Below are 69503 nucleotides of genomic sequence, written 5' to 3' on the forward strand. Positions count from 1 at the left end.
GCACTGAATTAGTGAGAAAGTTATCTTTAGTAGCAACTTAGATATCTGAGAAACTACATTTCGTTTTACCTCACAGATTGAGCTGAGAAGCCTAATGACGCACGCAGAAGACACGATGGAATATTGGCATCCAAAAATACTATATAGAGCTGAAGAGCAGGCAAAAATTAGCAATTTCTGCTCAGTATTGTGAAAACAGGTGGCATCTCACTTTTTCCAAATCATGTTAATGTTGTTAGCATCAAAATAACAAAAAAGCGTAAATTTTCATATCGTTTATGACAAAGTAGCAATACAACTTAAGCAATTAAAACAACTAAAAAACGAACTTTAAAATATTAGAAAGACTGAAAAACAAACAATTGGAATTCGAATAGCTTTAAATTGGTTTTAATTAAAACTAAAAAAAACCGGCGGGTAATCTAGTCGTTCTTCGGGTAATCTTCATGAGAATAACTAAAATTGAAAACGCAAAAACCACCTTTTCAACATTCAACGTTGATGATAATCTGGGAAGCCATCAAAAGAGACTAAAATGGAAAACACTACTCACCACACAGGCACACAGTTGTCATGTACACAACACAAGCGAATTTGAGCAACAATAGAACTTGTTACTTTTTATATAACAGTAGTGATGAAGCCTGATATTAAAAAGTGGACACCTACAAAATCAGTAGTCAAACTATAAAGAATCCAATAAAGCGAACAGAAACTTGCGAGAATCAAATTTCTCTCTCATCCCAGAAATAAGCGTTCGCGCCCTGAAGCATAAGGTTTTTTTGTAACCTGTGCTGCCTCAGAGTGTTAACTTGTTCTGTTAGGCGATGTGCTTCTTCAAAATTGACTTCCAATTGATCTCACAATCGTCCAAAATTAGGATAAAACACGATGGAATATTGGCAACCAAATATACTGTATAGAACTGAAGAGCAGGCAAAAATTAGCAATTTCTGCTCAATATTTTGAAAACAGGTGGCATCTCAGTTTTCCAAGACATGTTTATGTTGTTAGCAATAAAAAAAACAAAATAAAAAAATAAAGCGTAAAATTTCAAATAGCTTATGACAAAGTTGCAATACAAATTAAGCGATTTAAATAAATAAGAGCTCAGATTTTTTCTCTACGTCTTCAGATATGTGTTTCTATGAAACAGCACTGAATTAGTGAGAAAGTTATCTTTAGTAGCAACTTAGATATCTGAGAAACTACATTTCGTTTTACCTCACAGATTGAGCTGAGAAGCCTAATGACGCACGCAGAAGACACGATGGAATATTGGCATCCAAAAATACTATATAGAGCTGAAGAGCAGGCAAAAATTAGCAATTTCTGCTCAGTATTGTGAAAACAGGTGGCATCTCACTTTTTCCAAATCATGTTAATGTTGTTAGCATCAAAATAACAAAAAAGCGTAAATTTTCATATCGTTTATGACAAAGTAGCAATACAACTTAAGCAATTAAAACAACTAAAAAACGAACTTTAAAATATTAGAAAGACTGAAAAACAAACAATTGGAATTCGAATAGCTTTAAATTGGTTTTAATTAAAACTAAAAAAACCGGCGGGTAATCTAGTCGTTCTTCGGGTAATCTTCATGAGAATAAATAAAATTGAAAACGCAAAAACCACCTTTTCAACATTCAACGTTGATGATAATCTGGGAAGCCATCAAAAGAGACTAAAATGGAAAACACTACTCACCACACAGGCACACAGTTGTCATGTACACAACACAAGCGAATTTGAGCAACAATAGAACTTGTTACTTTTTATATAACAGTAGTGATGAAGCCTGATATTAAAAAGTGGACACCTACAAAATCAGTAGTCAAACTATAAAGAATCCAATAAAGCGAACAGAAACTTGCGAGAATCAAATTTCTCTCTCATCCCAGAAATAAGCGTTCGCGCCCTGAAGCATAAGGTTTTTTTGTAACCTGTGCTGCCTCAGAGTGTTAACTTGTTCTGTTAGGCGATGTGCTTCTTCAAAATTGACTTCCAATTGATCTCACAATCGTCCAAAATTAGGATAAAACACGATGGAATATTGGCAACCAAATATACTGTATAGAACTGAAGAGCAGGCAAAAATTAGCAATTTCTGCTCAATATTTTGAAAACAGGTGGCATCTCAGTTTTCCAAGACATGTTTATGTTGTTAGCAATAAAAAAAAACAAAATAAAAAAATAAAGCGTAAAATTTCAAATAGCTTATGACAAAGTTGCAATACAAATTAAGCGATTTAAACAAATAAGAGCTCAGATTGCTTCTCTACATCTTCAGAGATGCGTTTCTATGAAACAACTTTGAATTAGTGAAAAAGTTACCTTTAGTAGCAATTTAGATATCTGAGAAATTAATTATCGTATTGTCACACAGATTGAGCTGAGAAGCCTAATGATGCCTACAAAACACATGATGGAATATTGGCAACCAAATATACTATATAGAACTGAAAAGCAGGCAAAAATTAGCAATTTCTGCTCAATATTTTGAAAACAGGTGGCATCTCACTTTTTCCAAAACATGTTAATATTGTTAGCATTAAAAAAACAAAAAAAACTAAAGCGTAAAGTTTCATATAGTTTATGACAAAGTAGCAATACAAATTCAGCGATTTAAATAAATAAGAGCTCAGATTTTTTCTCTACATCTTCAGAGATGCGTTTCTATGAAACAACACTGAATTAGTGAGAAAGTTATCTTTAGTAACAACTTAGATATCTGAGAAATTAAATATCGTGTTATCACACAGATTGAGCTGAGAAGCCCAATGACGCACGCAGAACACACGATGGAATATTGGCAACCAAAAATACTATATAGAGCTGAAGAGCATGCAAAAATTAGCAATTTCTGCTCAATATTTTGAAAACAGGTGGCGTCTCACTTTTTCCAAAACATGGTAATATTGTTAGCATTAAAAAAACAAAAAAAACTAAAGCGTAAAGTTTCATATAGTTTATGACAAAGTAGCAATACAAAATCAGCGATTTAAATAAATAAGAGCTCAGATTTTTTCTCTACATCTTCAGAGATGTGTTTCTTTGAAACAACACTGAATTAATGAAAGTTATCTTTAGTAGCAACTTAGATATCTGAGAAATTAAATATCGTGTTATCACACAGATTGAGCTGAGAAGCCCAATGACGCACGCAGAACACACGATGGAATATTGGCAACCAAAAAAACTATATAGAGCTGAAGAGCATGCAAAAATTAGCAATTTCTGCTCAATATTTTGAAAACAGGTGGCGTCTCACTTTTTCCAAAACATGTTAATATTGTTAGCATTAAAAAAACAAAAAAACTAAAGCGTAAAGTTTCATATAGTTTATGACAAAGTAGCAATACAAATTCAGCGATTTAAATAAATAAGAGCTCAGATTTTTTCTCTACATCTTCAGAGATGTGTTTCTATGAAACAACACTGAATTAGTGAAAGTTATCTTTAGTAGCAACTTAGATATCTGAGAAATTAAATATCGTGTTATCACACAGATTGAGCTGAGAAGCCCAATGACGCACGCAGAACACACGATGGAATATTGGCAACCAAAAATACTGTATAGAGCTGAAGAGCATGAAAAAATTAGCAATTTCTGCTCAATATTTTGAAAACAGGTGGCGTCTCACTTTTTCCAAAACATGTTAATATTGTTAGCATTAAAAAAAACAAAAAAAACTAAAACGTAAAGTTTCATATAGTTTATGACAAAGTAGCAATACAAATTCAGCGATTTAAATAAATAAGAGCTCAGATTTTTTCTCTACATCTTCAGATATGTGTTACTATGAAACAGCACTGAATTAGTGAGAAAGTTATTTTTAGTAGCAACTTAGATATCTGAGAAATTAAATATCGTGTTATCACACAGATTGAGCTGAGAAGCCTAATGACGCACGCAGAACAAACGATGGAATATTGGCAGCCAAAAATTCTATATAGAGCTGAAGAGCAGGCAAAAATCAGCAATTTCTGCTCAAATTTTGAAAACAGGTGGCATCTCACTTTTTCCAAAACATGTTAATATTGTTAGCATTAAAGAAAAAAAATAATGCGTAAAACTTCATATACTTTATGACAAAGTAGCAACACAAATTAAGCGATTTAAATAAATAAGAGCTCAGATTTTTTCTCTACGTCTTCAGATATGTGTTTCTATGAAACAGCACTGAATTAGTGAGAAAGTTATCTTTAGTAGCAACTTAGATATCTGAGAAACTACATTTCGTTTTACCTCACAGATTGAGCTGAGAAGCCTAATGACGCACGCAGAAGACACGATGGAATATTGGCATCCAAAAATACTATATAGAGCTGAAGAGCAGGCAAAAATTAGCAATTTCTGCTCAGTATTGTGAAAACAGGTGGCATCTCACTTTTTCCAAATCATGTTAATGTTGTTAGCATCAAAATAACAAAAAAGCGTAAATTTTCATATCGTTTATGACAAAGTAGCAATACAACTTAAGCAATTAAAACAACTAAAAAACGAACTTTAAAATATTAGAAAGACTGAAAAACAAACAATTGGAATTCGAATAGCTTTAAATTGGTTTTAATTAAAACTAAAAAAACCGGCGGGTAATCTAGTCGTTCTTCGGGTAATCTTCATGAGAATAAATAAAATTGAAAACGCAAAAACCACCTTTTCAACATTCAACGTTGATGATAATCTGGGAAGCCATCAAAAGAGACTAAAATGGAAAACACTACTCACCACACAGGCACACAGTTGTCATGTACACAACACAAGCGAATTTGAGCAACAATAGAACTTGTTACTTTTTATATAACAGTAGTGATGAAGCCTGATATTAAAAAGTGGACACCTACAAAATCAGTAGTCAAACTATAAAGAATCCAATAAAGCCAACAGAAACTTGCGAGAATCAAATTTCTCTCTCATCCCAGAAATAAGCGTTCGCGCCCTGAAGCATAAGGTTTTTTTGTAACCTGTGCTGCCTCAGAGTGTTAACTTGTTCTGTTAGGCGATGTGCTTCTTCAAAATTGACTTCCAATTGATCTCACAATCGTCCAAAATTAGGATAAAATCTTCAAAAAAAATTACAAAAAAGCAATCTAAATGTGAATTTGGAAATCAATCGGAGCTGGCTGAGTACTTAGAGTTGCTCGTAAAAACTCACATTTGTTGTTGTTTTAATGGATTAGAAGAATTCTCAAATATGAGAAAAATTGAATTATTGGCACGAATGTTGACAAACGTTTAAAAAATATCTGAAAAATCTCATCTGATTTCTTTTTTATTGTAGTCTAAAACGTAAAAATGCACAATGAGTCATTTTTGATTAGTGCTCAGTCAGATGTGCATGCGAGTAAAGTGTATGCTCTAACTAAGACTTACAACCTCTCTTAAATTTTCAGGTTCGATATGAGACATCTTTATATTGTTTTTGATTTTTCCAAAGGTTTATCTAACAAGTAACCATTATTTTACAGATCTCATTATTCACAAAAATATCTAAATGTCCATAAAAATATCCAAGAACTGGCGGATAATCTGTGTTTGCATTTTTTGTGTTTTTGTACTATATGGAGACATTGAGAAAACGATTATATAACTTTTTTCGTAAATTACCCTCGAAATAACCGCTATTTGTCCTAAGTGAATGAATTTTGACCACAATTGTAGCTAAAATTGACCACTAAATGGGCAAAATGTCTGAAACTGTGGGTAGTAAATGGTGAAATTTTTCTCCAAAAAAGCCAAATTGATAAAGAAATTCTCTTTGTAGTCATATTTTAGTCGCAAAGAGCTCCAACTTGTTACTACATGTGCTAGACTGGGATACCCTAAAAAGGCAAAAAAAGTCTGAACAAAAAAGTGGGGCTAGCATAAATTTCTCTCATTTCTTACAACAGCTAAAAATTAAAAAAAGAATGAAGTATGAATGAAGTATGCCACCACCTGTGAGGTATGAAGGAAGTATATATTTGATGAATGAAGTATACCACTGCCCAAAAAGGCAGGAACAGTGCAAAAAGACGAATTAGGAACAATCAGTCTGACGTCGCATCTGGCCAAAACCCTCCTGAAAATTGTAAGCCAGCACATGAAATCGAAGATCATGCAAGAAAATAATATCTGTCAATACGGATTCAGCGCAGATTGCGGAACAAGGAATGCAGTTTTCATTCTCAAAGTCCTCAGTCAGCGATCAATACAAACGCAAACAGACATCTACTTGTGTTTTGTTGACTACACCAAAGCATTTGATAGAGTGGTGCACAACGAACTCATGCACTTCTTAGATGATTTTGAACTGGACGACAAAGATTTGAGACTGATACAGAACTTTATTATCAACTGGAGGCAGGTATCAGGATCAATGACACTGTAAGCAAAATGGTGCCGATCAAAAGAGGTGTGCGACAAGGTTGCGTATTATCGCCAGATTTATATTCCTTGTTCAGTGAAATCTTCATGAGGACCATTAAAAATCTTCCAGGAATTGGTGTTGGAGATGTCAATGTCAACAACTTGAGATACGCAGATGGCACAGTCTTAATTGCCAAAAACCAAGAGGACTTACAAGCCTTGGTAACACAACGCGACTGTGTGAGCAAGAAATTTGGCATGCAAATCAACATCAAAAAGACAGAAGTCATGGTTGTATCAAAGAAGGCAGAAGCCCCAGTTTGCAAGATTCTGGTGGACGGGAGTACATTGAACCAGGTAGAAAATTTTAAATACTTGGGCTGTACGATCTCGGGGGCATGCAAAAATGAATACAGAATCAAGATCAGGAGCACCCAGGCAAAAGCTGCTTTCAACCAGCTGAGGAGTGTGCTGTGCAACAAAAAATTGTCCTTCCAATGCAGATACCGGGTTTTGAAATGTTATGTGCATCCAATGTACACATATTGCAGCGAGACATAGACAATATCAAAAGTGATACAAGACAAAATCTGTGCTTTCGAAAAGTGGTGTTTGTGACGAATGCAAAGGATATCTTGGACAGCCAAAAAGAGCAATGCAGAAGTTGTGAGAATCACCAGCAAACAAAAAAGCTTGCTCAAAGAAATCAAACGACGACAATTGCGCCCTCTTCCTACAGAGGACCCTCTTCCTACAGGAGTTCCCTGGAAGACCGAATGACATAATACATGCTGCCAGATATCGAGAAAAAAGGAAACTCTTCACAAATGAGGCAATCAACATCTGTCAACAGATATGATAACAGAAGAAGAAGAAGATAAAAGATAACAGCTATAAAAGTACATTTTTAAAGTTTAACCAAATTTGTACTTCCGCTGAAAACCGGGTACTTCCGCTATAGAGGAGAGGTTGTTGGTTGGGTCATTAGAATTTATCAGAAATATGTGTCTGCCATTTGAATTTAATTTTTGATTGTCTAAAATACACTTGCACTCAATTTTAAAAATTCGTTGATAGCCATAGACTGAGTAATCAAGACAGTTTTCTGCCCTTTATATAACATTCTGCTACAAAAAGCCGCGCTACCGCACAATTCAATTTCCGAGGGCTATAAAACTCCAAAAATACTGCTTCACACGAAGGATTTTTATCTGAGGAATTTGTCGTAATTCATTACTTAGAGACCGATGAAGCTCTTCAAGAACTCTCAGCAACTTAATCCTTTCGCAAAGTAACCCACCCCTCACACGGTTTTGTGAGTGAATAATTTTTGCACTCCCAATCACACGTGCCACAGTATAGTGCCACATAACAGATCCTGAAAATTGTTGAAAAAGAAAACAACAGAATCAACATAAATGCTGCAAACTTTGTTTGAGAGCATTTGATAGTAATGAGACCTATTGACATTTTTCTGTGAAATGGAACGCAGTAACCCTCTAGAATTCTTTGAACCAAACTTTGTTTTTATCTTACTTTATTGAAGTGAGGGAATATATTGCACTTTGATCTTTTTAATTGTTTCAATTTTTTCCATAATGGGGGAAAGCATATATGCAAAGCCAATTTATTTACTTCAGTTAAACTCTCAATTTGCGTTTAGGCATCGTAGAGAAAGAAAAGAAACATAAGCAGCCGATAGATGCTAGTATGGTTTTTTGCGGAAAAAAAACAAATTTTGATTATGGTCGGACAAAGTGAGATGTTTAAAAAATTGAAAGCAAAAGAAGGAATCACATTTTTTTGGAACAATTTTAAAAGATACATTATATTACAAAGTTTTCCCTATAGAAACAAGTATTTTCGTTCTCAAATGACAAAAAATATTAAAAAAAAACAAAAACAGGTTGCTTTAACTTTCTTAGATTTTTTTCTATTCTTTCTAGAATGTTCTAACTCAATAACATATTTTACGTCTTTTTCTTCTCTATAGATCTCTAAGTTTTCTTAATTTGGACTAACAGAAAAACTTTATAAAACGTGAGTATCAAAGTTGCGAAGACCATAAAAATTTAAACAAAAGTACAAAAGTAACGACTTTTCACGTCTTGGCGTTTTTTCAATGTCAAATTGAATTTATAAAACTATAGAGTACGCTGTTGTTCTTTCTGTTTTTTTTCTTCACTGGGTATAAAATTTCACAGAAAATGAACACAATTGAAAAAAATGTACACGAGAAAACCACAGGAAATGTTTTAAGAGAAAATGGAAGAATGAAATAGAATGAAATTTTTTACATTCAATTTTGATGGTTTCCTCTTTAATAAAAACTATTTGGCGTGCAAAATACGGCCTCTATGTGATTAGCTGTTGTGTTTAAAAGCAAACTAATAAGAGTATCGTATAAATGTTTGAATATGGGAAAGAAGAATGACCGAGCATAACTGAACTTGTTTAAGAGTTTCTTTAAGAATTAAATAAAACTTACCAAATATGGCGTATTTGAGACTGGCACAAAATACATGAAAACTTCAAATTTCTAAAACTGTGTCTTTTCTGTATTTTGTTCATTGTTCTTGATGCTTTAGATGACAAATTTAATATCACCGTTGGCCTTCAATTGACCAGCATTTTCAAGCAACAGAAAATGTTATAAAACGTGAATAGTATTCAGTATATGTTTCACAAGCAAAAATGAAAAACTCAAATGACAAATGATTTTGAAATAGAATGAAATCGGAAGTTTTTACATCTTCCGCGTAATTTTGCGTTGTTCTTTCTGAAATTTACCAACTGTTTATAAATGGAACTACAGCATGAGTTAAAAGAATTTGTGTATTCCAGGTAGATGGAAGATTCGGTATATGACTATGAATAGCTGAATTGATCACATACGAAAAACTTCTAACAAGAGGAAAAGAAGAGAACATTTAAGAAACAGTTCTATCTCTGTCTTTATTTCCAATATTTGACTTAAAAATGTTTAGGGAAACAAATAGCAGAATCCATCTTCGTGGGATATGTTATATGCAGGAAAAGTCATACAAAATTAAGATTGTCATAAAAAATGACACATGATAACAAATTAATTTCAAGCAAAGTTTGACTATTTGTTTTTATTGTGGTGCTTCTTTTCTTATGAAAAAAACAAATTCTATTTTGATTAAACTTGATTGGGATTGGGATTTCATCAGTTAATTTCAACATTCTCAGATTCTTGATTTTATTGTAATATAATTGACAGTCCTTGCGGTTTGACATCATTTTAAGTTATATAAAAAAAGAGGATGTAATTGTTTTCAACTATTATAGTGCAGAAAGTTGTAGTAAGTTCTTCTCGGGAAAAAATTGCTTGAGCTTTGCAAAACTGATAGTCCCACGAACTTTTTTCTCAACAAAAAATTCATAAAAAGTTTAGAGGTTTGTTGGAATACTCTGTGCCATACAATCATTTTTTAAACGATTCGTTTTTCTTCAGATTATTTTCGACGCATTTGATTTTTAAAGGGAACCAAATAACACAATCTCTCCTCGTGAGATGATAATTGTAGAAGCAAAGTCAGTATTTCACTTCAAAAAATTAAAAATTTTAAAATCATGCAGTTTCTTAGATTTTTTTGGACGTCAATTATGAAAAATTGATATTGTTTTTTGTCAATTATGCAAAAGTGTAAATTGTCACAATATAGGACACAAGATTTAACGATAATTTCGAATAAATGTTGACAATTTGTTTTTATTGTAGTAGTTTTTTATAACAAAAATAAATTTTATCTTGATTTATACTGATTTGGCAAGGATTTCATCAGTCAGGCATAAATAACAGAAAAAATAGATGAAAAAACAAAGTTTTGCTTATTTGCCTACATTTTAGCATTTAAACAGATCGAAACAATTTCTTTACAAATTATTGATGGTGTTATTTTATAATAAATTTTCGTTGCCAATGGCTGCTCATGATAAAAAGCAATATTCTCAGATTCTGCTTTATACTCTAATATAATTTGCAGTCCTTGCGCTGTGAAATCTGCTGAAGTTTAATAATAATGAGGGTTGTAATGGTTTCCTGTTTTAATTCTGAAAAAATATTTCATCACCTCCTCTCGGGGAGAAAACTGCTTGAGTAATTGTTGTATAAACTGATTAATTTTAACAGTATGTTTTATTGTATAAAACGGGAGGGGTGTGCAAAAATCTAAGTGGCGGACGATAGCAGAAAAGATACTGTTTACGTAATTTTCAGTATCAACGAACCCATTTCGACGCTTGGGGATAAATTTTTGTAAGAAAAATGAATTTTTTTCACCTCATATACAGCAATCACCGCATTTCTTATAAAAACTCATCGTATTCAATGCGAATGTTACAAAAGTCCACCTAAAAACCACTGCACGAGACTATTGCTCGCAGAACGGCTATTTTAACTCATGTACAAAAATGTAATTTTGTAAATTATGCACCTTAGACTCTACAATCGTTTGCTTTCGATAATAACTTGATTCGTCGAAAAGCAGTTCTATAATATCTCATTTAACTATCAGCAAATGTTTTAATATAGTTCCTTTCACAATAATCAGAGGTCAGATATAGTGTTCAATACGTGATCAGACTTGCAATGCGGTTAATTAAAAATTATGGCACGTAGTTTACCAATTTTAAAGAAAATGGCATCGCGCGCGTAATTAACTCATCTACTGTTTATTTGTTATTGCTGCAACAACCTACAAGATTTAAACCAAATTTAACGGCGATGACTTTAATTATGGCCAGAGGATGTCTCGTATCTATTATTATGCTCCCTCTTGATCACCCCCTCGTTGCTGTCGTTGTTCCCAGTCACGAATTTTAATAAAATTATATATGCGCAATAAATTGTTGAACTGATGTGATGCAAACTTGACTATTTATTTCTATTGTTGTGCTTCTTTTCTTTAAGAAAATGCACTCTGTTTGATTAAACTTTTGTGGGAATAGATTTCATCAGTCAATAATAAGTTAAATTGAAGAAAAATTAGATGAGAAAACAAGGTATCTCATTTATTTGTGCAAAACGTCTAGCATGTTAGCAGACTGAGGCGAGTTTTTTTGCAAATTATTGATGGTCTGTGTTTATGATAAGTTTGTGAATGATTGCTCATGGTAAAAGTTCACATTTTCGGATTCTGCTTTTTATGGTATGATAATTGAGACTCCTTGCGGTTTGACATCTGTTTGTGTTATATAAAAAAATGTCTTTATTTTTTTTCAACTTTTATAGTAAAGAAAGTTGTAGAAAGGTCCTCTCGTGAGAAAATTGCTTGAACTTTGCAAAATTGTTAGTCCGAAGATGATTTTTCTCAACAAAAAAAATCATATAAAAATTTAGTCGCTTGTTGGAAAATTCTGTGCCAAAAAACCATTTTTAAACGGGTCGTTTTTCTTCAAATTTTTTCCAGATGCACTTGACTTTTAAAGTTTTCGGGGAACCAAATAACAGAATCCATCTTCGTGAGGTGAAATTTATAAAAGAATTTCATATCAAAAAATTTAAAAAATAAAAATTATAGAGTTTTTTAGGTTTTCTATTTCGGACGTCGATTATTAAAAAATTGTTTTATTTTTTTATGAAAAAAAATCAAAAGTATAAATTATCACCAATTAGGACACATTATTAACAATAATTTCACACAAAATTTGGCAACTTTGATTGCGGTACTTTTCTTTAACAAAAATAAACTTTATGTTGACCTAATTTTAATTGGCACGGATTTCATCAGTCAGGCATAATCTACAGGACAAAATATGAAAAAACAAATAGTTGTTCATTTGCCTAACTTTTAGCTTGCAAACAGATCGAAATAATTTTTTATGCAAATTATTGATAGCGTTGTTTTAGAAAAAAAATTGTTGCTAATGAATGCTCATGACAAAAGACAGTTTGCTCAGATTCTGCTTTATATTATAGTACAATTGGCAGTCCGTACGGTAAGACATCTGTAAAAGTTATATCATAATGAGGGTTTTAATTGTTTTCAACACAAATTTTGAAGAAAATTGGAATCAGGTCTTCTGGGGGGGGATTGCTTGAGCTTTTCAAAACGGGTAAACGCAGGAATATTTTAGCTGAACAACAAAAAAATTAAGAGAAAATTTAGACGTTGTTTGAAAATTCTGTGCTGTACAACCATTTTTATATGAGTCGATTTACTTCGGATTGATTTACAGATGGAATTGATTTTTTTTAAAAATTCAGCAGAAGATAAACAAATCTATTTTCATGAGGTAACTATTATAGAAGAAGGGTCAGTATTTCAATTCAAGAAATTTTAGAAACTTAAAAAATTTCTTTTTGGGACGTCAATTAAGAAAAAAGAATACTTTTTTTGTTTTTTGTCAATTATTCAAAAATGAAATTTGTCAAAAAATGAGACTCACGATTTAAAAACGGTTTCTCATAAAATTTCACCATTTTTTTATAGTGGTACTTGTTTTTTTTTCTTTTCTTAAAAAAAAATTTTGCTTTATTCTTGATTGCGAAGGTTTCATCAGTCAGGCATATTTTAAAAGAAAAAAAAAGCAGATGAGAAAACAAAGTGTCTTTTTTTCGTTTGTGCGTAACTACTATTGTGAAAACAGATTGGAACATTTTTTGCAAATTGTTGTTGGTGTTTGTTTACATAAAGTTTTTGTTGCTAATGATTGCTCGTTATAAAAGGCAATATTCTCAAATCCGCTTTATACTTTAATTTAATCGACAGTCCTTGCGCTATGAAATCTGCTAAAGATATATAATAAAGAAGGCTGTAATTGTTCTCAACACATATATTGAAAAAAGTTGAAGTTCTGTCTTCTGGGTTGAAAGTTGCTTGAGCATTGCAAAACTGGTAGACGCGGGAACATTTTTTGCTAAAAAAAAGAAACATCGTGACAAAGCTTGGACGCGTTTTGAAAATTCTGAGCTATACATCCATTTGTACACGAGTTATGTGTCTTCAGATTTTTTTACAAAGGAAATCCATTTTTGAAAGTTTCAATAAACAAATAACAGAATTCATTTTCATGTGGAAACTTTTATAGAAGCAAAGTCAATATTTCACTTCAAAAAGTTTTTAAGACTTTTAAAATCATTCCTTTTCTTAGTTTTTCAAGTTGTGAGGTCAAATATAAAAAAAAAATTATTGTTTGCTGTCAATTATGCAAAAATGCAGTTTGTCAAAATATAAGACTCACAATTTTGAAACGATTTCCCACAAATATTTACTACTTGTTTTTATAGTTGTACTTGTCTTTTTTGTTTTTTTGTTCAATTTGTTTTGCTTTAAACTTGATTGGCAAGGATTTCATCAGTCAGGCATATTTTAAAGGAAAGAGAAAGTAGATGAAAAAAAGTGTCTTGTTTGTTTATGCGTTACTTCAATCGTGTAAACAGTTTGAAGCATTTTAGGCAACCTCATGTTGGTATTTGTTTACAAAAGTTTTTGTTGCTAATGATTGCTCATTATGAAAGGCAATATTCTCAAATACCGCTTTATACTTTAATTTAATCGACAGTCCTTGCGCTATGAAAACTGCTTAAGATATGTAATAATGAGGGTTGTAATTGTTTTCAATAAATATATTGAAGAATGTTGAATTTGTGTCTCCTGGTGTGAAAGTTGCGTGAGCTTTGCAAAACTGGTAAACGCTGAAACATTCTTTTGCTCAAAAAAGGAAAGATAATGACAAAGCTTGGACGCTTTTTGAAAATTCTGAGCTATACATCTATTTGTACACGAATTATGTGTCTTCAGATTATTTTACAAATGATATCCAATTTTGAAAGGTTCAATAAGCAAACAACAGAATTCAGTTTCGTGTGGAAAATTTTAGAGAAGCAAAGGCCATATTTCACTTCAAAAAGTTTTTGAAGCTTTTAAAATCATTCGTTTTCTTAGTTTTTCAAGTTGTGAGGTCAAATTTGAAAAAAAATTGTTTTCTGTCAATTATGCAAAAAAGCAGTTTGTCAAAATATAAGACATACAATTTTGAAACTATTTCCCACAAAATTTTACTATTTGTTTTTATAGTTGTACTTGTCTTTTCTGTTTTTATTAAAATTTGTTTTGATTTAAACTTGATTGGCAAGCATTTCAACAGTGAGGCGTATTTTAAAGGAAAGAGAAAGCAGATGAAAAAACAAAGTGTCTTTTGTTTCTTTAAGCGTAACTTCTATCGTGTAAACAGATTGGAGCATTTTAGGCAACCTCATGTTGGTATTTGTTTACAAAAGTTTTTTTTGCTAATGATTGCTCATTATAAAAGGCAATATTCTCAAATACCGCTTTATACCTTTATTTAATCGACAGTTCTAGCGCTATGAAAACTGTTAAAATATATAATAATGAGGTTTGTAATTGTTTTCAACACATATATTGAAGAAAGTTTAAGTTGTGTCTCTTGGTGTGAAAATTGCTTGAGCTTTGCAAAACTGGTAAACGCAGGAACATTTTGTTGCTCAAAAAAGGAAAGATAATGACAAGACTTAGACGTTTTTTGAAAATTCTGTGCTAAACATCCATATTTACACGGGTCATTTGTCTTCAGATTACTTTGTCAAAATAAAAGACTCACCTTTTTGAAAACGATTTCCCACAAAACTTGACTATTTGTTTTTATTGTTGTACCTGTTTTTTTCCGTTTTTTTAAATTGTTTTGATTTAAATTTGATGAGCAAGGATTTTCATCAGTCAGGCGTATTTTTAAGGAAAGAGAAAGTAGATGAGAAAACAAAGTGTCATTTGTTTGTTTGTGCGTAACTTCTAGAGTGTAATCAGATTGGCGCAGTTACTTTGCAAACTGTTGCTGGTGTTTGTTTACGATAAGTTTTGGTTGCCAATAGTTGCTAATGGTAAAAGTCAACATTCTAAGATTTTGCTTTTTATTATCAACTAATTAACAGTTCGTGCGGTTTGACATCTGTTCACGTTATGTAATAATATGGGTTGTAATGGTTTTCAGTTTTCATTGTGACGAAAATTTTCATCACGTCTTCTCGACGAAAAAATTGCTTGAGCAATTTCCTTTTAAACTGATTAAGTTTAACAGTAGGTTTTATTGTATAAAACGGTAGGGGTGTGCAAAAATCTAAGTGGCGGACGATAGCAGAAAAGATACAGTTTACGTAATTTTCAGTATCAACGAACCCATCTCGACGTTTGGGGATAAATTTTTGTAAGAAAATTGAATTTTTTTCACCGCGTCTACAGCAATCACCGCATTTCTTATAAAAACTCACTGCATTCACTGCAAATGTCACAAAAATTTACCCAAAAACCACGAACGGGGAGTATTGTTCGAAGAACAGCTATTTTAACGCATATACAAAATGCAAACTTGTAAATTATGCACATTAGACTACAGAATCGTTTGCTTCTGATAATAACTTGATACGTCGAAAAGCAGTAGTATAATATACTTGGCCATCTCATTTATCCACACTCAAATGTTTTAATTTAGTTCAATTCACGATCACCAGCTGTCAGATATAATATTCAATACGTGATCAGACTTACCGTATAGTTATTTAATAATTATAAAATGCCACGCAGCTTACCAATTTTAAAGCGAATGGCATCACGCGCGTAAGTAACTTATCTACTGTTTATTTGTTATTGTTACAACTACCAACAAGATTAAAAACCGACTTGAACGGCGATAAATCTAATTATGGTCAGAGGACGTCTTGCATCTATTATTATGCCCCCTCTTCCTCGTCCCTTATTGCCGTCCATGTCCCCAGTCACAAATTCCATTAAAAAATAATTATGCCCAACAAGTTGTTGAGTTGGTGTGATGCAGTTCGAGGCAGAGCGTTCCGGCGGTGGCGGTGTTGGAACGGGGAGGGGGAGGAAATGATTCACGACCCAGGTTGAGGTCCAGACCCAAATTGAGCTGTGATCAGACCACTAGAACGCACACCCGTGTGTTCCCAGACCGAAATTACAGGGTCTGGACAGCAGTTCGAGCGCAAAATAGTCTGGGCCATGGTTTGATTTAGGTCTGATAGGAAGTCAATTCGGCTGGAAAGTCTGATCGGAGGTGATTTTGGTCTGAAAAATTTGATCAGAGGTCATTTTGGTCTGAAAAGTCTGAGCATAGGTCATTTCAGTATGGATAGTCTGATCATAGCTCAATTTGGGTCTGAACTTCAACCTGGGGAAAGACTACTCAAAACGATTTCCGATAGAGCAGAAAAATTTACACTTTGTTATTTGCTGAGGGATAACTCATGCCTTGATCTTCTGTTATTTGCGGAGAAATCAATATTTCGTCTATCGCATCTCTCGGAAGATAAAAGTGGGGTGTGCTTAATTTAGTTCAGCTATCACGCTAATCCGAAGACACATTTCACAGTTCAATACACTAATTCATGGACGAAATGTCATGAATTTTAATTGATCACAAAAAATTAATGGAGGAACTGTCATCAGTTTTAATGGATCACAAAAAAAATAACTGTCATGTATTTTGTTTTGAAAGATTCGTTGTATTCAGCGTTTACAATTATCAAAATTTTTTCATTTTAGAAATCTTGTAAGTATATTTGCACATGTGAAATATACCATTATTATAATGAACTGTGAAATGTGTCCTCGGCCTAACTGAACTAAATTATGTGCACCCTACTTTGATTGTACGAGAAATGCGATCGACGAAATATTGATTGCTCCAAATAACAGCAGAAAAATGCATGAGTTATACCTCAGCAAATAAAAATGTGTAAAACTTTCTGTCTTAGCGGAAATCATCTTAAGTAGAGTCTTTTCTGAATCCAGCATCCCTCTTCCACCATCACCGCAACGCGCTGATTCTCACCAACTCAACAACATAGTGGGCATAAATAAACAATGTTTGCTAACACAACTGCTAGAAAAAAACACAAAAAAGCAAAAATTTAGTTATACATAATATTTTAAGTAATTTTTTTTGTTTGGAACCAAAATTATCCTTAAAAAATATATACATCGCAAAATTTTCGATTTACCAGCATTGGGAACCAAAATAAACTCGTTTTAATTTCTGGTAATTATGTATAGGTTACCTGACTCTGCTTGAAGAACTTCTGGCGATTACCGAGAATCGCTTAGTGGTTCGAGATGTTCAGACAAAATTTTGGAGTGACTTTTCAGTGTAACGTAACCTTGCTTAAAAAACAAAAGAAGCAAGTTTTAAAATTACGAAAGTTTGTTGAATTCAATTTCTAAGTATATAGGAACTTCTGCCATATTAACTTCTGGCACTGCAGACTTTCGGAATTTTAAAAAGTGAACGTGAGTGTTTAGGCGCGCTTAAATTCTTACAAACGCTAGAATCCTGTTAAGCATTTGAAAGCAATTTTCAGGTTATATTTTGTCCAATTTCAAAGTAAAATTTCTGCTCATTTTTTAAATTTAAATTTTTCTATAGACAGGGTGACGTGTTCAATATTATCCAATCTCAAGGAAGAATTAATAGCGAAAGTACAAATTGCTTTTATGAGCACCAAAACAGGAACAAAATTTATCACTACAGTGATTCTCCCACAACAAAGCTTCGGAAACTGTTTATTGTTTTGTTCTACTTCATTTTGTCCTTTCAATCTTCCAGCTGTCATCGGTAATAGCTCAATCGCTGGCCCGAACTGTAATTGATGCCCAGTGATAAAGTGTTAAAATAGGCACATCAGAGGTTTCGTCTACTTATTTTTCAAATAATGGAATGACTACTGATTAAGACAACTTAATTTTTTTGTCTGTATCACGATGCTCTAGAAATCAATTCATAAATCGGCTTTTTTAACTAACTGTTTCAAACTGTCCGATTGCCAAAATTTTAGAATTGGAAACTTTCAGGAAAAAGATTTTTTAAATGATTTTTGTTTCTCAGAAAAATTGTCTGCCTAGTCTACTGATATCCCTAATTTCAAAATTCTATTAGAGTGAAGTCATTTATAAGTGTCTTGGTCGTTGACAACAACTTTTTTTTATGAGTTATTTCCAATCTGATGGTGAGGGGTAATTGTTAAAGACTGTAATTCAGTTCAGACCGGCTTCCTTTAATTCGATACCTGTTTGTTTTGTAAGAAAAACCTCAAATCATTGTAACAGCAAGGTATTTTTCTATCAAAACACGTATGACAAAAAAACTTCAAGTTGAATGTTTAGATACTGACAAAAATAACTGTGCTTGAATCGTTTTTACATCAGAATCTGAACCCTTTTCCCATACAATAAAGTGGCATTATATCTCAGTTACGACAAAAAAATCATGAACTCAGAGTAACTTTTTTCGAACACTTTTACCATTTATTTGTTAGGTAAGGTGCTTTATTTACAAAGTTGAGTGGGGTATCAACGTCAAGTCATGGACATTGGAGAATCTTCAAGTAATTATGCAAACGACACATCAGGTATGAGTGGTGAAACAAATCTGTCAAAAAAATCTTTCGATGAACTATCAAAAATTGTTGTTGATCTGGTCGAAACTAACAAGAATCAGGATTTAAAAATTGAAGAGTTGGAAAAAAAGCAGCAGGAGATGAACGATCGCTTGAGAGCACAAAAATGTTATACTAGCAGAGACTGTGTGATCATCTGTAATCCACCATTCGATTCAACGGAAAGATCAACGGAATGTGCTTAAAAATACTTTGATTTTTTTTTGATAAATTTCTTGGAATCAAACTGCGGGAGGACCGATTATGCAAGTTCGTGTATTTTGACGAAAAAGATCGAGTATTTGGGGCCAAAAGGAAACTGAAAAAGTTGGAGAACCCATTGAACAATTTGAACATGTATATCAACGAAAGGCTACCAAAGCATGAAGCGCAAATCAACAGTGAAGCTAAAAAGATGGATATGATTACCTCCACTAAAAACTGTGCAGTATCCGTTATGGTCCGGAACTCTCAAAGCGAAACTTCATTCCAACCCGTTAACTATGTCAACGACTTTAATAAAGTCAAAAATGCCGTGTTGAGAGACTCGGCCAGAGGTCAACCAAAAATTGGCATCAATTATGATCAAACATTAAGGTCAAACGAACAAAAAAAATATTCGTCTGAAATGAAAAAGCAGAGAAAATACTAAACTGGTAGAAACCTGCAACATTTCTAATACTCAATAGTTTTTGTTTATAATATTTTGAAGCCGTAACATTGATTGCAACCCAGTACCAGTACCTCAATTTTTTGTAGTCAAGTGGCTCTTGTATAATTTGAACGTGACATTTTGTGCATTTCACCAACTGCGATTAACGCAGCCTGTCTTTTTCGGCTTGAGGGTTTTTTGTGAGGTTCTTTTTATCAAATTTTAAAATGTTCGGGCTTAGTGCTATCGATATCCGCAGCCTAAAATAGGACATGATTTTTCAACAGTGAAGAGAACATAAAGAGGAACAACAGTCGATATACGCAGATTAGTTGTTTACAGCTCGAGATTCATTTCCAGTTGTTCGGAATTTGTGATATTAGCAATGAATGACAACGAATATTAGCACGAATGACAACTGATGATGAATCCTCGGGAAAACAAGAAAAGTTAGTCAAAATACTGACTGGAGACACGTTTTTTGTGATATTCGCGGAAGATGTGTCAACCAATCAGTGTTCTTTCTTTTTGATAACCGTGTAAAAATAAAGAATGCACAGTGAGTTTCATTTTACAATAAACGAGTGGTAAATGTGTTCTAATTCAGCTAAGGGCTTTTAATAATTTAAACGATGAAAAAACTATTTTATTGCGGAACATCAGATCAATCTATAAAAATTTAAACCAGTTCGAGGTTTTTTTGGCGAAAAAAGAAACACAGCCATTGACTATATGCCTAACTGAAACGTGGCTCAAAGATGACAGCAACATCAATTTTTTATCGCTTAGTAGTTACCAGCTGCTTGACACAAGCAACCGAAAAATAGTAAAATGAGGAAGAATTGCATTTTTTGTGGGGGAAGGCGTGGTGAAAACGGCTATGCAGAAATTTGCTAGTGGGAACTGTCAATTGCTAACAATCAAAATTGAAAGCAAAAATTATGAAAAATTATGAAATTATCTGGTTTTGACTGTTGTATACCTCAAACATAATACAAGTTATCAGAGTTGTCAAAGATTTTTGAGGAATATTTTGAAAAAATGAAAATCAAGCCAAAAGAGATGTATTTAATGTGTGAAGATTTAAATATTGATCACTCAAAAACAATTGCAAAATTTTTGACGTTAGAAAATGTTCTCGGAGGGTATGATCTTAGCAAAAAATCTCTGACAGGATACACCAGGGAGACCAATAACTCTCAAACAAAAATTGATGTGGTGTATTGCTAACAAGAAGTGCAAGTAGACGTTCCAAAATCTACAATATCTGATTACTACACTGTTCACACTGAACTAGATGAGGAAACGAAAGAAACAAGGTTAAAAACGCAAGAGTACTACAGAAATTGGGCTGTTCAAGAAAACAATTCTGTTAGAAAATATAGTATTCAAACTAAAACAAAAATTACACGGTTTCCAGGAAACTTTTTGACTCTTGGACAGCGACTCGGCATTTGAAAAATTTCAACAAACTATTATAAATGAAACAAAACATCATGTGCCAGAGAAAAAATGAAAGACTCTCAGACATAGGTCATGGATCAATAACTCAATTAAAAACCTTGCAGCTAAAAAAGCAAAAACTCCATCAAAGATACATGCAACGGAAAACAAATGACAATGAAAAGAGATTTAATAGAATTAGGAATTTGTTACAGAAAAGATTGCTCAAAAAAGAGAGAAACTTTTACTAAACGTTTTTAGTTAGGAACGCCAATCGTACTACCAAAACATTCTTCGATACAATCAAAATTTTAGCTAAACATTAGCTGATGAACCGGGTCCAGAAGACAAAAAAAACAGCAGAAACAATACAAGCGAAACAGAAGTGCATGTTTCTACACAAAATCAGCGAAAAAGAGCTCTCCGTGGCAATCAAAAACCTGAAAAATAAATACGATAAATACGGCTCAGATTATGATGGTCTCAACAATTTTTTACTCAAGGAAATACAGTTTGCCAGTGTCCCAACTCTTACCAATTTGATCAACAAATGTTTTGAAAACAGGGTTTTCCCGAACTGCTTAAAGAAAACCGTAATTGTCCAAATGTATAAAAAAGGAGATCCTAAAGTTGCTGAAAACTACAGACCAATCAGTTTGCTGCCAACAAAAGGAAAATTGATTGAGGAATTGGTACAGAAAAAAATGCTAACTTTTCTGGAAACATTCAAACTACTATACAAAAATCAATTTGGGTTTAGGCCAAAACAGTGCACTGTTGAAGCCTTGGTATCTTTTATTGAGAGCGTGAGGCAAGATTGCGAGGATGGTTTTGCAGAAACTACAGCGGTGTTCATCGATCTCAAAAAAATGTATGATAAAGTTAAACATAATTGTCTTTTGGACAAATTAAACAACTTGGGATTTAGGGGTCACATGCGAAACTTTTTGAAATCGTATCTAAGCAAAAAGCAGCAATATGTAAATTCAGGAAAAGTATTCTCCAATTTTGCAGAAGTCTATTATGGGGTACAACAGGGATCAGTACTTGGACCACTTCTTTTTCTTGTGTATATAAACGAAATAGATCATTACTGTAGTCAGAACTGTTTGACCTTATACGCTAAAGATACTGTTGTTAAGAAAAAAAGGGAATCAACAACTGATGTTTTCAGCCAGTCTTTGGACCTGGTTAGTGATTACCTCATAAAAACAAAATGAATATGAACTACGAAAAACGAAAAAACTTGTTTTATGGACATTAAAGTCAGGAGGAGAAGTTCACAGCAACAAATAAAAATAAAAGAAATAAAAGTAACACAACGATCATATCTGGAATACTTAGACATAGAACTGGATGACAATCTGAATTTTTGCGATTATATTAAAAACTTTTGCTCAAAATTGAATAAGTTCTAAGGATTTTTTACGGGCTCAGATCGATTTTAACTGTTAAGCAATTGTTATTAACATACAAATTATATTGCAAGAATTGTTTTTAATCAGCCTAAATCAACCTCCACTTGCCTGGAACGAGACTCTAATCTCATTTACTCAATTAGAGTTATGCACCTTTTTGAACTGCTGAAAAAATTAGCTGAAATTTTGAGAGCAGAAAGCCAAATTGATTGTCTCAAAAGTGTAATGACTTGAAAAGAAATTGATACACTGCAACCAAAAAGAGTCCAATCAAAGCAGTTTAGAGTTGCAATCGAAAGCAGCGACCTAAGTCCTAAAAGAAGAGGAGTACGAGTACGAAAATTGCTTATCTTCATTTTAAAATTCTAGCCTAATTTTGTTTCAGAAGTGCAACATATGAGTGCTAGAGAACTTAAGCAATTTTTATCTAGCTTCAGGGACAATTTTTTCATAGACAACTTTGAAATTTTTGCTTTGTTTTATCAACAAAAACTCGATAGATCTCTTCAAAATTCTGATAGATCTCTCTAAATTCAGAATAAGATTTTGAGGTTTCTCCCTTATTTTCTCTTACCTTGATACGCCACGCATTCACAACATTGATCATAGTAATGGTACTGGTCATCGCTAGGGATGCATAATTATAGATCAAAACTCTTATGTGTACTAAATTATAAATTACCCTCTATTTTTAGTGTTTATATCATGCATTTTATAACTAAGGATATGATGACTTTTATTATTCACATATAAAAAATATTCCCGCTAGTCTACTAAGTCATTTCATAGATTGTTCACACTATTTTTATGTTAGTAATCATAGTCTCGATTAATCTTCTGAATTCAAGTTTTCTCTGCAATCGCTCTTCAATTTTACAAGATAAAAATAACCTGGATACGACTTGCGATTCCATTTAGTAAATTCATTAAAACTCACATATTTACCGATTCGCTCCGCGATTCCATTGTAAATTTAAGACAACGTATTCGTAAAACTAATACAATTCAATTGGCTAATCTTAGCTATAGCACGGCGCAGTAAGCACTAAAGGACAGCGGCAAGTCTCCACTCGGAACTCAACCCTTCTGGTAGAAAGCAACTCAGGAGCCCCCTCTTTGATGGGAGAATTGGAGGACGCAACTTAAACTTGCTATTCTTGCTCGCGAAGGGATTGTAAGGGACCTTCTCTTGGCGGACCCTCCAGATCATGTTGTTCTACCCCCTGAACCTGCTTACGGAGACACAGTTGAAAATCCTACAACGCAATCGGAACCAGATGGACGTACCCTTAACGAACAAGCAAAGACGGCGTGGAAAAATCACTGTTTACGTATTGAAGCTATAGGTGTGTTATGCGGAGACAAACCTTGTTAATTTTGCGATCGGAAAGCATCCTCATTGATGTATTTGAGTCTCAGAACAGAAGGACGACGAGTTTTCAATTAAAAAATTCGACTGTTAATCTAGATGAAATTTCAACAAGGAATCTCTGGGATATCTTAAACACAACTTTCATTCGAATTCATAAAATAACATTCTATCGATACCTTTTTCTTACGCGACAACAACAAAAAGGTGAACCAATTGAAAAATTCTACGGTCAACTCAAAGAACTTTCTGAAAATTGTGACCTGGGAGAAAAGGGAGATACCATTATCAGAGATGTTTTTATTGCAAACATTTAAAATGGAGACATTCAAAAAGAGCTCCTAAAAGAAAAGGTGGAATCCGATAAGGCGTCGGCAATCGCAATAAATATTGAAATGCGCACCCGTAATCAATTGAAAATGAACGCAAGTAAATCTGATCTCAATTCAACAGTCAATCAAGTACAACGTATGTGCATCGCAAATGCTACTCCTTATTCAAACATTCTACAATTTGCCATTTTTGTGGACTGAGTTGGACTTCGGAACATCGTAATAAATGCCCAGCACGGGGAAAGAAATGCAATAATTGTGGAATTGAAAATAAGTTTGCGAAGGTTTGCCGAAAGCCCAAGGACTCTAGTTCGTATCCAGAACCTAAGCCGCTGGTCAATAATGTCGAAAAAGATGATCAAACTGACGATGTTAATCATATTTCGGCTAATTTTGATCCTGATTTGGAATCCAACTACTCATCGGATGAAGATAATTGTGTTGCCTCAGTATCATCACCGGATTCTACAACTCTTATAGAAGCAATCAATCTTCCTGTGGTATTCGGAAACACGGCAACAAACATTTTGTTGGATTCGGGCAGTGTTTGCACCATAATAAATGAAACGCTGGCAAATTCAATCATTTCCCATGACCCAAAATCAAAGTGGATACGCGAGGCGGCTCCCAAAAAATTGAAAACTTTCTCTAATGAACTCATTCAAACGCTCGGCCAAATGTCAATCCAATGCAAATATTGGTACGTGAGTTCACTTGAAATTCAAATAATGACAGATGTTCATCGCTCACTGTTGAGTAGAGATTTGTTCCCTGCCCTCGGACTTTCAATTCAACAAGCTAATAATCCAAAGACAGTTAATCAGGTAGATCAAGAATACTGTCCCATCAAAAAGCAAACTGCAACTGATTTTCCTGGCTTTATCTCCAGAATTGTTAAGACCAAATTACATACAGTTTGATCAAAGTTTCACAAAAATTAGCACACCAAAAAGGTCGTCGTGTTCCTATAAACTTGTTACACAAAGTATCTGACGAATTGAAGAAACTCTCAGACCAATGACATATCGAAAAGTAACAGGAATGCCCCCCTAAAGACTTTATTTCTCCAATCGTAATCACGGTTAAGAAGGACAAATCGGTTAAATTAGCTCTTGATTCAAAAGTCTTGAATGACGCAATCCATAAAAAACGTATCAAACGCCGAACATAGATAGTCTTATGGATTTCACAACACATCAACGATTCCAATCAAGGTGATAATGTTTATGTTTCAACGATTGACTTAAAATATGCGTATAGCCAACTAAAGTTGAATCCGGATACCTCTCGTCATTGTAATTTTAATATCAGTTGCGGTGACTCGACTGGTACGTATCGTTTTAAAACGGGGTTTTACGGTCTTACGGATATGCCGGCAGAGTTCCAAAAGGCCATAGATTACACATTGGTTGATTTGACTGATACATATTGTTTCCTTGACGACATAATTGTAGTTAACAAAGATAATAAGGAATCGCATCTCAAATACGTCTACAAATTCTTACAGAAAATTGACGCTGATAATCTCAGAATAAACTTGAGCAAATGTTATTTTGCAAAACACCAAATTAACTTGCTTGGTTTTACATTCTCCAAAAATGGTGTTAAAAATATAGAATCAAAAACAACAGCTATAGCAGAAATCAAGTCTCCAAAAACATTGAAACAACTACAGTCATTCCTAGGTAGTGTTCCCCATTTAAGCAAATTTTTTCCCAATTTGGCAAAAGTTTGTCACCCCCTTCGGCCCTTATTAAAGATAAATGAAAAATTTTTCGGATCGAAAATCACCAAACTCATTTTGAACACATTAAAAATATAATTGCAAATGCTACGGAAAATACTCATTTTAATCCGATATTGGAAACGCGAGTCAAATGCGATGCATCTCGTCAGGGTGTAGGCGCCGCACTAGAGCAATTGGATTGTGAGGGGTGGAAAACGGTGGCTTTTGCATCTCGTTTTCTTAATAGCAACGAAGAACGTTACAGTATTTATGAACTCGAATTGCTTGGTGTGGTTTGAGCCATCGAATATTTTAATTATTATCTTTTTGGAAAAAAAATCACAGTCTTGGCAGGTCATAGACTACTTCTTTCAGTTTTAAAATCTCATTTCTCAAATAAATTATATAATAGTCGATTAACACGGTGGATTGATCGTTTATTACCCTTTGATTTTAATCTAGAACATATTCCTGGCACTAGAATGGGAGTAGTTGATTATACTTTGCGCCAACCAAATCAGAAAGCAAAAAGCATCACTCAATATGATGAGGAATTCATGGTAGCTACAATTTCCCCCATTTCGCGACGCAATTATAAATTTTTAGTCGCTCGAATAAAATTCCATCCCAAAAACAGCACATTACTAGACAACGCAAATTACTAGTAAACAAGACGCGCGTCCACTCTTGCAAATTTATTAAAAGTAACGGACATATTCCAAATGCCTCAAATAATTCACTCACTACTGCAGCAAAAGTAAATAGTTACACTTCACAATTCAGTTCAAACTTTAATTGTCACGCAAATCACTTGCTTAAAATTAATACTGCATCCGCTCCGCAAATCCAGCCACTCAATTCAAAGTCAAATTCAGCCACTAATCCTGATAACAAAGTAAACCATATCACAATATCTGCTAATGAGTCCTCTCAAATCAACCCGGTTGCATCTCCGCGAACTCCCCGAACAACATTCCGAACTCAATCGACGCCGAATACGAACACGAGCACGAGCATCAACAATAATCAGACCTCTTCATCGCCAGAAAATCGAGATATTGAACTTTTCCTGGAAGAGATCTTTGAGAACTTAAATCAGCTCTTCACGAAGTCCTTCCTCGCAGTCCTCACCAGCAAGGATGCTGTACTAAAGGAAATCCGGGATTGTGTACTTCAAGATGACGAGGCCAGATGCAAAGAGGTCAGCACATATATTTACTCATTCCGGAAGGACCTCCACGTGAAATCCAGCTGCCTGCGTCGACGAACGAGTCGCGATTCCAAATTTGATTCAAGATGCCGTACTCGAGTCGATCCACATGACAGAACCTGGTAGCTGAGGGGTGATCTCCTTATCCCAATATGCATGGTGGCCATACATGCACAGAATCCTTGCTAAAACTTTTGATTGTGTCCCATGTATAGATATCGGTAAGAATCTCAAACCTGTTATTCCTAAATCTGAATGGCATCCGCATAAACTATGTCCTGAACTTAATGAGGAAATTCAAATTGACTTCGGGGGTCCGATATTGAATGAAAAGGATAAAGAAATTTTTTTTCTCACATGTATCGATCGTTATTCAAAATATCCTACAGTCGAGATTTCCTAATATAAATCGAATATTCCTACAGACTAATGGGACAAGTGTAGTTAAATTTCTATGTGAATATGCATATAATCATGGAATGCCACGAACAATACGCTTAGACCCAGCAACCTGTCTTGTAAATAAACAAGTCACAAATTACTGCAACGAAAACAATATTAACATTCTTGACGCTCCAGTAGGCGATCATAGAGCTATTGGATTAGTGGAGCGAATGATTCAAACAATAAAACGGCGCCTATCATGTGTGAAAGCTGAACACAAAGAAACAATTTCTACTCCCAATGCCATTAAACTAATTATTTAAGATCTCCGTTTAACAAAACAGAAAACTACAAAGGAAACGCCGTTTGAAGCTCATTTTGGTCCTCCCGAATATTAGTACTGTTCCATCAAAATTAAATTTAACCTATGAAAAAATTTTTAACCACTTTTTAAATGCCAATACGGTTCCCGCAGACGCATTCCTTTATGATGCTGGATGGATCAATCCCGATAAGAGTGACCTGGACTTTGAGAAAACTATATGTCAGGCACAACAAATGCAGGCCGCCGCTATCGTGACTCTGATGTTAAGGAATCGCGTTTCATACTTCACTCAAAAATCTCCAATTCCATTCCCAAGACTGATGTATCATTGAAATCTTAACTTTCCCGAAAGCTTCCGAACAAGAAAAGAGCAAAGAAACAGCTAGCTGGTCTGTATGAAGTCCTTAAACCCGGATCATACGTCACCAAATTCTCTTCAACAACAACTATCATAAACGAACCTGGACTATCACCGGTCAAAGTTAGGGACAGCGACCTTGCAAAATTTGGCACTAAAGCTGAACGAGCAACAAATCTTTGAAGATATGCGCAACGTCGGCCAGCACCCTATGAACAAACTACAGAAACTAAGATAGCAACACACAGTAATGACAAAAAACAGAGGAGGGGAGAAGTTAAAATCCGTCATCGTCAGCGAGACATCACGTCAGTAGTCTCTTCTGTCAATTCAAATGTCACCCGTGCCCTAACAGTTCGAAAACCTCAACCTAAACGTCGTCGAACTACAGCCTCCGTGAACGAACCTAGCGAACCTACACCCCATGAACAACCTGGAACCTCATTGGTACCCACTCCTCCATTACCAACACCTCAGAAACAGCCTGGATTGTCATTGGTATCCGACTCTCAAGCACAGAATGAAGGCCGAAAGCGCAAACAAACCCAATTTTACAACTTTTCGTAGGCAGACATTTCGCCAACCAGCTCATTGGCCTCTTCTAGCTCACCAAAGACAAAGAAGCGGAAGACTAAAAGCAAGACAAGAAAAGTACGGCAACCGAAGAATCGGTAGTAGCATTAGTTCAGAATGCTGAGCAGTCCCGAATTTCATCTCCACCAGGGCCCGATTTACAGATCGGACAAATTTCACCACCCAATTCCCGAATCCGATATTATGAATATGAGCAAGAGAGAAAAATGTCCGAATGGGATGCCGAGAATGAAATTTAATGAAAAACTGTTAAATCTGTACAAACTGTCAAGAAATAATGCATTTAATTCATTTCATGTATTCACTCTTTGCAAATCCAATTTAGTGTGTGTGTGTATTAATTTATTCGCTCATATATTCCTCATTTCCACATTCATAATTTTTTCCTTTATTTGCTCTGCGAATCCAGTTTTAATTGTGTTTTCCAATTTAAATTGTTGCATTTGCTTCTCAAATCCAATACTACAGTATTCAACAGCATATCCAATGTTTGTGTATTTAAATTTATCAATCTGTATTTGCTTTGAGTTATGCACCTTCTTGAACTGCTGAAAAAATTAGCTGAAATTTTGAGAGCAGAAAGCAAAATTGATTGTCTCAAAAACTTAATTACTAAAAAAGAAATTGATACACTGCAACCAAAAAGAGTCCAATCAAAGCAAATTAAAACTGCAATCAAAAGCAGCGACCTAAGTCCTAAAAGATTAGTAGTAAGAATACGAAAAATGCTTAACTTCATTTTAAAATTCTATCCTTATTTTGTTTCAGAAGTTCAAATTATGAGTGCAAGAGAACTTAAGCAATTCTTATCGAGCATCAGGGACAATTTTTCCATAGACAACTTGGAACTTTTTGCTTTGTTTTATTAACAAAAACTCGATAGATCTCTTCAAAATTCTTATAGATCTCTCTAAATTCAGAATAAGATTTTGAGGTTTCCCCCTATTTTCTCCTACCATGATACATCACGCATTCACAACATTGATCATATTAATGGTACTGGTCATCGCTAGACTAGGACCTCTTGGACCTTGTGATACCTACGGATACATAATTATATACCGAAACTCTTATGTGTACTAAATTATAAATTACCCTCGATTTTTAATATCTATATCATGCATTTTATAACTAAGGATATGATTATTCTTTTATTCACATATAAAAATATTCCCGCTAGTCTACTAAATCATTTCATAGATTGTTTACACTATTTTTATGTTATTAATCATAATCTCGATTAATCTTCTGAATTCAAGTTTTCTCTGCAATCGCTCTTCAATTTTACAAGATAAAAATAACCTGGATACGACTTGCAATTCCATTTAGTAAATTCATTAAAACTCACATATTTACCGATTCGCTCCGCGATTCCATTGTAATTTTAAGACAACGTATTCGTAACACTAATACAATTCAATTGGCTAATCTTAGCTATAGCATGGCGCAGTAAGCACTAAAGGACAGCGTCAAGTCTCCACTCGGAATTCAACCCTTCTGGGAGAAAGCAACTCAGGAGCCCCCTCTTTGATGGGAGTTTTGGAGGACACAACTCAAACTTGCGATTCTTGCTCGCGAAGGGATTGTAGTGGACCTTCTCTTGGCCGACCCTCCAGATCATGTTGTTCTACCCCCTATAACAGACCTATTGATGACCGGTCGAGTAGATTTGATATTATTTTACATAATTTTATACCATGTGTTGAAAGTGTACATACTACTTGAGAACAATTTATCTTTATTATTATTAGTTTTTGCATTGTAAGTTAGTTTGCCTAAAAGATTAGTAGTAAGAATACGAAAAATGCTTAACTTCATTTTAAAATTCTATCCTTATTTTGTTTCAGAAGTTCAACATATGAGTGCAAGAGAACTTAAGCAATTCTTATCGAGCATCAGGGACAATTTTTCCATAGACAACTTGGAACTTTTTGCTTTGTTTTATTAACAAAAACTCGATAGATCTCTTCAAAATTCTTATAGATCTCTCTAAATTCAGAATAAGATTTTGAGGTTTCCCCCTATTTTCTCCTACCATGATACATCACGCATTCACAACATTGATCATATTAATGGTACTGGTCATCGCTAGACTAGGACCTCTTGGACCTTGTGATACCTACGGATACATAATTATATACCGAAACTCTTATGTGTACTAAATTATAAATTACCCTCGATTTTTAATATCTATATCATGCATTTTATAACTAAGGATATGATTATTCTTTTATTCACATATAAAAATATTCCCGCTAGTCTACTAAATCATTTCATAGATTGTTTACACTATTTTTATGTTATTAATCATAATCTCGATTAATCTTCTGAATTCAAGTTTTCTCTGCAATCGCTCTTCAATTTTACAAGATAAAAATAACCTGGATACGACTTGCGATTCCATTTAGTAAATTCATTAAAACTCACATATTTACCGATTCGCTCCGCGATTCCATTGTAATTTTAAGACAACGTATTCGTAACACTAATACAATTCAATTGGCTAATCTTAGCTATAGCATGGCGCAGTAAGCACTAAAGGACAGCGTCAAGTCTCCTCTCGGAATTCAACCCTTCTGGGAGAAAGCAACTCAGGAGCCCCCTCTTTGATGGGAGTTTTGGAGGACACAACTCAAACTTGCGATTCTTGCTCGCGAAGGGATTGTAGTGGACCTTCTCTTGGCCGACCCTCCAGATCATGTTGTTCTACCCCCTATAACAGACCTATTGATGACCGGTCGAGTAGATTTGATATTATTTTACATAATTTTATACCATGTGTTGAAAGTGTACATACTACTTGAGAACAATTTATCTTTATTATTATTAGTTTTTGCATTGATATGATAAACTCCATGCACTATGCTGCTTTATTGTTAAATATTACACCAACTGTTCACTGAAGGCCACCTACTTTTGAGAAGAAAGCGCTTCCCCGGACTGAACGTCAAGTCCTTATCAGTAGTGATTCAGTGAAATTGGAAGTACTGGACAAGTACTGGATCACAGCTCTGATTATGTCACTTTTTAGACTAGGCACGTCTTAAACCAAGTCTTGAGTCTTGACAAGTCTTGAGTCAAGTATTGGCCAAGATTTGACTTAGACTTGACAAGTCTTGGGCATGTCTTGACATGTCTTCGCAAGTCGTAAGACTTGAGGTAAGACGTGATCAGTACTGATTAGTCAATTCAAGACGTGTATCTCACAAGACGTGTTTCTCAGTACGAGAAGTACTGGTCAAAAATTGAAATTCGTTCCGGGGTGATAATACTGGCAAACTTGTCAACGGTCCAATAATACGTATAATTATTGCAATCAATCAATCTACTTGTGACTTTACATTGTAAAGTAGTAAAAATGCGATTCATGCTCATGAATTATAAACCCACTAAGCGTAGTCACAGACCGTGCAATTAAAAGAGAACTTTTCAACACTTTAAGCTGGATTTTTGATTAATGTCACGAGCAAGATGTTTATGATTAATTTGAATTAAGATCATTTCGATTCGTCTTGTGGCTGGAGCTCATTTGTTTACTTTTAATTTTTGTATACTTTTGATTTTACATACTTTTAAACGTTTTGGCATGTAAAAGGAGTCATCAGTTTGTTTTTGTCATCGAGAGGTCATGCCAGAGCGCATTTGAAAGATTGCATAATGGTAGTTGAGCATAACAACACAAAATTATAATCAGCGACAATTATAACGAACAAATGAAGAAACTCGGTAAACGGCAACATGATTTAAGTAAGTGTTGTTTTATAAAAACGCAAAAAAATGAAGCGGAAAAGTTGTAACCGGAAATTTAAAAAAAAGATAAGATTTTAAGTAGCACCTGGCAATGAGATCGTAAAAGCAAGCAGGTTAAGAGTCTCTGCATTTAAGAAACCAAAATAAACCGGGGGATAATTACTTCAAAAATTCAAGTTGATAAAAAAAGAACTATTTCTGTACATCTTTGCAGCAGCCAGTTCGATATCAATACGTAGAGACGAGCTAGTGAAGCTAGTTGTCAGACATACTTTATTTGAACTTTGATTAGTTTTTGCGCTTGTCTAATTTTTATGGCCCACAGTCAAAGACCGCTCTGCGTGGAATCTTCAAACAGCCAGACCAGATTATCAGCCTTTAGAGGTTAGGCTACACTATGTGGAACAATTCTGTTGGTTAGGTATATATTTGCAAAAATACCTATTTCAAAAGTCACCGCCGGCTAAAAGACCTGACGGACTGATTTTTGTTGTGTCAAAAAGGCCTAGAGTGTAGCTAACAGATGCTGATATCAACAAAAAATTGATCGGCAGTAAATAACAGAGGGTCTTTCATTTCACTATTAGGAATATTTTTTAGTGGTCTTGTACTCATATTGGATGCAATCTCACTGACAACCGTCTCCAACCAATTGCCTGAAAAAAAGTTTTTAAAATGAAAATTTGAAGATTTGATATAGTCTCTAAGCACTTCTGTGAACTCTTGAGAGTTGTGTGTTCATTCGATCTCCATCGGCATGAGAAGCAATTTCAACGCCATTTCGGTTTGGACAGGAAACCCATTAGAAGGTCAATACTTTGTCTTGATTCGTGGAGACAATAACTCTTGTTAGTTGTGCATATTACCCAACTGATGCTTCCGACACCCGTTATCAATCGATCTGAATTTATACTTTCAGGTTCCTCATCTCTCATTACCATTTCAATTGGTATTAAACTTGTATCAACCCTATTTTTTCTATATCGATGTTAGTCATAGCTTTTTTCTTAATATTAAACAATGACAGCAACAACGACAAAGAAAACGACAGAAACAAACAAAGACAATGACACTAACGTTGAAAATACAATGACAGTAACATTAAAAAGACGACAACAACAACAGCGACATAGTGACAATAATGAAAAGGGCGTAGTGGTATTATCTAAAGAGGAAAAAGATTTCACTATCTGCAATATCAAAGACATCAATAGCGAAAATAAAGAAGACTTTAGAAACTGTATAATATTACCTGATGACACGGCCCATGATTTGATTAAAAAAGAAGGACATAGGTCTATTTTATACACCTGGTTTTTTGGCATAAAAACGACAACAAGGTTTCACAAAGCCTGTCACGTAGATAATTTGTGTAGAGGTTATACTTATACTACCTATATGACAACCTATTGGAATCCAGCATTTTTCCAAGAAGAAATGCTTATAATTGTTGACTTGATTTCTGTACTATCGGTAGTAGAGAAGAACAAGGTATTAATAAATATAATCCAATACATCTCGTCAGGGTGTAGGCGCCGCACTAGAGCAATTGGATTGTGAGGGGTGGAAAACGGTGGCTTTTGCATCTCGTTTTCTTAATAGCAACGAAGAACGTTACAGTATTTATGAACTCGAATCGCTTGGTGTGGTTTGAGCCATCGAATATTTTAATTATTATCTTTTTGGAAAAAAAATCACAGTCTTGGCAGGTCATAGACTACTTCTTTCAGTTTTAAAATCTCATTTCTCAAATAAATTATATAATAGTCGATTAACACGGTGGATTGATCGTTTATTACCCTTTGATTTTAATCTAGAACATATTCCTGGCACTAGAATGGGAGTAGTTGATTATACTTTGCGCCAACCAAATCAGAAAGCAAAAAGCATCACTCAATATGATGAGGAATTCATGGTAGCTACAATTTCCCCCATTTCGCGACGCAATTATAAATTTTTAGTCGCTCGAATAAAATTCCATCCCAAAAACAGCACATTACTAGACAACGCAAATTACTAGTAAACAAGACGCGCGTCCACTCTTGCAAATTTATTAAAAGTAACGGACATATTCCAAATGCCTCAAATAATTCACTCACTACTGCAGCAAAAGTAAATAGTTACACTTCACAATTCAGTTCAAACTTTAATTGTCACGCAAATCACTTGCTTAAAATTAATACTGCATCCGCTCCGCAAATCCAGCCACTCAATTCAAAGTCAAATTCAGCCACTAATCCTGATAACAAAGTAAACCATATCACAATATCTGCTAATGAGTCCTCTCAAATCAACCCGGTTGCATCTCCGCGAACTCCCCGAACAACATTCCGAACTCAATCGACGCCGAATACGAACACGAGCACGAGCATCAACAATAATCAGACCTCTTCATCGCCAGAAAATCGAGATATTGAACTTTTCCTGGAAGAGATCTTTGAGAACTTAAATCAGCTCTTCACGAAGTCCTTCCTCGCAGTCCTCACCAGCAAGGATGCTGTACTAAAGGAAATCCGGGATTGTGTACTTCAAGATGACGAGGCCAGATGCAAAGAGGTCAGCACATATATTTACTCATTCCGGAAGGACCTCCACGTGAAATCCAGCTGCCTGCGTCGACGAACGAGTCGCGATTCCAAATTTGATTCAAGATGCCGTACTCGAGTCGATCCACATGACAGAACCTGGTAGCTGAGGGGTGATCTCCTTATCCCAATATGCATGGTGGCCATACATGCACAGAATCCTTGCTAAAACTTTTGATTGTGTCCCATGTATAGATATCGGTAAGAATCTCAAACCTGTTATTCCTAAATCTGAATGGCATCCGCATAAACTATGTCCTGAACTTAATGAGGAAATTCAAATTGACTTCGGGGGTCCGATATTGAATGAAAAGGATAAAGAAATTTTTTTTCTCACATGTATCGATCGTTATTCAAAATATCCTACAGTCGAGATTTCCTAATATAAATCGAATATTCCTACAGACTAATGGGACAAGTGTAGTTAAATTTCTATGTGAATATGCATATAATCATGGAATGCCACGAACAATACGCTTAGACCCAGCAACCTGTCTTGTAAATAAACAAGTCACAAATTACTGCAACGAAAACAATATTAACATTCTTGACGCTCCAGTAGGCGATCATAGAGCTATTGGATTAGTGGAGCGAATGATTCAAACAATAAAACGGCGCCTATCATGTGTGAAAGCTGAACACAAAGAAACAATTTCTACTCCCAATGCCATTAAACTAATTATTTAAGATCTCCGTTTAACAAAACAGAAAACTACAAAGGAAACGCCGTTTGAAGCTCATTTTGGTCCTCCCGAATATTAGTACTGTTCCATCAAAATTAAATTTAACCTATGAAAAAATTTTTAACCACTTTTTAAATGCCAATACGGTTCCCGCAGACGCATTCCTTTATGATGCTGGATGGATCAATCCCGATAAGAGTGACCTGGACTTTGAGAAAACTATATGTCAGGCACAACAAATGCAGGCCGCCGCTATCGTGACTCTGATGTTAAGGAATCGCGTTTCATACTTCACTCAAAAATCTCCAATTCCATTCCCAAGACTGATGCATCATTGAAATCTTAACTTTCCCGAAAGCTTCCGAACAAGAAAAGAGCAAAGAAACAGCTAGCTGGTCTGTATGAAGTCCTTAAACCCGGATCATACGTCACCAAATTCTCTTCAACAACAACTATCATAAACGAACCTGGACTATCACCGGTCAAAGTTAGGGACAGCGACCTTGCAAAATTTGGCACTAAAGCTGAACGAGCAACAAATCTTTGAAGATATGCGCAACGTCGGCCAGCACCCTATGAACAAACTACAGAAACTAAGATAGCAACACACAGTAATGACAAAAAACAGAGGAGGGGAGAAGTTAAAATCCGTCATCGTCAGCGAGACATCACGTCAGTAGTCTCTTCTGTCAATTCAAATGTCACCCGTGCCCTAACAGTTCGAAAACCTCAACCTAAACGTCGTCGAACTACAGCCTCCGTGAACGAACCTAGCGAACCTACACCCCATGAACAACCTGGAACCTCATTGGTACCCACTCCTCCATTACCAACACCTCAGAAACAGCCTGGATTGTCATTGGTATCCGACTCTCAAGCACAGAATGAAGGCCGAAAGCGCAAACAAACCCAATTTTACAACTTTTCGTAGGCAGACATTTCGCCAACCAGCTCATTGGCCTCTTCTAGCTCACCAAAGACAAAGAAGCGGAAGACTAAAAGCAAGACAAGAAAAGTACGGCAACCGAAGAATCGGTAGTAGCATTAGTTCAGAATGCTGAGCAGTCCCGAATTTCATCTCCACCAGGGCCCGATTTACAGATCGGACAAATTTCACCACCCAATTCCCGAATCCGATATTATGAATATGAGCAAGAGAGAAAAATGTCCGAATGGGATGCCGAGAATGAAATTTAATGAAAAACTGTTAAATCTGTACAAACTGTCAAGAAATAATGCATTTAATTCATTTCATGTATTCACTCTTTGCAAATCCAATTTAGTGTGTGTGTGTATTAATTTATTCGCTCATATATTCCTCATTTCCACATTCATAATTTTTTCCTTTATTTGCTCTGCGAATCCAGTTTTAATTGTGTTTTCCAATTTAAATTGTTGCATTTGCTTCTCAAATCCAATACTACAGTATTCAATAGCATATCCAATGTTTGTGTATTTAAATTTATCAATCTGTATTTGCTTTGAGTTATGCACCTTCTTGAACTGCTGAAAAAATTAGCTGAAATTTTGAGAGCAGAAAGCAAAATTGATTGTCTCAAAAACTTAATTACTAAAAAAGAAATTGATACACTGCAACCAAAAAGAGTCCAATCAAAGCAAATTAAAACTGCAATCAAAAGCAGCGACCTAAGTCCTAAAAGATTAGTAGTAAGAATACGAAAAATGCTTAACTTCATTTTAAAATTCTATCCTTATTTTGTTTCAGAAGTTCAACATATGAGTGCAAGAGAACTTAAGCAATTCTTATCGAGCATCAGGGACAATTTTTCCATAGACAACTTGGAACTTTTTGCTTTGTTTTATTAACAAAAACTCGATAGATCTCTTCAAAATTCTTATAGATCTCTCTAAATTCAGAATAAGATTTTGAGGTTTCCCCCTATTTTCTCCTACCATGATACATCACGCATTCACAACATTGATCATATTAATGGTACTGGTCATCGCTAGACTAGGACCTCTTGGACCTTGTGATACCTACGGATACATAATTATATACCGAAACTCTTATGTGTACTAAATTATAAATTACCCTCGATTTTTAATATCTATATCATGCATTTTATAACTAAGGATATGATTATTCTTTTATTCACATATAAAAATATTCCCGCTAGTCTACTAAATCATTTCATAGATTGTTTACACTATTTTTATGTTATTAATCATAATCTCGATTAATCTTCTGAATTCAAGTTTTCTCTGCAATCGCTCTTCAATTTTACAAGATAAAAATAACCTGGATACGACTTGCAATTCCATTTAGTAAATTCATTAAAACTCACATATTTACCGATTCGCTCCGCGATTCCATTGTAATTTTAAGACAACGTATTCGTAACACTAATACAATTCAATTGGCTAATCTTAGCTATAGCATGGCGCAGTAAGCACTAAAGGACAGCGTCAAGTCTCCACTCGGAATTCAACCCTTCTGGGAGAAAGCAACTCAGGAGCCCCCTCTTTGATGGGAGTTTTGGAGGACACAACTCAAACTTGCGATTCTTGCTCGCGAAGGGATTGTAGTGGACCTTCTCTTGGCCGACCCTCCAGATCATGTTGTTCTACCCCCTATAACAGACCTATTGATGACCGGTCGAGTAGATTTGATATTATTTTACATAATTTTATACCATGTGTTGAAAGTGTACATACTACTTGAGAACAATTTATCTTTATTATTATTAGTTTTTGCATTGTAAGTTAGTTTGCCTAAAAGATTAGTAGTAAGAATACGAAAAATGCTTAACTTCATTTTAAAATTCTATCCTTATTTTGTTTCAGAAGTTCAACATATGAGTGCAAGAGAACTTAAGCAATTCTTATCGAGCATCAGGGACAATTTTTCCATAGACAACTTGGAACTTTTTGCTTTGTTTTATTAACAAAAACTCGATAGATCTCTTCAAAATTCTTATAGATCTCTCTAAATTCAGAATAAGATTTTGAGGTTTCCCCCTATTTTCTCCTACCATGATACATCACGCATTCACAACATTGATCATATTAATGGTACTGGTCATCGCTAGACTAGGACCTCTTGGACCTTGTGATACCTACGGATACATAATTATATACCGAAACTCTTATGTGTACTAAATTATAAATTACCCTCGATTTTTAATATCTATATCATGCATTTTATAACTAAGGATATGATTATTCTTTTATTCACATATAAAAATATTCCCGCTAGTCTACTAAATCATTTCATAGATTGTTTACACTATTTTTATGTTATTAATCATAATCTCGATTAATCTTCTGAATTCAAGTTTTCTCTGCAATCGCTCTTCAATTTTACAAGATAAAAATAACCTGGATACGACTTGCGATTCCATTTAGTAAATTCATTAAAACTCACATATTTACCGATTCGCTCCGCGATTCCATTGTAATTTTAAGACAACGTATTCGTAACACTAATACAATTCAATTGGCTAATCTTAGCTATAGCATGGCGCAGTAAGCACTAAAGGACAGCGTCAAGTCTCCTCTCGGAATTCAACCCTTCTGGGAGAAAGCAACTCAGGAGCCCCCTCTTTGATGGGAGTTTTGGAGGACACAACTCAAACTTGCGATTCTTGCTCGCGAAGGGATTGTAGTGGACCTTCTCTTGGCCGACCCTCCAGATCATGTTGTTCTACCCCCTATAACAGACCTATTGATGACCGGTCGAGTAGATTTGATATTATTTTACATAATTTTATACCATGTGTTGAAAGTGTACATACTACTTGAGAACAATTTATCTTTATTATTATTAGTTTTTGCATTGATATGATAAACTCCATGCACTATGCTGCTTTATTGTTAAATATTACACCAACTGTTCACTGAAGGCCACCTACTTTTGAGAAGAAAGCGCTTCCCCGGACTGAACGTCAAGTCCTTATCAGTAGTGATTCAGTGAAATTGGAAGTACTGGACAAGTACTGGATCACAGCTCTGATTATGTCACTTTTTAGACTAGGCACGTCTTAAACCAAGTCTTGAGTCTTGACAAGTCTTGAGTCAAGTATTGGCCAAGATTTGACTTAGACTTGACAAGTCTTGGGCATGTCTTGACATGTCTTCGCAAGTCGTAAGACTTGAGGTAAGACGTGATCAGTACTGATTAGTCAATTCAAGACGTGTATCTCACAAGACGTGTTTCTCAGTACGAGAAGTACTGGTCAAAAATTGAAATTCGTTCCGGGGTGATAATACTGGCAAACTTGTCAACGGTCCAATAATACGTATAATTATTGCAATCAATCAATCTACTTGTGACTTTACCTTGTAAAGTAGTAAAAATGCGATTCATGCTCAATTATAAACCCACTAAGCGTAGTCACAGACCGTGCAATTAAAAGAGAACTTTTCAACACTTTAAGCTGGGTTTTTGATTAACGTCACGAGCAAGATGTTTATGATTAATTTGAATTAAGATCATTTCGATTCGTCTTGAGGCTGGAGCTGATTTGTTTACTTTTAATTTTTGTATACTTTTGATTTTACATACTTTTAAACGTTTTGGCATGTAAAAGGAGTCATCAGTTTGTTTTTGTCATCGAGAGGTCATGCCAGAGCGCATTTGAAAGATTGCATAATGGTAGTTGAGCATAAGAACACAAAATTATGTGTTGTTTTATAAAAACGCAAAAAAATGAAGCGGAAAAGTTGTAACCGGAAATCAAAAAAAGAGATAAGATTTTAAGTAGCACCTGGCAATGAGATCGTAAAAGCAAGCAGGTTAAGAGTCTCTGCATTTAAGAAACCAAAATAAACCGGGGGATAGTTACTTCGAAAATTCAAGTTGATAAAAAAACAACTATTTCTGTTCATCTTTGCAGCAGCCAGTCTGATATCAATACGTCGAGACGAGCTAGTGAAGCTAGTTGTCAGGCATACTTTATTTGAACTATGCTTAGTTTATGCATTTGTCTAAATTTTTATGGCCGACAGTCAAAGACCGCTCTGCGTGGAATCTTCAAACAGCCAGACCAGATTATCAGCCTTTAGGTTCTTAGAGTTTAGGCTACACTATGTGGAACAATTCTGTTGATTAAGTATATATTTGCAAAAATACCAATTTCAAAAGTCACCGCCGGCTAAAAGGACTGACGGACTGATTTTTGTTGTGTCAAAAAGGCCTAGAGTGTAGCTAACAGATGCTGATATCAACAAAAAATTGATCGGCAGTAAATAACAGAGGGTCTTTCATTTCACTATTAGGAATATTTTTTAGTGGTCTTGTACTCATATTGGATGCAATCTCGCTGACAACAGTCTCCAACCAATTGCCTGAAAAAAAGTTTTTAAAATGAAAATTTGAAGATTTGATATAGTCTCTAAGCACTTCTATGAACGCTTGAGAGTTGTGTGTTCATTCGATCTCCATTGAGAAGCAATTTCAATGCCATTTCGGTTTGGACACGAAACCCATTAGAAGGTCAATACTTTGTCTTGATTCATGGAGACAAAAGCTCTTGTTAGTTGTGCATTTTACTCAACTGATGCTTCCGACACCCGTTATCAATCAATCTGAATTTATACTTTCAGGTTCCTCATCTCTCATTACCATTTCAATTGGTATTAAACTTGTATCACCCCTATTTTTTCTATATCGATATTAGTCATAGCTTTTTTCTGAATATTAAACAATGACAGCAACAACGACAAAGAAAACGACAGAAACAAACAAAGACAATGACAGTAACATTGAAAATACAATGACAGTAACATTAAAAAGACGACAACAACAACAACGACATAGTGACAATAATGAAAAGGGCGTAGTAGTATTATCTAAAGAGGAAAAAGATTACACTGTCTGCAATATCAAAGACATCAATAGCGAAAATAAAGAAGACTTTAGAAACTGTATAATAGTACCTGATGACACGGCCCATGATTTATTTAAAAAAGAAGGACATAGGTCTATTTTATACACCTGGTTTACTGGTTTAAAAACGACAACAAGGTTTCACAAAGCCTGTCACGTAGATAATTTGTGTAGAGGTTATACTTATACTACCTATATGACAACCTATTGGAATCCAGCATTTTTCCAAGAAAAAATGCTTATAATTGTTGACTTGATTTCTGTACTATCGGTAGTAGAGAAGAACAAGGTATTAATAAATATAATCCAATAGATGCAAATATCTTTGTCCTCGATTGAAATAGAAATGTTGTGCATGATTCTACTGTAGGTGAAATAGATATAACGGCTGAGAGTTTTCGTTCGAGAAAGATGGAAAACAGACTTATAACAGAAGACAAGGCCCAGGAAGCGAAGAATGCTATAAATGTTGATACAGAATATTGTATCAAAGAACTGGTTGGTAAGAGTAGCCATATAGTACCTTAACATGTATCAACAGCTGTTGGTTAAACGTTAGCAGAATCTTACAAAGATTATTTTAGATTCGATTGTATTCAAAGTTCGTTATAGATTTGTTAGATATTGAAACTTGGTATAACTTCAAACAAAGTGTGGTATAACTTCAATCTTGTTTTGTGCCATTTACATAACAAGATAATTTTAATTTGTGTCAAACATGTAAGAATGAGTGTAAGATTAATTGTAAAGACCATTGTCTTGAGACATGTGAATTGATAGGACCGATTTTTAAGATGTGTAACTTGAGGATGTTTCACTACAAGACATAATACCAGTTGAGTAGCTACAATGAATTTTTAGGAAATCTGTTAATAGAGGTTTTTAATCAACACTAACAAGAAAGTTACCATCAAAACAACGACTATGATTACGAGAATAGATATAAAAACTGATCTGAATTACATTTGGAATGTTTGAAATATTGCTTTAGATACATTGAGCTTTTGTTTGAATTAGTTTGTTAAGAAAAAATATGAATGAGTTTGGACTTAATGCACTACATCATGTTAGTCTGCAAGGCTTTAGTAACGTTTGTTCGTTAAAGATGAGTGCTGTTAAATTAGATTACAAAATATACAAATGATAATAGATTTTGATAGAAATAAGAGGGGTGGTAAATTTGGTACTATGGGTAAAAGATGCATTAAGAGTAAAAACTTAAGCAATGGCAACATTAATTATAATAATAGCATTAGCATTAGCATTAACATTAGTAATAGCATCAGTAATAGCATTAGTAATAGTAATAGCATCAATTTTGAGATTAATGTTGACCAATTTTTTGTAAAGACCCGAACGGTAAGATAATCTGGTGTGTGGACGCTAATTATCTATATGGCTTAGCAATGATGCCAAAGTTACCTCATAGAGAGCTTTATTATATTAGAGTTCGTCTAGAAGAAATATTAAATACTGATGATGTAGCTGACTATGCTTATTGGAAAATTCTTTATATTGAGTACACTGCGAAATGTAAAGTTAGAACAAAAAACTTAGCATCTAAGGCCATATAAAAAAACGTCGAAGTTCAAGAACGAGGATAAATGAAAAAAAGGCAGATTTTTCTAAGAGTGAGAACTTAGTGTTAGACCACAATGATAAAACTGAACATGGATTACATTATAGAATGTTAAAAATCTATGTTTAAAAATGGTATGGGTTACTAAGATATAATAAGTCTTAGGCTAAAACTGATTCCGAGAATGGTATGTGGAAATTAGTGAACAGCACTCGTTTGGGAGATTGTGCGTGAGTGCAGAGATCTTCCAACAAACAAAGCTCTTGAATGATGAAGAAATCATAAAGATGAATTTTAGTAAGCCAACATATAACAACGTTACTAGGAAAGAAAATTATACTTTATCTGAATGTTGTGGGAATGTTGCAAGAAGTTTGTAAAAAATGATTCATCTGTGTACCTTTGTGTTACTCTATCAGGACTATGTAAACAACATACATATAAGCTTTTCTACAAGGTACTAGAACCTAATTTCAAGGGTGTACAACTGCATTATGATTAATATAAAGAGTACTTTGATTCAAGTAATCTAGAATTAATAGAAAAGACAAATAATACAACTCCTGGTCATTTTGACCAAGATTTTTGTGGTGCGATTACAAGTGAGTTTTTAAGAATAATGTTCAATTCTTATAATTTTATTAGTTATGGTAAAAACAAAAGTATAAAGATAGAGAATTGAGGTAATAGTGACGACAGCTATAACGCATTAAAAGCTAATAAAGAAATATTTGTATCAGAAAAAAGAAAAAAAGTCAAACAATTAGATGGTTACAACAAGACAAGATAAAAATTGCTTGGATATCTTTGTTCATAAAAAGATTCTTCGTAAATAATATAATGATAAATTCTCAATATTAAACATAATAATCATTTCGAAAAGACTTAGCGGATATGATAAGGGTACAGATGAGGTGAAGATACAGATGAGGTAATAAGTAATAGTTGGAATATGAATTATGAAACAGATGATATGATTAAGTTTCATAACGGGTTACAACATACGAATATTGCTTAACTAATACCTAGTTTTGTTTTCGTAAGATCCTCATAGTGGTAAATTCTTTGGATGAGTGAGATTAGTTTTAATTTTAGTATTAGTTTTAGGTTAAGAGTTAGTTTTAGTTTTACCTTTAGTATTAGTGTCGGATTTAGTGTTAGTACTAGTAACTTTTTAAAATAAAATTGCCGAATGTATAAAAATAATGCATATTGTGTTGGTGGTGGACATTTTTCTGGTACTGCTAATATATATATATATATATATATATATAGTTCGGCTAAAAATACGACCAGGCGTAAAAGAAATAAATCAATAAACGTATCTGATGCTGTTATTAGAGCAGAGGAGTTGAAAGGTTTCTTTGAGGATGTCGGAAAAGCAGCAGTTAGTTTGGGAGCGGAAGTAGCTAATGACGCTGTAAGGGCGCTAGAGATAGCTATTTCAATTAAGTGTTATAAAAAATGGTGGGGGATTACCTCTAATTACAAAAACATAATAGATATATTTATATTTACAAAAACATTAACCCTAGATTTAACTATATATTATCATTAACTATATGTTGACATTAGAATTAACACTAACTTTATGTTGACATTAGCATTAACAATAACTATATAATAACACTAACTATATATTATTAGCCTTAGCATTAACATTACTAATAACAAAATCTTACTAATTAGTTTTTTAACATTCACTTACAATAAGACTAATATTCTTTTTACTAAAAACATTAATATCACCAAACACTGTTGTATTTATTTTAAAAACCTAATTTGCTTTTCGCATTCTTTTTACAGTCTTAATCAACTTTAACGCAATCATTACTTTCGTTTATCGAGTTCGTTATCCCTCAGTGACTTATAACAAATCTTAATAAATTTATCACTTAATTCTTCTGTTAGGATGTGGAGTTGCAATTTATTTATTATCTACTTTCTTGTTTTGATATTACTTATTTTGTCTTTTGATTCACACACATTTGCTGTTGCAAATGCTGTTGTTACCAATTATATAAAAACCAATACGTGTTATTGCTACTGTTGTTGAAGTGGCAGTCGTCGCTATCGATGATAATGAGATCTTTGTTATCTGAGCTATGTTAATATAAAATTTATATTCATTAAACGTTCAACTTTAATTACAGGCTTCGGATGTTTTAAATGTTTGATAATATTGATATTATTATTTAAAATTATTGTTTGAATTACTTTTATAACTTATCTATCTTTCTGATATCTGCGAAGCAGTTGATATAATTGGTTTTGGTTGTGTGTGAATTGGTGCTGTTGGCTGTAACGCTGTCACTCTTATTATTAGATAAAATTTCAATTTCGTTCTGCATATTGTGTCTCAAAGCTCGCTTACTCTTCCTTTTCAACTAATATACTTTTTAATAAAATAGGTATTATTTATTGAATAACTGTTTTTCTAATCTGGGGAAAGGCTAGCCTTATTGCCTGGTTTTTGTCCTTTAGATCTCTTAGACAGCGAGAAAACATATATTCTAAAAGAAATTCAATTACGTTTGGTGAAACTTATTATTATAAAATTCTTATTTCAATTGGTTGCCTTTTCTGATAGTATCACTATCAACTTTATTAAAATTTTGTATAGTATTTTTTTCAGTGTTAGATAGTTTATCAGTTAGCGTTTTAGTTTTACTAATGTCTTGAGAAATCATCTTATTCTTCTCTGTTAGTACAGTTGTAGTATCGTAGTATCATGAATTTGTAATTGCACTTTATAGGTAGTAAGTATAGCAACTTCATCAGTTATTATTCAATATTTGAATTTTCGTTGTTCAAATGTCTTTTATTCAAATCAATACTATCATTATACTCAATGACTAATTTTGATAAGCTAATCTTAGAGCATTTGGTTTTGAAATTATGGGTTTACTTTGATTATCAATCTGTTCCATGTCCAACTAATCAAGAAAACTCTTCGAAGCACTTTAATTGACTCCAAGTGAAACTAGAACCTTGTTTTTAGTTCCAAAATTAAATTCAGTAAATTCTGTTCTTTATATTTTATTTCACCATTAATGTCTTCTAGTTTCTAAGTTGGTCTGTTTCTAGAACATAATTTATTTTAAATAGTTCTCTAGTCAAATTAGATGTATATATTTTTTGAAAAGATATTAAGTTTACCAGAATTTCTCATAAAATCACCAATTTTAAAATTTAGTTTCAATTAAGGTAATGTATTACACAACCTTTTCAGTGTTCTTTAATATATCAACAAGAATCGTGTAATTTGTTGAGTGCTTGTTATTGTTATATAAGAGAGAAGCATCATTAAATATGTTTATCCATTTACAATTGCATTTAAAAACACTGGCTTTTCAATAAAATTTACTATTGCTTTTATCAAATCTCTCTAGAAAAACTTCGTTCAGAACACTGTATAATGATTACAATTCTGTATTATGTTCCTCAGGTAAAGGTTTAATATAAAAAAAAATCACTACCTCTATCAACCAACAATTTTTCTGGTATTCTACCTTCTAGTATAATTGTTTTGAAACCACGTTTATCCAATTGCTTTTGCCAATTATAAAAATTGATTTTCTATTTATCTGTAACATTGTTCCAATAAATCTCTCTAGAAAAACTGCTTTTAGATCACTATATATTGATTATAATTCTGTTTGAGGTTCCTCAAGTAACGATGTATATTTATTTTATCATAGAACTCACGTCCTCTATCGACCCATAATTTTCCTTGTATTCTGTCTTCTAATAAAACTGATTCAAAATCTTTAGTTATAGATTTCCCACACTTGTTCAATGAATTTAAAACGCAAACGTAAAAAATAAACTTGTCTCTCGCTGTTAGTTTAAAATAACAAGTGTCATTTGTGAGCATCTAATTTTCAATAATTTTTTGTTTCATACAGTGTCATGGTTGGATTACCATCATCACTTTTTATCTGTAAAAGTTCGTTTAAAGCTAGTGCATGTTTCGCATCAGTGTTTGATTGAAAATCTCCAGATAATTTTTAATTTTTTTCTTATAGTGCACTGATTTGTGAATTTGTCTGCGAAGCAGTTTCACTGATTGTTTTTGTTAAGGGATCAAAATTCTTCTCTATTACTTTATTATTCTGGCTGTTTTTAGTTTATCTTCCAATCTATTGCTTCTGTTTTCTTTTTCCTAGATTGTTTAATTTTAATATTGTTTCTAGTTTGTTCATTATAAACAGATAATTAGATAAATTTTGGGCTGATTTTAATATCTATGGTTTTTATTTCAAATGTCTGGGTTCTAAGACTAATATGAAACAACTAGCTTATCTTGACCTAGATAAGGCTCAGTCGGCTGTACTTTATCTTGATCAAAAATATGTTATTGTTTTTTATTACAGAATCAAATTTTTGGATTTATTTAACCGCCCATTTTTTTCAAGGGGGCTTCTGCTCTGCATATCAGTTTTTTTATGACAATAAGTATTTGATTTAGTTAATCGTTTGCTTTATTATGGGGTCATTTGTTCTGTATAAAATTTTTTGCATTGAATATTTTAGTCAACAAGTGTTTGGTTTAGTTAAACAGTGTTTTGTGATATTTTGTGTTGTTAATAGTAAGATTAGTGGAGAAAACGCTCTCTCCGGTCGCCTGGAAAAATAATTAAACCGTGTTTTTTGCGTGGTTTTATATTTAAAAAAAACGAAAAAGTCTGCCAAAAGGCAGTTTTCATTTATTTGTTTAAGATCAGACGAAAGACGCACTTTTACATTTTTTAGGGTGGTCGGATAACACTCATTACTCCTATTCCATTAGTGTGAAGTTTTTACAAAAAATAATTAATTACAACACTTAAAACACAATTAGATTCTAACTCTTTTGTAAAAACTTTATAGGAATTATACTGGAAATTGCAATTCAACACACGTCTGCTTGAAAACGTGCTCCAGCTTTTCTTGTCTCGTATTAGAACGTTTTCCAGAGCGAGAATAAAAAATATATCTGTAGTGGCTTTGAGAAAAATAAGTACTATTTCGTCCATATGATTTATCGTCTTGCTGAACGGCCCCATTGTTAAACATCTATTTCACTAGACTTTCCGACTATTTGTTGCTTTCAAGGCCACTAATTCTCCCCACTACTATTGAATCACTAGAGAGACGAATAGGCGCCCATTCTTATTTTAATTCGTAGTAATCCCATTCATAAGAACTTCAATACAAATTCGTCCACAAATTTTACCCATTTCCAAATTAATTGTCATCTGCAGTTATAGATTACAACGACACTGTCAAGAAATGGACAAAACAAACTTCGGTATAGTTTATCTCATTCTTAATGCATTGACTTACTCCATTTCCAGCCTCGCATTCGTTAAGTCTGGACTCCTGGCAAGCCAGTTCCTCTTCTGGCTCGGAATTACAGGAACAACGTTTGCAGTTTTTACTCTCAGCTGCGACAAATTTTTCGACTTGACATCTCAAATCAGAAACAAACAGTTCTATTTTGCGTTAGCAAATGCAGCTATTTTTGGTTCAGTTGCACTTTACTGTCATTTCAAATCTCTCGAATATTTATTGCCCTCTGATAATAATATGGTGTTGGTGTTTTTCGCCCTCTTAACATCCGTCATCCTCCAATCAATTGAAGATCAAAGTTTTCCTACTTTGCTGACCCTGATTTCGGTTCTGCTTGGTTTAACAGGTGAAAAGTGAAGAGAAACTTGAAATATCTTATAAGATCCTGATAAAATTCTGGGTAAGCAAAGGTAGAGAGATGTTCCTTGCAAGAACTGAATCGAGACCAGTTGCATGGTTATATTTCGAGATTCTTGCAAGACGATTGCATCTATGAAGATAAGCATCTATTTTCGACTGGGAAAACCAAGATTGATCATGAAAAAATGGCTTTCCATGATCTTGCTGAGATATTCCAAGTATTGCTTGAAAATCAGGATCTTGAGTCTGTTGGTGTGGCGTTGTGTTGATATCCTGATTAATTGTGATTATTAGTGATAAAAGCAGCCTATGGGTTACTTGACGAATCTCTATAGTTGACTCTATATTAATGCCCCCATCCGCTCATAACAGTCGATTTGCACCCCCAGAAAGTTACATTTTCTCTTTGTAATAACTTAGCTTTACTGCTGTGTTTTACTTTATTAAAGTGAGAAAATTTTTGACACTAAATACTCGAAAATTTGAGAAAATGAACCATATGTCTATAGTCAATAACAATGAAAAATACGGTAATTTTAGAATTTCGGGTTATGCTTACATAAGGCTTGTTATGTAGCATACACTTGTTATATGTAGCATACACACGTAAACTTGTTATAAAGAGGAAAATGTAGCTTTTTGGGGTTGGGTGGGTGCAAATTGACTGTTATAAGTGGCTGCTGCTGTTTAGTTTATAAAAGAGAGCACATTTTTACAACAGTGCTGGAAAGTTTGGAGAAATTGAAAATTTTACAAGCCAATGACAACGAAAAGCTTAGAAATTTTATGTTTCTGGGGTGCAAAATTGTATGTGTGTGTTTGTGTGTGTCTGTGTGTGTGTGTGTGGGGGGGGGGGGGGGTGGGGGGGTGTAGAGGCAATAATGAACAAGGTCCTACCTGACTCTGTTGATGTCACTAAGAAAATCTTTACGTGACTTTTGATTTTTCAGTTTATATAAATCTGCCGCTGTTTATAAGTTCTGCTACTCTAGATCATAGCACACAAAAAATATGGAATTTGAAATCTTGCACATGCTTGTTTCAAGGTATCAACGGCGAATTATTCTGTATTACCAGTTTGGTGTAAGTCCTTTAGTCGAAAACAAATGGTTCTCTTTCAAGATTTTTGCCAGAATCTGACAAAAAAATTATCATTTTGATTTATCGAAATTTACCACAAACGTCTGCGAGAAAAAAATGACACATCGTTTGAAAAGTTCCAAAAAATGTCAAACTGTTATTGAAAATGAGACCGAATTCTCAACACACTATTTTTATATGTGTTAATTGCTATCATTTCATAAATTAACGAAAATAAATGAAATTCAAGGTAGTCTTTCTATAGTTTTCTAACAACTTAGCCGACACCAGTTTTGTAACTTTATAAGAATATGTTTCAAGTTTCGTTTCCAGGTACTGCCTTTATATGCAATCCAATAGCTCTTGTCACCCAAAACATTTCACAAAATAAGACCGTGAAAGGAGTTATTATCGGTTCATTTGTTGGAATTTTCCAGTCTCTGTTATTTTCAAACGCCCGAAAGTTCAAAACAATTAGTCCCTGTTGGAGTTTCCTTGGCTATGTGTTGGGCATATTTCTTGCTGGGCTAATTAACTCAGACATTGGGTATATTTCGTGTTCTCTAGAACAACAAGTACTGGACGCAAAATCGGCCCTACTTCAAGCGCCGGCAGCTTTTTTTGCCATACTTGGTTCTTATTATATGACAGTCACAGCTTTATCAGTTACGCAACTTTTAGCCCCGGCTATCAATTTCACAGCCCAGATATTCCTGTTTCCAGATCGATTTTCGTGGAGTTCGGCTGTCGGGATTATGTTCACAGTTTTGGCAGTTTTGGTACAAATGCAAGTAGTGAGAGGGAGAGAAAGACAGTCAGAAAAACAGCAGAAAGAAGTTGATCCTCCGCAACATCAAACTTCGCTTTCACTCTAAATAACTGCCTTGTCTTTTCTCTTTGTTCTTTTTTTTACTGTGTTAAAGTAATTGGTAGAGTAATTTTTCCAATATAATTATTTATTGCCGTCCACATATCATGGGCATGCGTGGAGCGTAAATACTTTTCTCTGATTGGTCAGTAAATTGCTCGCTTAAACTTAGTAATGACTTTGGAAAGGAGTTGGAAATTTAGGGATAAAAGGGAGGCAATAATTTAATAATTTTCATATTTCATTTGAGTTGTAATTGTTATTTTCTCATGGAGAAGAGGAGATTTCTTTGAATTATTTAAATAACTTTTTTTCCCAATTTCGTTAATTCTTTTCCTGCATTTTTGTTCATTTTCAGCATTTTTGTACAATTTTGTTTCTTAAGCTTTTCTTAGTGGCGCAAACGGTAGGTCGAAACTTGTTTTTTTTTAAATTTAAAATACATTTAATTTTGCTTTTTGTCATAACCTGCCTCTCTAGAGTCTCATTGTATTCACAATACTTTTTTACTGAGGCTAAAGACTATAAAAGTGCGCAAGTAAAAGAGGAACCACAGTTTAGCATATGCTAGAAATGAGAATCTTAAATAGCGGAATATTAAAAATAAGTTTGCGGTTTTCTTCTGTCAATTTTATATCAAGGGTTGTTCGTCTATTTAACTTTTGAGAACTTGTTTGACCAATTTTAAATTTTCATTTTATGCGGAGCTGAAAAGGCACACTTTTTCCTTTAATTCCTTATATTCACCTTCAAAACATTTTGTTCTCACTTAAAAAACAATAAGTGCTTTCATGGTTCAACAATTAGCATTTCCGTTTTTTAGTACTTTTATAAAAAAAAGCAATGTGAATGTGTTGATATGCTGATTATTCATTGTGATTATTAGTGATAAAAGGCATCCTATAGGTTACTTGACAAATCTTTACCATTATTGCCCCCATCAACTTATAATAGTTTAACCCCCCCCCCTCGTTGAATTGGGGGGATTCAAAGGGACTGCTATAAGTAGCTCCTGTTGTTTACTTTATTATAGAGAGAAAATTTTTAGTATAGTGCTGGAAAACTCGGAGAAATTGAAAATTGTACAAACCAATGACAACAAAAAGATTAGGAAATTAGTGTTTCTGGACTGCAAATTTGGGGGGAGGGGGGTCAATAAAGAAAATGGTCCTACCTGGCTCTGATGATGTCAATGAGATAATCTTTACGGGACTTTTTATATTTCAGTTTTAAATCAGGCGCTGTGTAAAAATTCTATCACTCTACAAGAAGGCACACAAAAATCTAGCAATATTGTCTTGCAAGATTCTGCCAGAATCTTTCATAAAATTATCAGTTTCAGAGGATGCCAAAATGAAAAAAATTCTTGCAAGATCTGCAAGAAAAAATGACACATCGTTAGAAAAGTTTCAAGCAAACGTCAAATTTTTATTGAAAGTGAAACCAAACTCTCAACACACTTTATTTGTATTTGATATCATTCCACAAATTAACGAGAACAAAGAAATTCAAAAAAGACTTTTTATAGTTTTCTTAGAGATTAGCTAACTCCATTTTTTTATACGATTGTTTCAATCTTCGTCTCTCAGGTACAAAAGTAAGATTGTGAAAGGAGTTATTATCTGCTCATTTGTTGGAATTTTCAGTGTTAGTTATTTGCAAGCGCCCGAAAGTTCGAAACAAATGGTCTTTGCTGGAGCTCTTTTGGCTATATGGGGTGTATATTTTTTCCTGGCTAGTTATATTAAGTTTTTCTTGTGGCGCAAACGGTAGATCAAAACTTGTTTCTTTCAGAATCTAAAATACATTTAATTTTGCTTGATGTCATCTGCCTACCTCTCTAACGTCTCATTGTTTTCACAATACTTTTCTACTCTGGCTATAAAATTGTGTAATAAGAAGAAGAGCTACAGTTAAGTATATGCTAAAACTGAGAATCTTAAATTGCGGAACATTAAAAAAAGGTTCGCGTTTTTCTTCAGTCAGTTTTATATCAGGGGTTGTTCGTCTGTTTAGTTTTTGAGAACTTGTTTGACCGTTTTTATGTTTTTTTTGCTTACACAGAGCTGAAGAAGCAACTTTTTTCCTTTAGTTGTTCATGTTCACATTCGTTCTCCCTAATGAAATATTAATTTATTTATTGCCTCAACAATAAGCATTTCCGTTTTTTAGTACCTTTATAAAAAGCGTTACCCAGTTTTGATCAATTGACCCGAGCTCTTTAAATTTTTTTCAAAATTTCGAGAAGTGAAAAATACTTTTCATTTTGATTTCTTTTACCTAATGCTTATTTCTACATTTAATGTCAATTTTTTGTCAATCAAGAATTTATCAATGTGAGATCTTCGGGATAAATGTTTGGTGGTCCAACAAAAATTGTCTATCCGCTTGACGATAGCGAATCACGTAGCTGTTTTGTGATTCACCTTATCGTAATTACTTGAATCCCGGGCTGCAGATTTTCAATATTCCTCACCGCCGTTTCGATTACTTGTGTATGAGAAAAATTAGAAATATTTGGCTGATAAATTAAAATTGAACCTTGCCTCTGGTTGGGTCTCAAGAAAGCTATCCAGAAACTAAGAAACTTCAAATGAAGCTAAAAAATGAATACCGGATGGTTGAAAAAATTGATGATAATGGTGTCAGTGCAGAATACCCTTTGCCAACATACTCAATTTGACAAAATACCCGAAATATACCCTATATTTTATCCTAATGTTGAAACTACCAGAACGATTTTCTTAGCATAATATTTAGCTTGTGCATTTGGCCATGCCTAAGCAGCCCAAGGGACTTTCGCAGCCGAACATCGGAGTAAATTAGCAGCAATACGGAGTGCCACTTTGTAATGGGATTATTGAACGAAGAGATCAATGGGAATAAATTGGGTATAATGGCATTGGTTGAATTGGCATATTGTGTATATTGTCAAATAACCAAAAAGTATGTACAATTCAGCAGGTTGGTAGGACTTTACTACATTTAGATAGAGCATTTTTAGAGTTGCTTCAATCTTTCATCCAGTTTATCGCGATATGATAGGTCCGATCTGAAGAAAAATCACGCAAGCAACATTCAACAAAAAGATGCATTTAAAACTCTTTTTATCTGTTTTGCAGTAAGATATCTCGCATAAAACAGTAAAAAAGACTGCTATTGAACGGCTTTTGGCAAACATTGCAAATGATTTAACAAGAGGCTCTGAAAACCTTTTTTGTAGATTTTAGTCATAATTATCTTACCCACCCAAAATCTTTCTGAGCTTTTAGTGCTGATTATTAAAAGTTACTAACACGACTTGATACTTATTGGCGACGAAATATGATTGTAAATTCCTAGGTAAATGTATTGATATATGACAAACATCTGTTATTTTGAAACATTCATTTTTTCTCCAGGAGGTTGAGGACTTCTTTTGTTTTCATGCAAATCCCAAAACTAGAAACCTGCAAGTGAGATTTTAGAGATAGTGTTCAAGCACCACCTTGATTTCCTTATTGTTTTATGACTTCTGATCCGTTTTTGATTCAAAGATTTGACTGGTTTTTGTTTTAACCCAATTGTGCAACCAAGCAATTCATTCTAAACTGGAAATTTCTCGTGCATAAGTTGACGGAAAGTGCTGGTTGTTTTTCATAATTTCTATTTTTTGGCTGATTCGATAGCCACCCTCGACTTTTCTCTGTAGATTGACGACGTGCTTTGCAATCTTGTCTTTTGTAATTTCGACCGTTTGTGTTTTGGGTCATCTTTCAGCGTGGAATTGCAGTGGGATGTCTTTTTCGGCTTTTGTGCCGAATTATGACATATCCAATCTTTGCACTGCACTTGACATTTTGCCGGATTCTGTATTGATATAAGTTAGGTCATCATCTTCGAGGATGGTTCAACCGGGTACCAAAACTTCTTATAGACACTTTTTTGATCGTTCTTTGGCCTGCTTTTTTTGCTAACCTCAACTGCAAGGACTCTTCAGTTCTTGTGAATTGTCCGCCTAATCCTTCAATTTTGTATAGACAAGGTTCCTCTGGGGGTGTTTGCTAACTGTTGTTCATTGGCGTCGCAAATTGTGTTTGTTTTGTTGACCTCCACTTCCATATTGATACACATTTGTCCTTTGGAATGAGGGCGTCCATTGTACAGTATCTTGATTTAATGTCACTTGGGTTTGGAAGTATATTTATCATTGATTTCGTACTTTTATTGGCTAGTAGGCTGTTTCATTTTAGGACAAAATTCGTTTCTAATGGGCTAAAATACAGAGTGTTATGTTTGCATATTCTAAACAGGTGTTTTATTCAATTAATCGAGCTTTTCATATTGAATTCCGATTTAGCAGCTTCTTTAATACATCCCAATCTACGTTTATTTGTCTGTGTTAATCACTCCACTAAGCCATTAGCTCTGTTGTCATTGATTGGCTCCGCGATTACGTCAAATTTATTCCTTTCCCAAAAGTTACTATTTTGCTTTCCAATTTGGCAACTTGCCTGGTCAAACCGTATACGCCACGGAACGGATTTCTGAAGATTTTTTTGAACATTGTTAGGGTAATTATTAGGGTATTTTTGAAATAAATTGACTGGAATTTAGAAAAACGATCAATTCAAGCCAGGAAAAAAACGTCATGAACTTTTTCATTAAACATAGGGCCGCCAAAGTCTATTTGAATTCATTCATTAGGTTCTTTACATGGTTTGAGGGGGAATAATTTGATGTTTTTACTGGCTGTAAGTTTTTAGCGATTTTCATACAGGGGCCACAGTTCGACATTTTTGAGATAAAGCCTCTGTTCATATACGGAACCATACATAAAAGGCCATATTCATCATCCCGCGACTGCCGGGGTGGTTTGAGTGGATTGCCTCTATTTAGGCGTCTCTGATCGATTAAGGGGTTGCAATGCAATCAATGAAACAAACCCATTCAGTTTTGATGTGGAAGTGCCTTCCCAAAACTGTGGATGTAAGGGCTGAACTTCCTTCAGAATGGCTCTTTCGTTGTAAGGCGTGTTAGGAACCTTTTGGTAAATATCTCGAATAGGGCGAAAATGAATGCATCTCCGTAGATATCTGTTGAGGTTGCTAATGTGGAGTGTCATTGATGTATTCCATCTTCTGTTGATGCCACCGGGGTTTGATTTTTGGGTTTGTTGTTCGATAAGATTTACAAAATGCTGGGCAAACAATTAGTGAGCTTATTAACTGACAGAATTAAAGCGATCAAACTGCTAGAATGATTTTGTTCAATGCTGTCAGTCAGTTCCTTCATTTCAATTGAGGAGTTTATTTTTGCGCCAACTTTTGGATTGAGCGTAAATTATTTTCATGCCATCGATTTGCGGCACAAAATTAGTTTCTTTCGCCCAAATTTTTGTTCTTATTGGTCAATGATTGGTAATCTGCCTCAATTTGCGATGCGTTTGACTCATAATTTGATATATTCAATAGAAAGTGTTTGGCGTTGAGTTTCACAAAATCGAATTTTTCTACCGCGAGTTGCTTACCAATTTGTGTGATATTGGATGCTATTTTGTTAGGCTCGCGCGAAATATAATAGACTAAGCCCATTTTTGTGCCGGGCAGAAGTTCTAATTCAAATTCAACGTAAAAGGCGATCGACCCAGCGAATAAGTCTGCTGTTATAAAGGTTATTTGAACAATGTTTTTTTTTCATGATTGAGAGCAGGTCACATTATTCTGTCATCACTGTAATTTTCTGTCCAAAAAGATAATACTTAAAGTATTCTACGGCCCACACAAACCCCAAAAATTCTAGCTCGGTGATGCTCCATCTGGATTGCATTAAATTCAGGAAACAAGAGTCGAATTGAACTGTTTTCTAACCTTCATGAACCCTCTAGACGCATTATATTCTGCTTTCTGGGTTTGGGTTGTTTTGAATGTTTTCAGTCGATTCCGCTACTTTGTTTTGAGTTTTTTTGAAATTCGGGTTATGATTTAAGGTCCACTTAAGTTTTTTGATTTTTTTCAGTGATTGCCTTAGAGGATGACATAGTTTTGCTATATTTGGTAAGATTTTACTCATTCAGTTTTGATGTGGAAGTGCCTTCCCAAAACTGTGAATGTAAGGGCTGAACTTCCTTCAGAATGGCTCTTTCGTTGTAAGGCGTGTTAGGAGCCTTTTGGTAAAAATCTCGAATAGGGCGAAAATGAATGCATCTCCGTAGATATCTGTTGAGGTTGCTAATGTGGAGTGTCATTGATGTATTCCATCTTCTGTTGATGCCATCGGGGTTTGATTTTTGGGTTTGTTGTTCGATAAGATTTACAAAATGCTGGGCAAACAATTAGTGAGCTTATTAACTGGCAGAATTAGAGCGATCAAATTGCTAGAATGATTTTGTTCAATGCTGTCAGTCAGTTCCTTCATTTCAATTGAGGAGTTTATTTTTGCGCCAACTTTTGGATTGAGCGTAAATTATCTTCATGCCATCGATTTGCGGCACAAAATTAGTTTCTTTCGCCCAAATTTTTGTTCTTATTGGTCAATGATTGGTAATCTGCCTCAATTTGCGATGCGTTTGACTCATAATTTGATATATTCAATAGAAAGTGTTTGGCGTTGAGTTTCACAAAATCGAATTTTTCTACCGCGAGTTGCTTACCAATTTGTGTGATATTGGATGCTATTTTGTTAGGCTCGCGCAAAATATAATGGACTAAGCCCATTTTTGTGCCGGGCAGAAGTTCTAATTCAAATTGAACGTAAAAGGCGATCGACCCAGCGAATAAGTCTGCTGTTATAAAGGTTATTTGAAAAATGTTTTTCTTCATGATTGAGAGCAGGTCACATTATTCTGTCATCACTGTATTTTTCTGTCCAAAAAGATAATACTTAAAGTATTCTACGGCCCACACAAACCCCAAAAATTCTAGTTCGGTGATGCTCCATCTGGATTGCATTAAATTCAGGAAACAAGAGTCGAATTGAACTGTTTTCTAACCTTCATGAACCCTCTAGACGCATTATATTCTGCTTTCTGGGTTTGGGTTGTTTTGAATGTTTTCAGTCGATTCCGCTACTTTGGTTTGAGTTTTTTTGAAATTCGGGTTATGATTTAAGGTCCACTTAAGTTTTTTGATTTTTTTCAGTGATTGCCTTAGAGGATGACATAGTTTTGCTATATTTGGTAAGATTTTACTCATTTGGTGTACAGATCCAAGAAATGATCTTAGCTTTTTCAATGTATTAGGGGGCTTTAAGTTAAGAGTTGCACTATTTTTTATAGTTTATACCGCTCTGCGATACATTATGCACGAGCCATTCAATTTCCTTTTTTGCAAAGTGGCATTTTGATAGGCTAATGAGGTGATAGATGTTTGTGAGGTGAATCAAGGTTGCGTCTTTGTTTTTTGAAATTCGAGCGGCATATCGGTCATACCAATGACCGATACGTACATCAAAATGCTTTAAAACGACATGTGACGGTCAAATTACCAATACGAATGTTGAATTTACAATGCCGTGCGGTTTTGAGGTGGTAGAAAGAGTTGACTATATGCGTACTGCAATTCATTTGTAAAATATCATTCGTTTTACGTCGCGTTTGAGCTATAATTTTGAGAAATAAATAGTATCAAGCCGTCTAAGCTTGGAATCTGATATTTAACTGAATTGTTTGGTTCCAGACTTTCGAATCTAGAGCTAGTTTTACTGAACCTTTTTTTCTGACTGTTATTACAATTGGCGAATTGGTCTTTGTCTAAACATGGGTCAGGTTTTTTAATGTGGCTTTTTCAGAAGTTTTTGTAGTTCTGTGTTTTCTATGTCCCTCATATTCGTTGGAAATTTTCTGCCTTTTTTGTGGTGTTATTGGTACTTTTTCTAAAATTGGGATCTTCTGTATAGTTATTTGACTTACCCATGCGTGTTGTTAAATCAAGGAATTCCATTGCAACCTGCTCTTTGATTTAGTCAGGTGTGTTGATGCAATTCGCTATTTGATTGTTGTTTTTATTTTGTCTGATATAGATGCCCTTCATACGAGTTTGAAACGAATCTATTTCGACGAGTGGTCGCAGTCCATTTTTACAAATAGTGCATTTTTGTGGAACAATTGTTACATTTGTTTGCTGCTAATAGTGTACCGAAAGTGGTAACCGGTTCCTTTGGGAAATTCTTTATATTGAGATTTTTGTCTGTTAACAAGCTTGCCTCGTCACAGTTGTCTAAGGTTGTTTTCGCTTTTTCCTTTGTTACAACGGAGCCTACACTTCCAGAATCAACTAGTAGTGAAATGTTATAATTCCAAATTTAACTTTTAGTTTTTGAGGTAAGATTGATGATTTTCGTCGTTGGTTATTACTGCTACGCAACTGTTGTCTTACGAACTGTTATATGTTAAGTAATTTTTTATGTTATTGTATCTCTCCAAGTTATTTTTTGACTATTCTTGTGTTTCATTGTTGTATTCGAAATTTCGTAGTGATTTGTTTGTTTTCATTTGTGGTTTCCAGCATATTTTTGTGAAATGGTTCAGAGTTCAACAGTTATTACATTTTTCCCCAATGCAAAACAGTTTCGTTTGCTATGTCATAGCCATGCTTGTCCACAGTTTCTGAGTTTCTGCACTGATTTGCTTGATTTCTTCTTTTGGAAGGTCGAAAAATTTTATGAGGTAAAACTGCGGAGCGACAACTGTTATTATGGACATTGTTTATCGCGAATTGTGCTGCGCTATTTTTTTAATCTGGTTTTGTTGTCTCATTTCCATGATTATTGCTGTTTGTAGAGCTGCACTTGGGTTTGTTGTTTTGCGGAGCAAGTTGCGTTGAGTTTCTGTGACATTTTAATTAGAACTACGTTGCGCATTACCGTCTCTTTGGAATCCTGGAAGTTGCGGTTTTCAGCTAGTTCTTTATTACGCTATTGTATTATTCGACGGCGTCTCCTTCTTCTCTTTTCTTTAGAAAAATAGACCTGTCGAAAGTTATGTTTTAATTCAGGAGTGAATTCTAAATGAACAAAATGGTGGATGAAGACTAACCTAGGCAGTCAACTCTTGGCTGCTAGACAAAGTGAATAAGTATGAAGAGAAGATTTGTTTACAACAAAGAGGAACAGATTTTGCAACAGAACTATAAAAAATGTAAACAATAATATTAGTTTTGAACTGAAAACGTGAAGTCTTGCAACTGCAGATATAAACAAATTTATCAGGAGGGAAATTTGAGTATGGTACCTCTGTACCACAAAATATGAAATGTATGGTACAGTATCACAGAACGCAACACCTTGCTAAATGCAAACCTAAAAATTATGCAATCATATTGAGCTTTTATATGATAAACGGTAAAGTAGGCACTAATTTTTAAATATATCTTTTAAAGATAAAGGCAAAGCATTAATTATTGAACTTGTGTACAATCAACGTGAATAGTTAGCTCTTCAGTTTATGTAATTTCAAACCTAAATTAAACGCTAATTCATGTGAAATCAACGTTAAAAAAACGAAGCTTGGCTTTATTTTAAGATCTATACTTAGAAGACGTAAAATATGTGAGATCCAGGCCTAGTAACGCTTAATGTTTGTAAGGTATAGGACTCGAAATTCTTAATCTATGTAAGATTTACGCTTTGAATTGCCACATGTTTTTGGAATCTGGGCCTGGATACGTTATTTTATATATGATTAATGCTTAAGAGAAGCGATATTTACTTCTTAACGCGTTTAGCGCAAGTCTTACCTAAATTCTGCTAATTCACCTTCAACCTTAATTTCTTTTGCGTTTTTTGTGCTGTAACTGCAACTTAGGTTGCTAACTTACCAGATTTCTTTACATTCGATACCAACTGTATCGAATGCTCACAGTAATAACTATCACGAATTGATAAGCAGTTCATTTCAGTTATCTTTACCCTGCACAGGCGAAACGGACGTTTAATAAAAAATAAACGAAACAAACGTGAAAACTTACGACTCTTTGAAACATTTTGTAAATGTAAAGATTCAATAGAGTTCGTTCTTTTGTCTTTATGATATTTGTTATGTCAGCGTAGATTTCTTAACCAATACAATATCCTACTAACATCACTAATAGTAAGGATCGGTGCTGTAGAACTTTTTTTTCAAATAATTACCAAAAAAAGGTAATTTCACGTGATAAATAGAATTTAAGCTTAGATGGAAAAAAATAGACCGATAGCTCATTATGGATTTTGAGCATATTTAATTTTGCTATGCCACACAAATCAGCTTAGTGATTGAACAAACTGAACAAATGGTTCACTTTTGCATCAGTGGGTTGAATTTTTCAATCGAAAAGCGTTGTCACACATTTCTTCACCCCAGTTACTGTTCTGATTCTCGCTCAGTTGGTTCAAAGAATTTAGCTGGAATAATTTATTGGAAGTCGATTTATATAATTTTTCCTTCAGAGTAGACAAACTTTTGTTCACGCCGTGTCGAAGCTGGAAAAGTGATTAAATTTGCAGTACCTCAAAGCTAAGTGCCGTCCTTAACAGAAAGTTGTGTCTCCTAATGATGAGATTTAATTATTATAATTTTTTTTATTGGTCTGTTCATGCCTTTAAAACAGGTCTAGTCAATTTAATTTACAAATTAGTAAAGTGAATTGATTCTTTTGAACTCAACTTTGGCGGATTAAGAATTAAATTTATCTTCAAACGTGTAATAAGCTTTTTACTCCATCGGTAGTTAATTAATTAGACTAAAAACCCTTAATAAAATTATGTAAAAATATTGATTTTCCCAAATGGTAGGGGGGGGGGGTGACTGACTCGAGGGTTTACAGCATAATTTTATATTAAAATTCATTTGTTGATAGTATATGTTAGAGGTGGACGATGAAATGAGAAAACAGTTCTAAGTTTTTATAATTAATTTTTTTGCTTTGAAAACAGTACAGCCAGTTTCTTTTCACTAAAACATTTTCTCATTAGAGTATTTCATCAATTTTCACCACTGAAAATCGCAAATTTGAAAATTAGACTTCAAGCCGCAGTGAATTTATTGAAGTATTTAAAAATTGATACAACTAAAATTTAACTTGCGTTCCATCAGAAAAGGTAATTTTTGTTTGATTGTTAGTTTGTTTTTTTGTTCTTAGTTTTTTTTGTTTGCTTGTTTTTTTGTCTGTCAAAAAGAGCACCCAAAATCAACACAAAAGGAGAATATTGAAATTTTAAAAATTTTCTCGTCTTGGTAAATACAAATAGGAAATAACACACCTGTTGCGTTATTGACAAACCTTGACTTCTTAAAACCTTGATTAATGAGTTAATTCGAAACTAGGCTCTCAGCTCTCAGGCAAGTAAGAAAAATCTTTTTTCTCTTCATAAAAATTTGTGAACAAATAAAGATATTTTGGTTTTTGCTATAAAATTCATTTTAATTAAATAGCATCAGAGCCATCACGTGTTAGTATTTTGTTGGTCTTGGTTTTAAAACTTGTGACTGCATCTTCCAGCTCACTCTTGTTTGACATCAGAGGCACTCAAAAATAAGTTTTTTGTGATTATACTGTTTTTTTTATTCGTTGAACCAAAAATCGCTCAGATGGATAAAATTTAAAACTTATAAACAAAAAACTCTTTTGAATGTAAATGATTTATTTCAAAAATGATTGAACAATGAGGGAATAAGTCGTCCTACTTTAGAAACTCCTAGATTGATCGCACAAGTGTGTTATTGATGCTCCATCTAACAAACAAGCTACATACCCAAACTAGCACAAAACAAAACCAACAAGTAACGAGCCTGAGTCGGTATCATAATTGTTTTGCTTTCGAAGAGTTTTATCAGTGCTTTAACATAAAGTTTTGATTCAGTCATAAGGTTGGTTTGAATAATCAAATTTATCTCCTCGCTGAAAAGTAGCCATAATTCCGTTTTTTACCAAGAGAAGAAGCTCAACTCGAAAAAAAAACAACCAAACATAACCGAAAGTAGCGTTATGCGAAAAATATAAATTTAAATAGACGAAAATTTTTATATCACAATGGCAGCAGTTTTGTTGACAGGCAAAAAGTATGCCATTGTTTACACTGTCAACTGTATTTTGTCATTTTTAAAGTTTGGAACCATGAGAACAGTTTGGAGCCATCAGAATAGGTCCCATAAGAGCAGTTTTCAAAAAAAACAGTTGGTACAAAATTAAGTGTATCTTTGACTCAGTGTTTCCAGCAGCCATGAAGCCATAAGTGAGCGTGAAGTGGAAACGATTTGTTTGTTGCAATCACAGTAGAAATGTTTTACAGAAATCTGCTGATAATAGTTTGGCTGTTAGAAACTGTCAACAGTTTAATTTCTAAACTAAAAATCTTTGTAACATATAACAAAGGACTTAAATTTATCAGTACAATTAATCAGTTCAGTCAATCAATCACGATCAAAAACAAATTATTGATTGCAACAAGATGATGTCGAAAATACCAATGGAACAAGGATCCAATAAGAGTGTAAACATTGTGAAAAGTTAATAACTTCCCGTACTTTGGTAAAGGCGCATTTCATTACCCAAAAACTGCTCACTAATTGCTCACGAAATATCATTGAGCAAGTGCTCTTTAGCTGTTCTTATGAGAGCAAAGTTTTTGAACAATAATTTTCAATTTGTAGTTGCTGCAATGAGCTTACTCGGGATCTTCTCGTACAGGAGAGCACTTCTTTTTACTAGTTGGGAAAACGTCCAAAAAAGAGAGGAACAAATAAACACTTCTATATGGCAAATGTCTCGTGAATTTGAACAAAACTGTAAGCATGGTTTCAATTGTGATAATCGTTTTCACGCCAGTTTTACTAATTTTATTTTGAATAATTTTATTAATTGAGAAATTTTAAAAGCCCGATGGAAAATAAAGTGTTCTTAGGGAGTGTGACAATTTCCTCAGTAAAGTTATGTCAACCTAAACCTAAAACATATTTAACAAAGAATTGAGAATTTCAAAATCCTTTAAAAGAATTGAACTTTTGTTGAGACAAGAAATTTCCCAAATTATAGAAGATATGAAGCCTAATACAAAGCTTCTAAGGCAGGCTAAAATATCTCCGGATATAAAAAAACACGACAGCTGAAGAAGAATGCAAGAGGAAATAAGCTAATTGTGATCACTTCATTGGGAAGTCAAATCTAAGAAGTTAACCTCAGATTCGATACCTATTTGACAAACCCAGATTCGATAAAGTGACAGATTTCCTGGGATCAAGCAATGAGATAGAAAGGTTTCTGTCTATACAAATATATTAAAGACAATTGAAGATAAAGAACGGCAACATTTTTTAAAGATTGTAAATTGCCTTGCTGGAACTACAATTTTTTTAGTGATGCTCAACCACAACATGTAAAAAAATATATTAGTCAAAGAGTTGTTGGTGAAAAAGTATGTTAGAAAAAAAAACAAAAACTTGAGAGCCGATTCAAACTGCGGAAAAGTCCAATAACAGACATTCAAAGATAAAAATAAGAGAACAAACGTTGTATCATTAACCGTTGGCCATTGATTGGGTTCCAGGGATAAATACTGTCTGCTCACCGCTGCTGAGTCAAGAAACTAATATTTTCTTGGGGAATATTGACCCTGACTTCATATATTTAATTGAAATCTGACATGTTGCACGTGTAAACACTAGCGATTTTCCTTTGAATGTCAATTAGCGGTAGCTGAACCCACCTGATGAACAAAACGGCTCTCATGGTAATATTCTAACATCTCAAAAATCCAATCTTTTACTCCAAAAATAAAAAAAAAACAATTGAAGCAACCGTATATTATGTTTCGGCCTGCGCTCAATTTTTAGAGATATCCTGGACTGCTTGACTATAATTCAAAAACTTATAGTAAATAGTAGCTACGAAAATGAATGGAGTCAATTTTGTGAAATAAATGACTACCTATTTGTGATAAACTGAACAATTTGTGACACAAAGAAAGAGAATTGCCTGAGTGTAATTGGTGACTTTATGTTTTTCAACAGAAATTAGGATCATCTGAATATCTTTGACCTCACTGAGAAATTATTTCGACTCAAAACTGACTATACTTGTCGAATAGAAGTTCGATTCCAATATGGATCGTCGTTTGGTAGCCATCTCTGCAATAACTTTTCTCGTTCAATAGCCTTCTTTGGTTTTGACATTCAGTCAAAAAACAAGAGATCGAATAATTCAAGTTGATAAAAGATTTGGGTTACAATTTCTGCGAAAAAAGTTTCTTGTGACTTTAAAAAAATTTACTGGTAAAAAATTGTATTCAAAGATTACTTCCTACTATAAAAGTTCCTAGATTGATGGCACAAGTGTGTTCTTGATGCTCCATCTAACAAACAACAATCTACATTCCCAGACTACCGCAAATCAAAACCAACAAGGGATGAAGACTGAGTCAGTTTCATAATTGTTTTGCTTTCGAAGCGTTTTATCATTGCTTTACCATAAAGTATTGATTCAGTCATAAGGTTGGTTTGATTAATCAAAATAATCTCCTTGCCGAAAAGTAGCCAAAATTCTGTTTTGTATTGACCAAGAGAAGCTCAACTTGAAAAAAAAGACAAAACATAACCGAAAGTAGGGTTAAGCAAAAAAATTTAAATTTAAATAGACAAAAATTTTTATATCACAATGGCATCAGTTTTGTTGACAGGCAAAAAGTATGGTTCTGTATATATTATCAAGGGTATTTAATCATCTTTATAGTTTGAAACCATGACTTTTGGATTCGTCAGAATAGGTCACATAAGAACAGTTTTCAAAAAACAGTTGGTACAAAAATAAATGTAACTTTGGCTCACTTTTCTCAGCAGCCGTAAAGTCGTAAGTGAGCATGAAGGGGAAACGATTCGCTTGTTGCAATCACAGTAGAATTGTTATACAGAAATTTGCTGATAATAGTTTGGCTGTCAGAAACTGTCAACAGTTTAATTTCTCAACTAAAAATCTTTGTAACTTTAACAAAGGACTTAAATTTGTTTCCAAACAAAATTTGAAAAAAATGCCAAAATTAATTGAAATCGTCTGCTCCATTGAAAACTTAAAGCACAACTAATCATTTCAATCAATCAATCACGATCAAAAACAACTGATTGATTGCGACAAGATGATGTCGAAAATACCAATGGAACAAGGATCCAATAAGAGTGTAAACATTGTGAAAAGTTAATAACTTCCCGAACTTTGGTAAAGGCCCATTTCATTACCCAAAACTTGCTCACTAATTGCTCACGAATTATCATTGAGCAAGTGCTCATTAGTTGTTCTTGTGAGAACAAAGTGTTTTTGAACAATAATTTTCAATTTGTAGTTACTGCAATGAGCTTCCCCGTGATCTTCTCGTACCGGCAAGCTAACATATCTCCGGGTATTAAAAAACACGACAACCAAAAAAGAATGCAAGAGGGAAAAAGCTAATTGTGATCACTTCATTGGGAAGTCAAATCTAAGATGTTAACCTCAGATTCGATACCTAATTGACAAACCCAGATTCGATAAAGTGACAGATTTCCTGGGATCAAGCAATGAGATAGAAAGGTTTCTGTCTATACAAATATATTAAAGACAATTGAAGATAAAGAACGGCAACTTTTTTTAAAGATTGTAAATTGCCTTGCTGGAACTACAATTTTTTTAGTGATGCTCAACCACAACATGTAAAAAAATATATTAGTCAAAGAGTTGTTGGTGAAAAAGTATGTTAGAAAGAAAAACGAATGCTTGAGAGCCGATTCAAACTGCGGAAAAGTCCAATAACAGACATTCAAAGATAAAAATAAGAGAACAAACGTTGTATCATTAACCGTTGGCCATTGATTGCGTTCCAGGGATAAATACTGTCTGCTCACCGCTGCTGAGTCAAGAAACTAATATTTTCTTGGGGAATATTGACCCTGACTTCATATATTTAATTGAAATCTGCATGTTGCGATTTTTCTTTGAATGTCAATTAGCGGTAGCTGAACCCACCTGATGAACAAAATGGCTCTCATGATAATATTCTAACATCTCAAAAATCCAATCTTTTACTCCAAAAATAAAAAGAACAATTGAAGCAACCGTATATTATGTTTCGGCCTGCGCTCAAATTTTAGAGATATCCTCGACTGCTTGACTATAATTCAAAAACTTACAGTAAATAGTAGCTACGAAAATGAATGGAGTCAATTTTGTGAAATAAATGACTACCTATTTGTGATAAACTGAACAATTTGTGACACAAAGAAAGAGAATTGCCTAAGTGTAATTGGTGACATTATGTTTTTCAACAGAAATTAGGATCATCTGGATACCTTTGACCTCTCTGAGATGTTTGGACTCAAAACTGACTATACTTGTCGAATAGAAGTTCGATTCCAATATGGATCGTCGTTTGGTAGCCATCTCTGCAATAACTTTTCTCGTTCGAGAGCCTCCTTGGTTTTGACATTCAGTCAAAAAACAAGAGATCGAATAATTCAAGTTGATAAAAGATTTGGGTTACAATTTCTGCGAAAAAAGTTTCTTGTGACTTTAAAAAAATTTACTGGTAAAGAATTGTATTCAAAGATTACTTCCTACTTTAAAAGTTCCTAGATTGATGGCACAAGTGTGTTCTTGATGCTCCATCTAACAAACAACAATCTACATTCCCAGACTACAAAGCAAATCAAAACCAACAAGGGATGAAGACTGAGTCAGTTTCATAATTGTTTTGCTTTCGAAGCGTTTTATAATTGCTTAACCATAAAGTATTGATTCAGTCATAAGGTTGGTTTGATTAATCAAAATAATCTCCTCGCTGAAAAGTAGCCATAATTCTGTTTTGTATTGACCAAGAGAAGCTCAACTCGAAGAAAACGACAAAACATAACCAAAGTAGGGTTAAGCGAAAAAATATAAATTTAAATAGACAAAAATTTTTATATCACAATGGCATCAGTTTTGTTGACAGGCAAAAAGTATGGTTCTGTTTATATTATCAAGGGTATTTATTCATCTTTATAGCATGAAACCATGACTTTTGGATTCGTCAGAATAGGTCACATAAGAACAGTTTTCAAAAAACAGTTGGTACAAAAATAAATGTAACTTTGGCTCACTTTTCTCAGCAGCCGTGAAGTCGTAAGTGAGCATGAAGGGGAAACGATTCGCTTGTTGCAATCACAGTAGAATTGTTTTACAGAAATTTGCTGATAATAGTTTGGCTGTTAGAAACTGTCAACAGTTTAATTTCTCAACTAAAAATCTTTGTAACTTTTAACAAAGGACTTAAATTTGTTTCCAAACAAAAGTTGAAACAAATGCCAAAATTAATTGAAATCGCCTGCTCCGTTGAAAATTTAAAGCACAACTAATCATTTCAATCAATCAATCACGATCAAAAACAACTGATTGATTGCGACAAGATGATGTCGAAAATACCAATGGAACAAGGATCCAATAAGAGTGTAAACATTGTGAAAAGTTAATAACTTCCCGAATTTTGGTAAAGGCGCATTTCATTACCCAAAAACTGCTCACTAATTGCTCACGAATTATCTTTGAGCAAGTGCTCTTTAGCTGTTCATATGAGAACAACGTTTTTGAACAATAATTTTCAATTTGTAGTTACGGCAATGAGCTTCCCCGGGATCTTCTCGTACCGACAAGCTAACATATCTCCGGATATTAAAAAACACCACAACTGAAAAAGAATGCAAGAGGAAATAAGCTAATTGTGATTACTTCACTGGGAAGTCATATCTAAGATGTTAACCTCAGATTCGATACCTAATTGACAAACCCAGATTCGATAAAGTGACAGATTTCCTGGGATTAAGCAATGAGGTACAAAACGTTTCTGTCTAGAAAAATATAGTAAAGACAATTGAAGATAAAGAACGGCCACATTCTTTAAAGACTGTAAATTGCTTTGCTGGAACTACAATTTTTTTAGTGATGCTCTACCAAAACATGTAAAAAAATGTATTAGTAAGAGTTGTTGGTGAAAAAGCATGTTAGAAAGAAAAACAAAAGCTTGAGAACCGATTCAAACTGCGGAAAATTTCAACAACAGTCATTCAAAGATAAAAATAAGAGAACCAACGTTTTGTCATTAACCGTTGGCCATTGATTAGGTTCCAGGGATAAATACTGTCTGCTCACCGCTGCTGAGTCAAGAAACTAATAAATTCTTACCAGAAGGAAAATATATGATACAGTTTATAGCACTTAATTTTAGATCACTTCTGTAGACGGAAAGAAAAGTAAGCTTTGATATTTTCTTGGGGAATATTGACCCTGACTTCATATATTTAATTGAAATCTGACATGTTGCACGTGTAAACACCTGCGATTTTTCTTTGAATGTCAATTAGCGGTAGCTGAACCCACCTGATGAACAAAATGGCTCTCATGGTAATATTCTAACATCTCAAAAATCCAATCTTTTACCCCAAAAATAAAATAAACAATTGAAGCAACCGTATATTATGTTTCGGCCTGCGCTCAAATTTTAGAGATATCCTCGACTGCTTGACTATAATTCAAAAACTTACAGTAAATAGTAGCTACGAAAATGAATGGAGTCAATTTTGTGAAATAAATGACTACCAATTTGTGATAAACTGAACAATTTGTGACACAAAGAAAGAGAATTGCCTGAGTGTAATTGGTGACATTATGTTTTTCAACAGAAATTAGGATCATCTGAATATCTTTGACCTCACTGAGAAATTATTTCGACTCAAAACTGACTGGACTTGTCGAATAAAAAGTCGATTCTAATAGGGAACTCGTCGTTCGGTAGCCATCTCTGCAATAACTTTTCTCGTTCGATAGCCTTCTTTGGTTTTGACATTCAGTCAAAAAACAAGAGATCGAAT

General features: G+C 34.0%; 1 protein-coding gene across 2 annotated transcripts; it reads left to right on the forward strand.

The window, feature by feature from the left end:
• Positions 1-15835: 15835 nt before the first annotated feature.
• Positions 15836-50780, forward strand: LOC142352866 (uncharacterized). 2 transcript variants are annotated; one of them, XM_075405024.1, is made up of 3 exons: positions 15836-15951; positions 47914-48721; positions 50149-50780. In XM_075405024.1, exons 2-3 carry the CDS (start codon positions 48316-48318, stop codon positions 50688-50690), a joined length of 948 nt encoding a protein of 315 aa, XP_075261139.1. In that variant the 5' UTR covers positions 15836-15951; positions 47914-48315; the 3' UTR covers positions 50691-50780. The 2 variants fall into 2 exon arrangements, with proteins under 2 accessions (XP_075261139.1, XP_075261146.1); XM_075405031.1 differs by lacking the exon at positions 15836-15951 and adding an exon at positions 15970-16039 and having other exon boundaries at positions 48288-48721.
• Positions 50781-69503: the final 18723 nt, after the last annotated feature.

Source organism: Convolutriloba macropyga, chromosome 1 (genome assembly GCF_964194025.1).
Source record: "Convolutriloba macropyga chromosome 1, txConMacr16.3, whole genome shotgun sequence".
Taxonomy (NCBI): Eukaryota; Metazoa; Xenacoelomorpha; order Acoela; family Convolutidae; genus Convolutriloba; species Convolutriloba macropyga.

What these genes read in the sequence shown, in the direction of transcription:
- LOC142352866 (XM_075405024.1), top strand. Translation starts at nt 48,316, where the DNA reads ATGGACAAAACAAACTTCGGTATAGTTTATCTCATTCTTAATGCATTG. An exon ending in GGTTCTGCTTGGTTTAACAG is followed by an intron (nt 48,722 to 50,148) that starts GTGAAAAGTGAA and finishes TTTCGTTTCCAG; the next exon opens with GTACTGCCTTTATATGCAAT.